Source organism: Haemaphysalis longicornis, unplaced genomic scaffold (genome assembly GCF_048455015.1).
Source record: "Haemaphysalis longicornis isolate Haplotype H1 unplaced genomic scaffold, Haemaphysalis longicornis Haplotype H1 scaffold_6, whole genome shotgun sequence".
Classification (NCBI taxonomy): Eukaryota; Metazoa; Arthropoda; class Arachnida; order Ixodida; family Ixodidae; genus Haemaphysalis; species Haemaphysalis longicornis.
Window position 1 is genome coordinate 14167934 of NW_027526407.1, and position 72089 is coordinate 14240022.

At 46.4% G+C, this 72089-nt stretch overlaps 1 protein-coding gene and 1 long non-coding RNA gene across 3 annotated transcripts; one reads left to right on the top strand and one right to left on the bottom strand.

Moving 5' to 3' along the window:
* The first annotated feature begins 19219 nt into the window (after window positions 1-19219).
* LOC144141403 (PI-stichotoxin-She2a-like) lies at window positions 19220-23188 on the top strand. 2 transcript variants are annotated; one of them, XR_013316584.1, is made up of 4 exons: window positions 19220-19561; window positions 21116-21334; window positions 22528-22592; window positions 23038-23188. XR_013316584.1 is itself a non-coding variant. In XM_077672972.1 (3 exons), exons 1-3 carry the CDS (start codon window positions 19516-19518, stop codon window positions 22533-22535), a joined length of 273 nt encoding a protein of 90 aa, XP_077529098.1. In that variant the 5' UTR covers window positions 19220-19515; the 3' UTR covers window positions 22536-22886. The 2 variants fall into 2 exon arrangements, 1 of the variants encoding a protein (XP_077529098.1); XM_077672972.1 differs by lacking the exon at window positions 23038-23188 and having other exon boundaries at window positions 22528-22886.
* A 312-nt stretch (window positions 23189-23500) lies between these two features.
* On the bottom strand, window positions 23501-29463 carry LOC144142261 (uncharacterized). The gene is made up of 3 exons (XR_013316929.1): window positions 29123-29463; window positions 24547-28131; window positions 23501-23741 (listed from the first exon to the last, which is right to left on the bottom strand). It is a non-coding gene; the product is annotated as an uncharacterized LOC144142261 (long non-coding RNA).
* Between the last annotated feature and the right edge of the window lie 42626 nt (window positions 29464-72089).

Below are 72089 nucleotides of genomic sequence, written 5' to 3' on the forward strand. Positions count from 1 at the left end.
TCCTTCGTTTCCGCTTGCTGACCACTGGCTATACCGGCTGGGCAGCGCAGTGTAGGGCCTCAGTGAGCTGGTCTTCGGCGCCGTTGCTAGGACACCAAATGAGTGTGACCCTCCAATTATGTGAAAATAAAAACCACTCGACTTCCTCCAGACTTCTCCCATTGTGCCGGTGATCGCTGGGGCGTCTCCTAAACTTGGCCATCCCGTAAGCTTTTCATTCCTCCAAGAGTGGCTCACTGTGGCCCCACAAACGGAGAGTACGAAGTTGGCTTTACCCTCGCTCGATAATTAAATAATCTTTCTGCAACAAAAAGTAACGGCAGCTGCCATGCGTGACAATTGAAAAATGACCCCAGTAATGATGTAAAATAAAAATTGAGCGTCGTAGCCGTGAATCGGGTATTAGAGAACAAAGATAACTGCTGAAAACTTTCGAAAGTTTCTGCTACACAATGACAGCAGTGATGCAGAAGGGAAAAAAAAAAACAGTTATCTGTATGTTAAGTGCACGCCAGCATCCACGTGATGCGATCAAACAAATATAGAGGCATCGCGCAGTCGTTCTTCTTGGGCGAAGCTGCCGATAGCACAGACAAGCGCCCGTAACGTCTTATCAAATCAGCGAGGAAGTGGCCGGCAGGTCACCACTGCTTCAGTTGCTTTCCCTAATACATAGAGTGTTTCTTGGAACGTTATGTTAATATGCAATTACAGTCGATTACTATTGCAGCAATGTGGCCTTTTGAATGGACCAAACTTCTAGTTTGTCTCTATGGTCCCATTCATCATACTTGACTGCGGCTCCTGCGAAAGGTTTGCTTGTGCCGTCTGAATCCGAACAAAACAAATACGTCAAAGGTGTGGTGCACAACACTGTCACGAGCGAGGAATTCCCAGTCGGCGATTAGGATGCACAAACCAAATAAACTCCTTGACTTCAACCTTACTCGTTTGCCTGCGTCGCTTTCCCGGGCAGATTCCTTGGCAGATCCACCTCCGGACGCCTCTCCTGTGATAGGAAGAAATCAAACAATAAAGCAATTAAATAAATGAATGATACCATTTGGTTATTTTGAAAAAAAAAAGATATTGAAATTTTATGAAGATTTCAGCTCGAGCGATATAACGGAATCAATGTGCAGCTGGAGGGCACTGAACAGCTGTCAGTGTTGACGTTTTGATTAGTCATGAGTACGAGAATAAAGTACGTGCCCCTTTCCTACATCCTATTGGTGCAACAAAATTCCGATTCAAGCTGTGGAATTATGTGGGGAGCTTCGACTTCGTTCAAAGCTCGTGGTACATGGGCAGCTGTAGCGTCACTAAATAAGCTACGCTGCAGAGTACCGCCATTTCATGCACCCGGAAGCGTCTGGGGGTCATTTTGTTTTTGGCTTGCAGTGTTGCCATCTCTCCCAACGAAACCGCCGCCGGTTATGACGGGCAGAGTGTAACCGGCCGCTCTAGCATCCGCGCAGCAAGGACAGAGAGAGAGAGAGAGAGAGAGAGAGAGAGAGAGAGAGAGAGAGAGAGAGAGAGAGAGAGAGAGAGAGAGAGAGAGAGAGAGAGAGAGAAGAGGCGCCCAGAAACAAAATGGCTCCGTAAACAAATATCACGTGGTGCCGACCGACCAATGAACCTCTTGGCGTCACATAACAATGAGAGAAAACAGTGCCGATGCTCTCAAAGCCTTTATCTAGTGACGCTAGGCAGCTGTAATTCACCTATAGCTCGCTCCACAGAGCGGGGCGTTGAATAATAGTGAACTCCCACGAAAGGTGGTGTATATGTGAAACAAGGGAAACACGCACCGTTCTCAGTGGAGTCGGACGGATACCATGGTTTTGTTATGTCCTTGCCGCAATGAGGACAATGTTTCATCTCCTCCTGCTTGGTAGTGGGTTCCATGTCTATAAATAAACACACAGTATAAATAAACACACGGTCTATAAATAAACACGCAAAAGTGATGGCAGCACAAAACTGCAAGTGCAATGTGCGTATGATAGAGAGGCTTCAGTTTAGCCAGCTTCTTGCGGCCTACTTCATTGTTCAAAAAGCACAAAACGCATTTGCTAGAGATCTCACTGGCAATGCGCTAGCTAAACATGTCTGCGAGCATAACTGTGAGAGAACGCGTAGATTGACTGCGCTGGTGCAGACCCGTGCTAGCGCATGCTATGACGACGACGATGTCTAAAGGCTCCCTATACAATCAGGGTGATGGAAAACGCCATCTCACGTGCCTGTCTGTTTTTCATTCGCACAAGCAGCGCCACCTCTTTACACACGGAGCAGTTAGATGAGCCTGCGGTGTGGCGGCCGGAAGTTCTCTACTTCACCGCATTATCTGATCAATTTAACAGCTGCACTTATATGGCTGGCTTTCATTCATACAGGCGGCACGTACAAACTTCCACACAATTAATTAAAGGAGACGTATACAGAAGTGAGTTATAAATACCATGTTATAAACATGAACAACTCTGCAGACTGACGGGCTCACTTATATGCTGGGAAAGGCGTATGTTAAGACCGCTGATACCCTTCAAGGCCGCCTCGAAATCTTCCATCTTTGACTGATAAGCTGATAGAAAGGGGGGGGGGGGGGGTTGAAGAAGGCGCCCGCTCGGCCGCCCACGGAGGGCGCTGGCCCAGGCGTCCTTTGACACCGTTAGGCCTAACCGCTTTTGGCGGGTTAACCAGTTCCACAGGCCCATTACCGCGTTTAAAGGACGAACAGCGGCAGACGCAGCGCTGCCTTTTATAGTGCTGGTAAATCGGCCTCACAACGCATCTCCGTAGCGCATAGACAAATCAAAACTCTCACCTGAAAGCACCTGAAAGACAGTGGGTCCACTGGATCGAACGAAGTAGATCCACTGGAAAACGGATGACTGATGGCGGTGCGTGGGCACGAGACGGGAGTGGCACGAGGGATGCGGTGATACTGCAACTAAAATGGCACGCATTCGTTTACGGAGATTGGCCAAAACACAAGAAATAGTTAATTAATCTGAGAAGATGCCAATTCTAAAGTAAGCTAGGTAGAAAAGAAAACTAAACGGCGAAAAAATAAAAGAAACTAAGTAGAACAAAAGGGACAATGAAAAAAAAATGTGGTTGATCCCTCTTTCATAGGAATCGGAAAAACATGAAAGTGAAAGGGGCCTTCACAGGAGCAGTTGAATGTTAAAGAAATTTCCTACTTGAGCGAAGGGTTCGCGAGCCTCACCCCGCCAGACGAAGTGACACCGACATGCAAGAAACAAAAAAAAAAAAAAAAAAAACAGGGGAGCGTGCTTCAATTCACGCGCGTTGGCTCATTTATTGCGGTCGTGCTTTATATCGTGGGTGTTTGCTTTTGGGTTTGTACGCCTTCTTTGCCCACAGTATTGATTTGTTGATTGTAGGGTTCATTAGCGCGCCGACGCAACGCGCAGGCGATGAGGCACGCCGTAGTGGAGGGCTCCGGATTTAATTTTGACCACCTGGGGATCTTTACGTGCGCCGAAATCTTGTACACACGGGCGTTCTTGCTTCTCGCCTCCATCAGGAAAGCGGCCGCCGCGGCCGATAATCGAACCCGCGTCCTCGTCTTTGCCTACAGTGTTTTACTCTTATGCCGATGCCGTTGTGCAGCTGTTTATTGATTCCGCTTGAGCCAACTTCAGCTCCAGATTATGACAAGCGTCAAGAAGCAGCGAAATGAAAGCACGCGCGTTTTGTTCCGCTGTGCACTAGCGGGTACCGTTCCAACAGGGAAAATGTGTCGCTCTTAAAGCACCGTCTGAACTCGCAGCGGTGGCTCAGTGGCTAAGGCGCTGCGCTGTTGAGCACAAGGTACCGTGCACAAGGTACACTGCACCGTACATCGAAAATTGTATCGAAAAGAAAGATCAGAGACCTTTGTAAGCAGGAGCCGGTTGCGAAACGCCGCAGGGTGACCACTGAGACGCTGGACGAGGAGGCAAACGTGGCCGCACCTGAAGAAAACTACAGAGGCTTCGATCTTCCCGAACCCCTAGGAGAAAATCAGGCAGCACCACAACTACCGAGACTTAGCGAAGGTCGTCATCTTTTCGATTCGTGGATGAAGCTCGCAACAGCTAGCATTAGCTGACACGTCAACTTGCGTGAGATGTGAGATCCAGGCGGATGACTTCTCCCATCTTTTTATTGAGAGAATGGTACTTATCATTTGTACGATGTTCAATTACCGTTGTATGGTGGAATAAACTATGAGATGTTGTTGAATTGTATTTATTATTTATCAGCCAGGCGCAATGATTACAAAGCTGCATGCCGAGCGCTTACGTTTCAAACCTAGTGAAATAGTTTAAATACACTCGCAAGCACAGTGTAACGTAGTCAGATATCAACCGTACGCTCAGGCGACAAGCAAGAACTTATTTTAGGTGGTACGGAGATTGCGCATAAGAACCCGTTCGCACTTGCGACGAAAGCGACGGGAATTCCGTCGCTTTGTCACGCGACGATCGTTTTTGTCGAATGGTCGGGAGAAATTTTCGTCGCGCGACAGAATTCCCGTCGCTTTCGCTCGCTTTCGTCGCAATCGGGAATGGAAAGTTCTGCCGCTGCCGTCTGCTACGCAGCGCGGAGGTGACCGCGCGATCTGCTCGGGCCGGACGACCAAACCCGCCGACCAAACCCGCAGCCTTCCACGCATGCGCCTCTGGGCCGTCCCGGGTTATGTGATTCGTCTTGCTCTGATAATGAAAACGAGGCCGGGCATCTATGCTATATTAAGCAAGGGCGACTTGACCAAGATTGACATCATGATCCGGAAAGCCTACAAGGATGCTCTGAGGCTCCCTATTAGTACCTCGACCGACAGGCTTCTGAAGTTGGGCCTACATAACACGGCCACCGAACTAGTCGAGGCCCACCTCGCCAGCCAGCGTCTGCGACTAAGCACGACACCCTGCGGGAGGAGTCTCCTCACCAGACTGGGAATGGCATCCCCCGATGAAAAATTGCAGCAATAACGCGACGTACCGCCAAAAATAAGAATAAACATCGGCGTTGCACCTATACCCCGTAAAATGGACCCTACTCACCACGCTGGGAGAAGAGAATCAAGAGCGCGCACTCTCGACAAACGACTCAGGGACCGAGACAACACGGTTTACACCGACGCCGCCGACTACGCCAGAAGGGGAGCCATGACCGCCGTGGTTACTTCAACGGTGAACCACCTCATCAGCATCACCTTGCCCTTCACAACCACTACCCAGGCAGAGGAAGCGGCCATTGCTCTGGCCATCTGACAGACAAATGCAAATACCGTTATTACGGACTCGCAACAGGCTCGCCGCAACTTCCTTCGTGGTAGAATTTTCAAGACGGCTATGGAAATCCTGCTGCAAAAGCCACCCGAAGGAAACGTGAAGGTTGTTTGGACGCCAGCCCACTCAACCCTTCAGGGCAACGTGACCGCCCACGAAATCGCCCGAGATCTATCCCGCCAGGCGACACGAGGGTGTAGGTTGAGACTGCGTGTCCTTTGGGTACATATCAAGACATAACGGGGTATTATAAGTTCCAAATAATGATTTATCCTCCCGCTCATGAATCTTTAACCAAAGGGTAGGAGCAGTTCCGCCGGCTCCTCCAAACAAATACCTTTCCTCATCGGACAAAACTTCACTTGCTTCATCCAACGCAGTACTTCCCGCTGTGCAAATTTTGGGCTGCCCTGGGCACCCTGTACCACATGGTATGGGAGTGTTCCGCAAACCCCAAAATTCAAAGAATAGCGCACCCTTCCCGTGAGCAGTAGGAGAAGGAGCTGTCCAGTTCCGGTCTCGATTCCGAGCTTCGGCTGGTGGAAAGGGCCGTGGCGGCAGGGGTCTCCAATGAGGGCACCACCCCACATTACGATGCTGTCAATAAGGTTCATCCTCCTCCTCCTTCCTTCTGTGAGCGTTGCACGGGGCCGAACGGCTTTGAGCCATGGTCGGCAATACAGCTACATGAAAGGTTAACCAAGCGAAACCAAGACTCAACCAAACAAAGCCAAGCTTTTGCTTTGCATATCCAAAGTTAGCCGAGCTAAGGCGCAACCATTTTTCAAAGACGATAGTCTTTCTTGGGCTACTTAAACACATAAATTCTGGTTTGTCTGTCTGTCTGTCTGTCTGTCTGTCTGTCATTCGATCCAGCCACCCGGCCAAAGTGAAGCACAAATTGCGCAATAGTCTTATATACCCACAGCCAAATCTAAACGTCTAAGTCGGGTGTCTACGTTACTACTTGTCAACATTGTTGAATATAACAAGACATTACGCAAATATAAGGCAGAAATTTAATACATAAGTGATATTTGCAGTGTCCCTTTATTAAGAAATTCTCGAATACTTGGTTTTGGCCGTAGCAAATGAAATACTACTCAACTGCAAACAGCCGTCGCCTGCTGTTGCCCGCGCTACCTGGCGGCATTTAAACGATCAAACGGCAACAGCAACAAAAGGTTCCACTATAGGCTCCAATTTCCGCCTGGAACGCTCGTGGAGTAGGGCAACGTAGTTCTAAAAACGTGCGTCTCCGCCGTACGGCAGTGCTGGCATCGCGGCACGTGGCCTCGAGCAGGGGACCGCAGTAAATTTAAATTGGCTTGAGCAAACCTGTAGAGTGTTTACCTTCGGAGGAATGAGATGGGAGAGGGACAGCATGAGAGGTGAGCGGAAAAAAAAGGGAGGCATTAATTTTACTTGCCAGCGCACCAGTCGACTATCGTCCTTCGTCGACATTTGCGACGAAAGGAGCAGATACACGGCAAGTTTTTTTCTTGTTTTTTTTTGCGATATCTTCACGCGGAACAAGCCCTGGCCGATGCCCGGCGCTTCTCACGAGGCGCACGTTCACGCGCGCTCGGTATATTTTCGTGGCATTTGTTTTTTTTGCGGTAACGCCTGACGGTACAACTAAACACTTTAACTGCTGTGCTATGAAAACGATACACAGGCCGGGGTGCCGCGACAGATTCACCCCGGCCGAAAAAGGCCGTTGCATACCCTAGCAGGGAGCTATACTCGGTGACAACTTGAGAACAGCACCGGAAGTTGCCGCTGTGCCTTATCACCGTAGCCGGATGTTTCTCCGCGCGGTGCAAGTAGGGCGTTACTGGGAATATTTTGAACATGGCGTGAGCCGTTCTCGTGATTTTTTGGACTTATTATGCTTATAAACTACTCTAGTGACGACAAACAAACTGCGTGAGACAAGGCAGCCGATATCACGCATTCATAGCAAACCCCTTTCAAAACGCGCGCGCACTGACGTCACGGGTCCGGCGCTTTGGCGGAGTGATACACCACATGAGGTGGTGCCGTTCTTGAGTTGTAACCGAGTATAGCCATTCCGGGTCCGCTCCGCCCGGAAACCGCAATTGGAATAACAGCGCTAAGGAACGGCAGCCTTGCCGAATGGATGGAGAATTAGCCTGATGCCTTCGGCGTAATAGGTGCACGTGGCACGGAGCTGGGGAATGGTGCGTCCATGGCTCCCCGGGATTGGGGTGTGCCGACGCGATCTAAGAGCCTTTGAGCGATGTTCAAGCCTTCCCCGCACTACCACCCGCCCTCGCCGGATGCCCATGGCACCCCAACTACCCGATCCTCACTGGCCATCCCGTTCTACGGCTGTCTCTCTAGAGGCCGGTAATTCGAGCGAAGGAGATCACCAAGTCACTTCAGAAGGCTGCCGTGCGTGTCCACGTTTTTGGATCCAGCGGTAGCCAGACTGAATGGTAGCGACGTGCTGCCTAGTTCCTGTGCAGAGGATGCGGAACTGTAAAAATATATTTGTGCATACCAGCCACCGACTTCTCTCTGGTTCTTTAATTCCACAACGCCTATAGAACGAAAGAACTTCCCAGTAATCTGCCAGTTAGCGCGGGAGGTGTGTGGTGACCTCGCTTGTATTTTTTGGAGAAAAACATCATAAACCGCATTTTTCTGCGTGATTGTTTTCTCAATGGGCTCTAAGAATCGTGGAGACTATGCACTTTCCTATTTCCCGAAGGGAAACATGGCAAACCGTAGTTGTCTACACTTTTCTTGCAGGAGCTGGGAAAGTTGTATGCAAATTTAATTGATTGTGGGGTTTAACGCACCGACGCAATGCACGCGATGAGACGCGCCGTAGAAGAAGGCTTCGGATTAATTCCGACCACCTGGGTTTCTTTAACGTGCACCGAAATCTCGTACACACGGGCGTTTTTGCTTTCGCCTCCATCAGAAAAGAGTTGTATGCAAATGACTATTCGGTATTTGCTGAGCAGGCTGGGTCTAAGCACAATTTCGGGAAAGCAAACTTTAGGCGCAGTCATTTGGATACAAGAAAGACTTAATGCATAAATTCGTCGTCGTCCTTCTGAATGTGTTCTCACGAAAGCAAAGCAGTTCCCCACCAGCAACACAATGTAATCGCAAATTGACCTTCATTCGTTCTTAAAAACGCACCTTAATTAGAACCTACCTGGCATCCAGAGGAAGACACAGTGATCGGCTTCCCGGGGAAGGAGTAGCGGATTCTACCTATTTTTCGGCTAGAGGAAAGGAGCACAGAGTTACTGACAATACCGCGCAAAACATAATTCCATGGGGAACTTTAAAAGTACCTAGTGTGAGCTCCGTATTTTAGTGGCTTTTGAAGAATTAGGGAATGATTAGGGTTGAGTGCTCGAAGACGAAAACAAGATATGGCGTGGCATCAGCGACACTGCATATTAGCGGTGTCTGCGTTTCCACCTTGTACATTGTGCAATTAGATCTTTAACGGCATCGGAGCCTCCCAAAATATAAAGCAAAAAGACCAATCTGTCAACACGAATCCAGTCGTCCCCTTATTAGCTATCTCAGATCGCGTTCACCCCTTGTCCCACGAATAGCAGTGATTTACCTCAAATAAATCAAAGCTGTAGGAGACAGTGAGCTAATGAAGTTATTGTTGTTTGCTGTAATATATATCCTGCGTTTTTTTATAGGCGTTCCCGGAAACCGCTCGAAAAAATATACAATTCCTAATTTAAAATGCAAGCGCGCTGATATTTTACAACCGCAACGCGTTTGCCGCCGCGATGAATAACTATCGCGATGTTATTTATGCTCATTTAGATGCCATGACAATGGCGTCACACCAGATGGTACGCTTGAGGCAGGGATTCAACGGCGGTGAAAAGACATATATCGATAAAAAAGACTTTGGGTGAAGAAAAATTGAGCTAATAGCTGCGCCAAAAATATTTTATAAGTTGCTTTACGCTGAAATAAGAGTTGCAACTATGGGTCGCAGAGTTTAGCAAACCGTCAAAAGTAAGGAAAAGTACGTCATTCCTAGCATTAAAACAAGGGTACTCTATCGGTTCGTTACAGGGCCGGTGAAAATTTGTAGGTGGGCATCATTCTTTCTAAACTTTATTTTTGGGAACTTCAGAGGGTATTTTTAGAGTTCAGGATTTAACATAAAATTGCGGTGCTTCCAGTGGTTTATTTATCATAAATAATGACACTCAGAAACAGGGAATTCAGCTTATTGTCGCAGTGTTCAAAATATCTCACGCTGTAAGGTGAAGCATCACGTTAGCACGAACAAATTACAACACACGAAGCACTGTTTAATTTAAAAAAAAGATTATGATAGCGGGAACACTTGGAAACAGGTAGAACTACTTGATTTCAAAACTTTTACGCACATACTCTCAAGGCTTGTAATGTACCCACAGGCAGGAACACTTGAATTCAAAACATGTACCTATGTAATCTCAAAGCTTCTGGCAACGTGCACAGGCATAATTTGAGAGGTTGCCGTGTCGTATTCAAACGCTGTTCTAACAGCAGAGCTGTTATTGCTGGCCGTAAGTTTGGTATTGCAGAAACTACCCGAAAGGAACGCCGAGCGCTCGGGAACGCGTGCCTTGCGGCGACCGCCGAGCATTCCCGGCACGCGCAGTGGCTTTAGCAAAAAAAAAAAAAAAAAAGAAAATCAGGTGAAAACCACGAGGAGCGAGAAAATGCCTATAACTCGAGAGCGCGTGCCTCGATGAATATGACGACGAGTTCTACTAGCACAGCGCGAAGCGAGGACGGAACACGTAAATAAACAATTCAAAACTTCTACAAATGCGTGGTGATGTGTCCTGCACCACTCACATAAAAAAAAATCATCGTGCTTCGCTACGGTTCAAGCCTTGTGCGACTTAGTGCAAGCTTCCTAAGTTTTAGGGCGGAGCCCTCTGGCAGCAGTTTTTGGGCTTGGCGGCATTGAGCGAACGATGGCAAGACCGAAGAATGAACGAAAGCAAAGGAGGAGACGGACGTCAAATTGTCAGGAGAGGGCGGTTCGTCGTGGCGGCTTAGCGAGACGCTTCTCCGAAAGTGTGCGGGGGGTGGGGAGCAGTATGCTGAGCCCGCACGAGACACTCGCCTGCGCGACGCTTGAAGAAGATGTTAGAGGGAGCGAGCGCGTGACGATGATGTGCGTTCGCTTCCTAAGACGCAGTTCGGGGTCCCTTCCTAAGATGTCTTTGCGCACCAGACGCAGAGGGTTACCATCGCTGCCGTCGAGAGCACCCACGAGTGAGTGCTGTGGCTCAGGAACTTCAGCATTTAGGATTTAGTACTGAACTTCGAGTTAGCACAAGACCGGGTAAATTGGAGGATAATGGGAGAGACCTTTGCACTGCAGTGGGCGTAGATAGGCTGATGATGATGATGATGGTGGTGATGATGATGACTGAACTGCGAGTAACGTTACCGGTCGTCAGCCACTCAGATTCGTCAGCCACTGCAGCTAAACGAGCTAACCCGCCGCGGTGGCTCAGTGGCTAAGGCGTTGCGCTGCTGCGCACGAGGTCGCGGGTTCGATTCCCGGCCGCGGCGGCCGCTTTTCTGATGGAGGCGAAAAGCAAAAACGCCCGTGTGTACGAGATTTCGGCGCACGTTAAAGATCCCCAGGTGGTCAAAATTAATCCGGAGCCCTCCCCTACGGCGCGCCTCATCGCCTGCGTTGCGTCGGCGCGTTAAACCCTACAATCAATCAATCAGCTAAACGAGCTGCCCTAGCGAAGGCCGAGAAACGCCGACGCCAGAATCCAGAGTGAGTGCTGAACAATGTGCGAGGTAACCGGTGCTTGTGCTTCGTCAACCGCTGCAAAAAAAGTTGCAGACAGACATATACAATCCTTTGCGCCAACGTAATTTTCAGACAAAACCGCTTAACAGCTGCGCCCGAATTTCGCGTTAGGCAGTATTGTGATCGCCAGCCAATTTTTTTTTAAATTTATTATTCTGTGCATTGGAAGTGCCCCATCAACGTATCTGCTTAATCAAGGAAGAGTGAGGAGTTTCAGCCTGGCGCGAAAATACACAGCAGAGAGGGTGATATCTCCGTAATAACAGGTCTCATCTAAAATTGGTGATTTCGAAGGTCTCGTAGCTCGTTAAAAAACTCGTGAGCTGGCTCATGTCGTCAGTTTAAAGAACAACTTCATGTTCACCGCGCATAAATGACGGGAGAAAGGACAGTATAACACTGGACAAGGCGGAATCAGAGCTTGTCCTGTGTTTTCCTTCCTTTGTCCAATCATTTGTGCGCTGTGAACATGAAGCAACAAGCCCGGTTTTCTATGCTTAAGAACAACCGATGCTTCACGTTGAAGGAAGCTAAATGATTAGCTTTGGAGGCACAAATTGACACTGTACGAAAGGGGAGAGATGAGGCAATCTTTCTTTTGTCGAGTGTGCCGCTCTTAAGAAGGCATAAAGGAAATTTTCTCGAAACCATTGGTATTCGCACATCCCATAAAAAGTGAAAAAGCCAGCGCTCTTGATATGATATCACGCTCGAAAGTCCGAACTTAGAACTTCATTTTTTTTTGCCACCGTGGCGCTTCAAAGAGGTATTTATCCGATAGCGGAAACGTTCACCAGGGAGTGTTGTTCAGATTTCCTGCATTTAACAACAAAAAAAAAAAAAAACAAACAACAGGATTTCCTGCTTTTAACAAAACAAAAAACAAACAACAGGGAGCCCTAGCTATAGGTCATAAACTTGAGGACTAAGCTCGTCAAAAGAAAAACATCGAGATTTAAAAAAAGATAATTGTAGGGGGAACGCTTTCGTTTAGAAATGGGAGCCAAACTGAGGTGGAAGATGTCCTGCTGGAGTTGAGAAAAGGAGGTGAAGTTTGGCTGAACATATAACTTGAACAACTAAAAACCGGGTGAAACTCGCATGCGCAGCTTTCCCGCTCATGGCAGTCCTTTCAACAGTGATTACTCTGCAATGTTTTAGCAAAATGAAAAGTTCTTTTGCCCAGCTAATATTTGGGGTGAATACTTACTTTGTGCACAGTTTCAAGTCGCGCACGTTGCGCGGCTGGGTTCCTGAGCCATGGGAACTATCCCATAGAAATGCACGGGGAGTTAGATTTGACAGCGAATTACACAAAAAAATATTCAGAAACCTGAAATATTCTTTTAGCGTTTTAATCTTCACGTTGACTTCTAGCTTTATGCCAAATATCATTTTCCTAAAGTGGTTTTTCTAGGTTCCCGAGAGGTTGTAATTTTGAGCGAGAAAGCTGGGTATGGGCTAAAGAAGGGAACGGGGATGAGAACGAAAATCTACACAACCGTCTGCCTGCTATGTGTTGTAGTTTGGTGTCAAACGAAAAAGCCTTTTTTTTCTGCAGCGGGCTTATCGCGGCTGACAATGATGATTGTGAGGAGCAGGAAAGACACCCAGAAGGGCACAACAAAAAGATAAGGACCCAGATTACACGGGTGAAGCTCGGAATTTGGACCAAGGCTTCACACGAGATTGCATTGTGTTAAAGGGGCGAGGCTTCGATCGCTACGACGTCATGGTTTTTTTACTACTGGCTGCGACCACAGAGCTTCGTACTAATGTATACTAGAGGGAAATCTGGCGCCACTGTCTAGGGGAGCCGCGCTTCAGCGAGCGTTCCGTCGCGTACCGGCCACGCACGTTCCACTTGTTTTTGGCATGGCTCATGCATAGGCTGAAAAGTTGCATCTGGCTGCAAAAAAGCAACAATATTACTATAAAATGTTGTTGAAATTGGTTTTGTTATTGTAAAATTGAAGTCCCAGAAAGATTTATTTGTCAGTACTTATTTAAAAGCTTTATGCACGATGCAGAAGAAAAAATGTCACCTTTCTGGCTTCGAGACAAAAAAGAAGCCATATGGCTAGCTAAGCCAAGTAGGCGAGGAACGTCGCTAGCATAGCGTTTCATACTAATATATACTAGAGAGAAATCTGGCGCTGCATTCGCGGGCCGCCGTGGGCGGCGCCATTGCAGCTAGCGACGTTCCTCGCCTACTTGGCTTGGTTAGGCGCATGGCTTCTTTTTTGTCTCGAAGCCTAAACCAGCAAGAATGGCTAACATTGTTTTCATGTTCATCTCGCATGAAGCTTTTAAATAATCCCTGACAAATAAATATTTCTGCAGCTTTAATTTTATAATAACAAAACAAATTTGATTAATCTTCTTCAGTGATATTGTTGCTTTTTTGCAGCCAGCGGCAACTTTTCAGCCTGTTCATGAGCCATGCCAAGGACAAGTGGAACGTGCCTGCCCGGTACATGACGGAATGCTCGCTGAAGCGCGGCTCCCCTAGACAGTAGCGCCAGATTTACCTCTAGTGTACATTAGTATGAAACTCTATGGTCGCTAGCTGCAATGGCGCCGCCCACCGCAGCCTGCGATTGCAGCGCCATATTTCCCTCTGGTATATATTAGTATGAAACTCAATGGCTGCGACGTTTATGTGCGGCCTGGTTTTAGAGCTGCAGATGCTTGAAATTGTCTCTAAATAGCTGAGCCAAGCCCTCACCCTAGAACAAACCACGCGGAAATGCTGCAGGAGCGCTGCATGACGTCACGTGTCGTTGACGTCATTTTCCAGACACCTGTCTCTTTCTGATAGCTGTTACACAATCGTAATCGTGGGCTTCCATGTTTCCCAGAATTTTGTTTTAGTAGAGAAAATACAACTTGATGGCTCTTAATAACGTATCAGCATTTACTTATATGCCTTGTTTGTCTTTCACCTTTAAAAAGGAAAAAAAATTCTTTTTATATGATTTCTGTTTTTCACTACAAGTGACAAACCACAGCATGGCCGAGCAAGTTTTAGTACACTGAGATAAAAAAATATTTCTATACAGCTGTAGGCGTGCACAGTCACGCTTATGCATTCTTCCATAAAAGTATCTTAAAACAATAAAAAATAACCCGGCTTTGATTATCCCTTTTAATATATTGGAAATAACGAAGAATCTCGGTCAAGCTAATAGGTGTAGGGTTTTCCGTATTGCGTTGAAATCCTGTATTTTTGTCAGATAGATAGTTCATTTTATTTTACGTTATTTTGTGGCGACTGCTATATTCTTTGTGGCTTCCCTTGCCCTTGGTCTTCAGAGCCACATCTGGAACAAGTAGTATATGTCAACATTACGACTGTACAAAGGTGTGGCAAGCCTTAAACATTTTTATCCAGTGAAGCAGGGTTATAGGAGAGAAATTATTTGGCTGCATCTAATCTCACGGCAGCCGTGAGATTAGATGCAGCAGACGGGGAAGTTCTCACGGCCGTTTCTTAATAGGTGACTAGCCTAAACTTCACTGAATAATATTACCTCCCAACGTAGCCTAACATAACCTAACGTCACCGAACCTAACGTAATCCAACCGAACGTATCAGAACCTACCTAAATCCAGCCACTGCAACAAACCTAACCTTACCCAGCCCAACGACACAGAACACAACCTATATTAAACCTAATCGAACCCATTCTAGAAACCGTTTGCTACGATGTCTTCATATAGTAATAACCAAAATAAAAAAGCAAAACAATATTACGATGAGCGAAAACTTCAAAAATTCTGAAAGCTTGAAAAAACACTTCACCAATGGCGGACTCGACCCTTGGCCTTCATGTTAGAAAACAAGTTTAATTGCCTGCTTCGACATTTTTGCAGTACATCCAACATCATCTCATATTGTTAAGATCCGTCAGCCCTACTTGGCTGTCTCAGTGGCTTTAAAACTTTCTAAGGCACACTAAATCGTCAAGCACTGGCAACCACTCAGAAGGGGTTCATCCTGTGCACGAAATACTTGCCGTATATACTGTACGCTTTCGATGAAGTTTTCCCTGACAGGCCGGGCATTTATATCCGGATTCCTCACCGCCATTCTCGTCCTCCATATACAATAACGACTGAGGAGCATGATCAAACCGTAAGGCACACCATCCTCGTTTTTCACGAGTAGGAACCGAATTCTGTGCGGTGTTATGGGTAAGTCTTTCTTTAACGTACGTTGGAGGATGTCCCAGTAGAACACTGTATCCAAACAGTCGATAAAGACGTGATTAACAGTTCGCGGCTTTTTGCACAGACTGCAGTCGGTTGTCCACGGCACAAAAATGCCTCTTTCTGCTAACCACGTATTTACGGGAAGGGTTTCGCTGTGCTTTTTTTAAAAAAAGGACCTCATTGCATGTTTCACCGGCATACATTTCGCCCTACTTAAAACGTCAATCCCAGTGCGTGTACCGTATAAGGACCTATACAGTGGCACCGGTAAACAAACATTCACTAAATCTTTGTACAGGCGCTTCCTGGAAACACTACACAGGTAGTCGAAAGAAAACCGTACCTTCAAGAATTCAACAGACAGAGCCACTTCTGGCAAATATCCTTTAACCCCCCTGCAAACAATATCACTTGAGGACACAACAGAGTCAGGTAGCACATTTTTCAATCGCACTTGAATTACAATGCGCAAGAAGGCGTCTTTCTGATCCCGCACAAAACAAGACCTTGCGACAACTTGTGGTAAAAATAAATGACAAAGACCAAGTCCTCGCTTTTAGACTGGACGAAAAATATTAGAGCCACTGGTTCTTTCCCAGCTGGAAGACCAAATAAAGACAGCAAATACCCTGTGGATTTTTTGGACATTAGCACGTGACATACACAACACTTGAAGCACGACCACACTTCAGCTAACAAAAAAATGTTGCAGATAATGGCACGGGCAAACAAACGAAAATTGCGCCCTTGCCAGTTTCTCGTTTTGTCCCTCAACTTTCGGTCTCGTTACTCCAATCGTCCAGGCTATCCCTATAATGCTCCAGCGGCACCCCCAGATATTTTGTTCGTACCGTGGTCCATTGTATGCATTCAAAAATAGGAGTTGTTGAGAACCAGTTCCCGTGCCAAAGTCCCGAACATTTATCCCAGTTAATTGCAGCCCCAGATTTTTCACAGAAGGACTTGACCACCTTAACTGCTTCACTTTTGCTGTTTTGATCGCGGCAGAAAACAGCTATATTATTTGCGTATGCGAGAAGTTTTACATCAGTGTTCTGTAATGCGAACTCCCGAATTCCTTCATGCTTGATTATTTTCAGACAGAAAGGCTTGAGACACAACGCAAAAAAAGTGGCGATAACGGACAGCTCTAGGAACGAGGTTTTAGGGAATATTTGTTCCAGAGGATCTTCGGGTGGCGTGTTTAGACAATCAGAGGCGGCTGCCATGAAAAATGTCTGACGGTAATTCTCATGGTGGCCATGATTATAAGCACTACCAAATTCTTTCACATGAAACTTGTAAGAAATTTACCGTCACGAGGGTACGGTGAGAGGGAGGAAGAAAAAACAACTATAACTCTCATTTATTCCCACGGCTGGGTATTTTTTATTTACTTCGTTCATTATTATTTGAACATACGGCCTATCCAATATGTGATTTTGGCTGGCGGAGCGATAGGAACAGCTGAAATACACAAAAAACAAGCGTATATATATATATATATATATATATATATATATATATATATATATATATATATATATATACAGAGCTCCGAGGTGCTGAAGGACCACTTTTAATTAGGCTCCCGAGCACAGGCCACCGAAAGACGGAACTGTCCGGGGATGATGATGGTTATACACAGATGACAGTGGCGATGGGTTTGGATGGGTAGAAGGAACAGAGGGATTGACCCGCCGTGTTCCACACTGGATATAACAATGGTCATGTCGCTTCCACGCATAAATATCACAACAGTACACCCCCAATGCCCACAATATATATATATATATATATATATATATATATATATATATATATATATATATATATATATATATATATATATATATATATATATATATATGAGTCACATACAATGTGCTTCTTATATTTCACAACGCAGGCACCTTTTATTAGCGCAATGCTGCCTCTGGCCTATATATATGCCAGAGGCAGCATTGCGCTAATAAAAGGTGCCTGCATTGTGAAATATAAGAAGCACATTATATGCGACTCATGCCAGCTAAACACCTACATGTATAGTTTCAGCATCCAAATTCTTTGTCCATGTAAGTTTCCATGTCGTACTGGCGAACACATACCAAATAAGGCCATCTTCCTGGCATCCGGCTGCCTTGGTTAATTTGTTTTTAGGCAAACTTTTATATGTGAAGGAATCAGTGTGTGTTTGTGGTTCCTCAACAAAACGTACTCCCCAGTCTATGAGGGAGAATGCGCCTTAAGACTGCCTTGGCTGCCTGAACTCGTCATAGCTGGAGACAGCTTCAGGGGTTGGTACCATGCTGGATACGGCCTATCATTTGGATGGTGTACGCGAAGTTATAGCACAAACATACGGGTTGGTTTTACTAATTGCAAGAGCTCTGGACTTGGTATCAAGCGGGGCAGATGCCCCGCAAAGGCAGAGAGAACAATCTACTTACCTTACATAATAAGTGGTTTGATTGCAGGAGTCACACAGGCTAGAGTTCCGGGTTTTCTTGTTCTGCTTGTACAAAGCCTACTGGTTGAGAGTCCATATTATTGCGCAGTCTCAACAGAACACGGACGAAACAGTTTTTTGTCAAACTTTGTAAAAACAGTTATATGACAACTGGGCGTCACAATGGATGTATTATTTCAAAAATATTATTTTAACGTTCGAAGTTCGGTTGTTCTAAGTGGAGTGCCAGTGCTGTATAATTCCCTCTGTTGTCATTACAGGGCTTCTACGGGTAAGAAACGGACAGTCTGATGTTTGTCCGCAGTGATAAAACAGCCTTCGTTCAAAATTATGTAATCTCAAAGCCACAGTCCCTATGGTTACAAGTGGGGAAACAAACAAATGTGTGTGATGTGTGTGGGTGCATCATCTAACCATGTGCAGAATACGCAATTTACAGTCGAACCTCGTTATAATGAAGTGGTACCGGGACAACAAATTAATTCGCTATATCCGATATTCATTATGACAGTACAGGTAAACAATGGGCTCCGACAAATCGGGAATCTGGCTCGCGCAAAAATACTTGTTACAAAAGTGTATTTTTCAGACCTCAAATTCACTACAAACAGGGTAACCGTTAACTTTCTCCTTGTTGCATTTCAACCTCAACGAACCAGAGCATGAGTACTGGCTCGCGCAAAAATACTTGTTACAAAAGTGTATTTTTCAGACCTCAAATTCACTACAAACAGGGTAACCGTTAACTTTCTCCTTGTTGCATTTCAACCTCAATGAACCGGAGCATGAGTACGTGAAATTACAACAGAACAAAGTTCACTTGACAAAACAGACCTGCGTCATTATTTATTTGATGAAGGATGTCATCTTCGTCTGGTGGCTACTCGCAGCACTGATAAGGATGAAGCTTTCCACAGTGTCCATGAACAAAGGACCTTCACACTTCTGCAGTTTCGGACGACGTTTTTTTAAGGAGCTTCTCAGACCCCTTGCAAAATATTTCTTCGTTATGTCCGATATTGCGTGGTTTCAGTTTCGTTATAAATGAACAAGTGTCATTGAAATAAAGTGTGACCAACCAAAGTTTGCGTTTAGTTTGCTATAGCCGATAGTTCGCTATATCACTGTTCGTTATAACGCGGTTAAACTGTATACATCTTAGCTGGTGATGCGCCTCGACTAAGTAGAAGGGCTCGTAATTTTTAATATTATTTTTGCACTTGCTTAACGCTGCTGTCCCTTCAATACTGCCCAGTGGCGTTCTGAATTCCTTGGTTATTTTTTGATTTCCATATTACTTTAGAAAACAACGTTCTATTACTAACGTCGTTTTCTAGTTGCTAGCCAGCGAAAACTTTAAATCAACACGTACGTCCCAGACCTGTTTTCATGCAGTAGTTTCGCCGGTATTTTTCTAGATTGCTGGTCATTGTATATAAGCACGAAATGTGGGTCGGAGAAAGCACAATGCCGGTCGAGAATGATTGCTAGAATAGTAGTCACAAGGTCCAGGTGATAAAGATGTAGGTCATTTCCCTCAAGCATGTGGTGCGTGTCTCGCCTATTCCACGGGTGCCGTCAAAAACGCATAAAAGAGCGTAAGGTTGAATCCAAAGGCAGGTAGCAATTGGCGTCTCTTTTTACGGTGGTCAACCCTTACCGAAGCTTCCGCGATGAAGACCAATTTTGTGCTTTGTTTTATGTCCTGCCTGGTTCTGGGTAAGTGATGCTTGCTGCAAGAAATCTTCATTGCCTCGGTCAAATTCTGTGCCCAGCCCGTTATATGCGGCGCAGTTGGCATCAGTCGTTTTTTAATTGAACCGTGTACTCATGGGTGAATGTTTTATTACAATGTTCGCTACACCGCAGTTAGCATTTTCACGGTATCACTTGCATTGGGATCGTATATTAGTGCGGTTTCTTAGTTTTGAAAATTTATTTATGTTGAAGAATTGCGCTAAGGTGTCAAATATTTCCCGAAGAGTTTTCCGTCTGCCTACACTGCAAGTTTTATTTTTTATTTTGTAAGAACAGACCGGGCGACTTCCTACTGGCCTCTTGCATTAGTAACTCCCCCAAGCCTTCGAAAACTGGTATCCAGCATATCGCGTTTACATAATCCTCTTGAAGCTAATTAATTTAGTGGCGAAACCCGAAATTATTAGCATTATACTAAAGCTGTAGAAGTGATAGAACACTTTACGCTTTATTTTCACCTATTGGAGGCAACTACGGGGGCATCTAAGGTCCCTTTGATGTAGTGAACTCGTGAATGTTCAAGCATTTGTGCAGTACTGCCTAGAGCTTCCTGTAATAATTATCCTGTTTAACTTGCGCCTGCCTTCATACAACCATCATCATCACCCACCCATCTCCTTTGCCTTGTTTGTACTCTTCGTTGCTACGTCGATCTTCTTTGATAGACGGTCTTACGCCAATTTGTTTATTAGTCCTATTCCTATAGGCTTAACGCTTTGAATCTGTAAATCCGCGCGCTGTAACAGCTTTCTCGCTTAAAATTCCGACCTCTCGGGAACCTAGCACAACCACTCCAGGAAAGTGATATTTGGCATAAAGCAAGAAGTCAACGTGAAGATGGAAACTCTGAAAGAATTTTCCAAGATTCTGAATATTTTTTGTGTAATTCGCTGCCAAATCTTACTGCCCATGCATTTGTATGGGATAGTTTTTGTGGCTCTGGCTGGAGCTTAGTCGCGCAACGTGGTAGACTTGAAACTGTGCACAAAGCAAGTTTTCACCCCCAATATTAGCTGCGAGAACATATTTCACATTCCGCTAAATAACTACAGAGTAAGCACTGTTCAAAGGACTGCCATGAGCGGGAAAACTGCACATGATATATATGCCTTTGTGTGTATGTTTATGCGCGTGTTTGAGGTGTTCTTAGGTGATCAGTGAGACTCATAAACAACAGTAGAAATCAGTGTTGCGCATTCACAGTGGGGTTCTTCGTCCAGTAACATTATCAGTTTGAGATAGTGAACGGCAGTGATGGCTGGTGGCTGCAAGGTGGACACCAAAATACTGTGCCTTATCTGTTCTGACTCAGGACACTACAGATGCTTCGGGAAAGGGCGACTGCGCCATTATGCGGACAGAAATTATTTTGGAACATTTGTAGGGCCACCGGTCGAGGGCAGCGCTAATTCAATTACTGGATTATAACCCCTAGGCGTCTTCACGAAGTATAAAAGTACTAGGCGGCAACTTGAAACAACTTCTTTACACAACAAATGTTGCTTTTGTGTGCAGGGCTCGCCCAAATGCAGGGCCAAAGTCAGGAGGCCTATCGTGCTGTCGACTTCGACATTGGCTGCAGGCCAGCGCCAATTACAGGACTATGTAAGGCGTATTTCGAGCGGTGGTACTTTGACATCGAAACAGGCAGGTGCGAGCAATTCGTGTATGGAGGCTGCGGCGGGAACGCGAACCGGTACAAGACCCTGAGGGAGTGTGAAATCGCCTGCCTCCGTGAGTGATTTTAACCTTAACTCTTTTATTGTCAAATGTCAAAAGGCTTTCTTTACAATACATAATATTAATAAATTACATAATGCGCGCTTCTACAACAATCATATGTCGGTGCATGATTTAGGACAATGAGGCTCTGTAGTTCAATACTAATCGGGGAATTTTGACTAAAGGCACGTACTGAAAAAGAAGGAGTTACAGAATTTATAAAAAAATGCCAAGAAAATGACGCCGTTTGGAAACATAAATTATTCGTAATTCCTCTATTACCCACCTTTCTGACAGGGCAGGTCCCAGGTATTTTTTTGTAATATAAATTGTACTGGGTGGTATTATGCATCAATCTTGCTTCCTTATAATTTATTTCAAGTACGCAAATCATGTACATAAGTGCGGATGGATAACTGAGACCTATTCCGCCTATTCTGCCATAAAAAATATTTAGCAATATTAGTTTTATCTGCTACCCGGTGTTGGTGATGGAGGGCAATCGATCCTCATTATTTTCCTGTGCACGTGTCCCGTTAATTGGTAGGTCACCTCTGTTAGTCCGTCACCGGGTATTGAGTATTCACGGAACGGCCGAAACATTGGCGAATGCCGTGCAGACATACTAGCACGAGCCTCAATAGCCGAGCCTGCGTACTCCTGGCAACTACTGCAGCTACCTCAGTCTTGGCCGAGCGGCGGCTCGTGCCACTACACTTTCGCACTCTTGTTATTTAGAGAAACGCGTTTGAAACAAATGTTATTTCGTGTGCACTTCGTGACAAATGAAATCTACAGTGCAATTAGGCAGCCATGGTGTTGCCTTCTAACGGTTCAAAAGCTATAGCCACTTCTTTTAATGCAAGAAATGCAGCAATTTTTAAAGAACTAAATCTTTGTCGCCAACGGAGCACTCTGGCCAAACTGAAAATGGAACTTTTATTGATTTTCGTAGGCCGGAAATCATAATAATTCGCTATAAAGGTTCAGATATTAATCTTATAGTTGTTATTAGGTCTAAGGAAAGGATTTAGATCTAAGATCGCGACTCACGCTATACTTTTGGCTCTGTGCGACTTTGACGTCTGCTAGGGGCGAAGACTTCAACATAAGTTAATGTGCGCGCACACACGTAAAATTTGGTACCACCGTTAGTGGGATTTATGTGCTGGCATTTTTATGTACGATTTTATGTACGAACGCAGGTGTTTGAGAAGGAAGGCCAGAACCAAACTTCACGTGACCATGCGCTTCGAACTTGTTTGACAAGGTAAGTTCATGAAAACAGTCTGCTTCTAGTAAATGCTGTAAAAAAGTGCATGATTTGTTATGGGTTTTGTAGGAGTGAATTGACCAAAGATACAAAAACACCTAAAGATAGTTCCGCGATGGCAAGGCGGAGCAAGCTTATAGTGCTCAGTGGCGAACGAGTTGTGATGCTGAGCCCGGGGATGCCGGTTTAATTCAGCCGACAGCCGTCGCTTTTCAGACGGAGGTAAAAACCAAAGAGGCCCGTGTTTCGATTTTTTGGGTTCACGGTAAAGATCCCTACGCCGTTACAATAATTCCGTAGACCTCAACTACGGCGTATATGGTAACCAAGGAGCAGCTACGTCGGGTCAATGTGAACTACTTACCGCTAAGATAGCCCAAAGAAAAGAATTTTTTATGTAAGAGTAATCAAAACACCCGTATTTTCTTTCGCCTTATTTCAGGCTGTGCAACATGTGGAATCCTGGACGACTGAGGCAAATGAGGATGGTTTTAAACCGCGTCGCTCCTGCTACATCTTTGAATTCAATAAAGGCCAATTTTGGTAACATAGTTTCTTTCTTTCATGATTTTAAGGGTGCGAAAACCAAACAACACAACTAATAATGGTTGTTAAAATGTTTGCTAGTGGTAATTTGTAGGTTGGTATACGTGAAACGGGTAGCTAAAAGACTCGCGTCTGAAGGCATGGCAACAAGGATATTTTAGCCTCAACAATTATTTCAAGCCGACGAAACAAAACAAAAACCTAGGTACCGGCTGAGAATCGCGTGGCCCTTCTTCACTAATACAGCCGTCGTTTCGCCAGAATGAATTTTAAAGGAAATTAGAACTGATAGTTCCGTACTTTAAATTATGCACCCCTTTCGTTTGAATTGGTGGTACGCGTGGGCCACTCACGAATATAGTCTCGGGAAGTATAAAAAATGGTTGTGGCAGTATCAAAAAATAAAAACGTTTTAACTATTTCTTTTGATAAATATAAACGAAAAAGCGTAGGTCCGGCCAGAAGTGGTAGCGGCGAAGACGAGCTAACACCCAGCTGCGTGCGCGGCTGTGTTCGATTCTCTCGCGTGACACTGCTGACGCTGGCGAGGCACCGCTGATGATGATCCTGGCGCTCATGATGACGATGGCGATGGTGTCGCTACAAAAGAACAAAGTCAGGAGGTAACGCGTTGGCGCATTGAATAGGCCACTACTATTAAGCATGTCTTACCCATACACAAATTTATTTCTTTCGTGCTGGTAAGCTTGAGAACAAAGTAGAATATGACATCATCCCCTTTTTGCCGTATACAAATTTCAGAGCTTTGATTTTCATAAGCAGCAAAATGTTGGCCTACTTGAGAGCCAAAATTAATGTTTGGTAGTTCACACCACTTGTTTCCATAAATTACAAATTGATAGTCTTCCTGGTGTATAGACGTAATATTTACGAACAAGCAGATTCTTTCCGTTTACCAATTGCCAGGAGATCATTGTCTATGTATATATATATATATATATATATATATATATATATATATATATATATATATATATATATATATATATATATATATATATATATATATATATATATATATATATGGAGAAATCTTCGAACAAGGTAGCGACCACGATTGTTGCCAACGTTTCAGTAAGGAGACTTCCCTTCGTCATGGACTGACGAAGCAGCTCACTTCTTCAACTTTGAATTCGTGGTCAGTGGAAGATAATATTTACTGGGCGCTGAAAAAACTCTACCCTGAGCGTTAAATACATGAAATTAAAAACGACGTTTTGTGCAAGTGCAGACTTCAACTGGAAAAGATTACCCTAGCTTGAACTGATAGAACCCAAAAAGCCAGATTTACAGTTGGCTACTACAGTTTTGTGAGTTCTTCGCGCTTACGTATTGTTAGCCTGTGTAGACTTTTGCTTCGTATTGGGGCACAAACATTACGTACCTTAAGAAAGAAGAACTGTTGCGAGTAGCCAATGTGCCCAAAATTCCAACTGGAATGAAGATATCCGACAAGAGAAATAAAAGCGAAAAATTCGAAACAAGGGGAGTATCACGAGACTCAGGGCTCCAAAGCGTGCCGGAGGAAGCGGTCGGTTTGCCTAGTGGTTGTTAGCGCTCTCCCGGTAACACTTGCCCAACAGCTTTACCACCATGTGCCTTCAGCCTCCATGTCAGAATATCTTCATGTGTCTTTAATATCTTGGCAGAAAGAGTAAGAGAACACATCTGTAGCGCAAAAATTCCAGGAATTATTTGTTCGAAACCCCCCAGATTAGGTTTAAGGTAAGCTATCTGTGGACATGAATCGAAATGCCGGTATTTTATGCGGAACATTGTTTTTTCTCCAGTTCAGAGAGGTTCTTACGCAACGTTCTTTAAACAAATAGTTATGTACAGATCCCTCCAAAAGGCTACTTAAGTTTACTTTCGAATACGAGCCTCTCAATAAAAGCTGTTTCGAAATTTAAAAAATGCTGAGACGAAAGAACACCTTTACTTTAACATATGTCGCCACGGGGGGCAACAATATAGAGCAGTCCGGGTTTAATGGCAAAAATGCATAATGTCAAAAATACGGCGCCTAATATTCACCGTAAATCAACGGAAGCTTTTGCATTCGCGCTTATTTTTTCCACCGAATACTGACAACGCAGGTCGCAGTGGTAAACAACACTTGTTTTCCAGGTTTGTGCTTGTTTTGACATGCGTTATACCGAACAAAGTAAATATCTTCACATTCCCTCTTGTTATCATATCTGCACCGCACGCTGCCACTTTCGCCTTATCGTTGTTAAGCGGAAAGCTCTTAGTTTGGTGTTCTGCCAAGTTCCGCTGCACCCTCGTAGCAAATAAAAATGGCTATCAAAAGAGAGGGAACATATGCGGCGTTGGAAGAAGCTGCTGCAGAGCCTTAGTGCTGCACTCTTACTACGCCTTCTCTAGAGAGACGCAGAAGTCGTCAAGTCCTAAAATCACCTCACTGATGACACCCGGCCCAGAGAGTTCTTATGCGTTCTTCTTTTGGGTGAATTTGTAGGAAGTTCGGGCTAAGCCCTAGAAAATATTTACAATAATTTATCTTGTTTTATCGCCCAGTTTAGTGGCACCTTGATTTAAGTAAGCAAACTTATCGCAGATAGCGCGTTTGCAACGGAATCGAATACATATTTATTCTCATCGGTTACCCCCGATAAACGAGCTCAACGCTTAGAAAGGGCATACGCAGACCATGGCACGTCCGAAAATCACAGCACAGCACACCGAATAGAATGTTAGACAGATGGTAGGGCACGATAGAGTGTTGATTAGCTGTTGAAGCAATCAATCATCAAAAAGGAACACTGCGTGATGGCTTGTTGGTGAGGTACATATTTTTGTTCAGAGGAAACAGTGTATTGGGGATGCGAAAGTGAGTTTCCGCAGTTTTTTCTCTAAATTTTCAAACGTATTTTTAAATATTTCGCTACCTCTACGGCAATCGGCAATGGTGATGCGAAGAAAATCATGCGTGGACGGCAGGGAAACCACACGCGCTTTACGAGGAAACGTCCAAAATTAAAGCTGAAGATACATCACGAACCTCATGTAAATATATACTAACGTTGCAGAAAAATTAATGTGCCCCTATGTGAATGCCATTTGCGAGCTGTATTAGCGAGCTAGGTTCCGTCCATAAGGCTGAATACTCGTGGGAGCTTCTAAAGTTAAACCATTGATTCACGCCACCTTTCACCTGCCATAAAAATCTTTATGTTTACAGCCGTTTCTGTTTTAAACAAACTACAGCGTTATAAGCCTAGAAACCATGCTGCAAATCACATTTGGAACTAAAAGGTTATCTTCCGAATTCCGTTAAACGTCAAGATCTGTTAGAGGACACATTTATTTTCGAAAGAGTACTGAATGGTGCAATGGCATTTAAAATTCGTTATGTGCGCTGCTTCTTTCTGTGGCCAGAATTTTATCCCTCTGGTTACGCATTGTATTTTTCGCAAAAGGGAGTAAAACCACATTTGCATTAAAGTACATTTTATTCATTAGCTGGCATAGAATTACACAAGCACACGATAAACAGCTGATAACCGCTCACAAGCTGATGTTCCTTTTCAAGTGATGAGGCGCGCACACTCGTTGTTCATGCAATGTACATTGATGACTTTAGGGGTCGTTAGTTTGCCGCAGAAAGTGGAAAGCTGCGACCACAAAGGTATTGACGTGGTTCCTGAACCATATGTCAAGTTGGGAACAGCTGAAATCTTAAAACGATGCGGTCATTTTTTATGTATCCGGCACTTTCCAAGTCGGTCGTGCAGTATGAATCGTTCAAAGGAAGTTGCAGGAACATTGGACCTTTCACCGGTGGTGTCCGCGGCACGTCGCAGCAAATTCTCTGCATCATCTTGTTCTCCGAAGGTCTTTCCGGATGAATGATTACCTGCTTGATTTGCTGAAATGGCCACGGCAATGTTTGGTCTGTAAGCTCCATCTGTAGCTTAAATACAAATCTTAGCACAAGTAGGCCGCCAGACAAGCTCCCCTTATAAAACGTGGCGCCTGGCGTCAAATAGTGGCCGCTAATGTGCACGCTCTGGCTCCAGCATGTGTACTCCCCTCCTGCCCATGTGCGGATCTTCGAGTCGAGGTAGCGGTCTACAACCCACTGGTACGTTTTCTGTGCTTTTCCCAAATGACGAACGAAGGCGTTTAGGGCTGTTTCAAATGGTTCAATAAGTACAGTCGTACGACCTCTCATCCAGTTGACGTGAGAGTGTTGCTGTGGTGATGGGCCGTGTGTCATGGCCGAGTTAGCTTGAAATTGACCCGAATAGTTTTGGATTAAGCCAAACGTTTGTCCGTAGCCTGGGTTATCGTCTCTGTCGAGCAAAGAAGTGACACTAAAGAGCCGTTCAGCTACAGTGCACATATCATTTAAGGACTCACCTAAATGCTTCAAAAGCGCCACTTCAGGAGGACTGCTCTGGGGAGGATTTTCGGAATCAGTGTATGGCTCCAAAAAGTTCATAACTTCTCTTAGAGTTTTTTGGAGCTCTTTTCTAAGCTCTCGACTTTCACTCGCAATGTCATCTATAAGTTCTTTTGCAGACCTGCTTTGTCTATTAAGATGTGTTCTTCCGCACAGATTTGTCATTACTGCCTCTTTCAAGGATGTCATCCCTGTTGCGTTTTGATTATGATCATTCACGCTGCTTCCACAAAGCTTTAGAAGTCGGTGTACTGCTTCAACTGGCGTACCAGTCTCCAGGACTAACAAATTTTTGCCGTAACGTAATTTTTGGTCCGTATTGAGGAAGTATTGTTCAGTTGAGAGTAGCCTTTCTCTTCGGCCTGTAGCTTTTGCAAGGACAGGTGAAGACTCTTCGTGGTGTCTGCAGCCATTACAACCTGTAATGGTATCTGAAAACTTCAGCCAACTTGTGGAGGGTTCACAATCGCTGTGACAGTGCCGACACATCTTGCACACCGAACGAACACTTCCACTTGCTTTCCTTTCTTTCGAGCACGTGATCTGAAACAAAACAATTATTGCTTCTTCAGCGTTTTTAGTAAATTGCTACAAACAATATGCTGAGGTTTTTCAAAAACATTACCTTTATAAAACGATCAAAACAAGAAAAACCTTGCAGTTTGGCATTACATTTTCCTTTAACATCCGTGATTTGTGTAAACCTCATGTTTCACAGCTCCCCAGTATACGTGCCTTTTGCGTAAGTGAACATGTTCTTATTTCAGGACATTCACTTATTTCAAACAGCCAATGAGATGAAGTATTACGGTTGCCATGCACTCATACAGCCAGATGTTGATGCAGCCGGGAGGACTCAAAGTGCCAGCAGTAATGATCAGGCCAAGTGCATGAAGAAATTTATTGTTGCAGTGGAACTAGGAATAAATGACACAGTTATTGTGCCAAGGCAAGAGTTTCAATTTCAAAAAGTGTATACGCTTGGTAAAACACGACTATTTGGTGCAGTTTTGGTGTTTTGTTTCTTTACGCATTGATGTTATTTCTATCGCGGAAAATTTATTGTTCAACCATAATTCCAGAGCTTAAGAGATGGCTACTGCACTTAAAAATGTTCGAAAGCAAAAAAATTTGGATGTATAGTTAAAAAGCTTACCTGATCGATAAGCGCGCAGCAGAAAGAACAATGTACTTAAAACGCGAGTACTGCACTTTTGTTGGAATTCTACCGTTTTTTACTCTATATTTCCTAGCACCAGGAATGGCTTTTTGCTGTCATTTTTAAGCTTCCCAGAAATTATTGCACACAACCCCCCCTTGCATTGCATTATTTAATCACTTGTACATCTTCGCTTAGAAGAAATGTTTTTATAAACGTATCTCGTCTGAGCTGTGTTTCTTAAAATTTGTTTTATTCGTTCTACCAAAGATTACACTCACTAACTTATTACTCACTCAAGATTACACTCACTCACTTATTACCTCACTTCAAGAACCCAAGCGAGCTCATTTCGAAATAGCCACTCAGCCTTACCATTGTTGCTTCATTTCTCTCACGAGCACCATCCGTCCGCAATGTTCCTTCATCCGGGCCGCCATCCACGTAGAGCGTGCAGACAGGCCGAGAACACAGCGCGCACTTGCTGTAGCACGTATTGCAGATACGTTGCCCGCAAGACAAGAAGGCAAGATTTGCGGGCACAAGTCCACAGACACCGCATTTCATAGTGTATGGGACGGGTAATTTGGTCTGGTCAGACTTGCCCAAGAAACCGCCCGGCGTGTGCAACTGTTTGCTACAAGACATCTTTTTCGTGCGCCTTGGCTGCGTAGATTCTTGCAACTAATGTGCTTTAATGCTCTTTGGTCACGTAATCTAGGCACTTATCGCATCCTCTGGGAGTGCCCAAGATAGCGAAAGCTTTGAGGTTCAATGTTATCAATGGCTAGGCCAGCTACAGGTCAGATCTCCTATGATCGTGCGAAGAACAAATATTGTTGGAAACAAGGTGACCACGAGCGACATAACGAGTGCTGGTTTCTGTGGCAAAACTGAAATCGGTGAAGTGACGGGGCGGTGGTTAAGCTACACACCAAGCCCCAACGATGTGCGGCTGGGAGTTTGTAGGTATTTTGTGCAATATGGAATGTCTAGCGTTCAGGGTAACCACCGCACGTTACAACAACGAGATGATGCCTTAAAGGGGCACTGACACAAAAATTTTGCATCTTGTTTTTTTCGTTGCGATAAGTAGCTAGTGACCTACTTATAACCTGTAGAAACCTCATTTGATTCAGCGTGCGACGGTTGTTTAATTAGAGGCATTTTCAATGCGGCCAGTCGCAGTTTCGGTTTCAGCGAGTGCCGCGAAACGATGGATTTTGTGGATTTTGTGTGAACAAAGCTGACCACGTGACCGTCGGAGGGATATCACAGAGCAGAGCCGCCGTAGCGCTGTCGAATCCGCATCGAGGGCGGTTTATGCGAATGCCCAGATGTACTTGATCTCGTGAGGCGCTTAATTAAAAAGCGACCGTGGATGTGACGCAGGCGCTGCGAGTGCAAATGCTACCGCGGCTAAAGAACGACGCGCGACGCTCGAGACGGTGGGTGGCAAGACGCGCGCCGGGAGCAGCCGGCCGGTCTGCCTACAGGTCCGCCTACAGATGTGTTCGGCTTAGCACTGCGGCGGATATTCGAGTGCCGCTCTCGTAAGCGGTGCAGATGACAATTTTTAATGCAACCCGCCATCGCATCATTAACTCCTTTCTCATGTAAGCCACCATGGTCGGGACTTGGGGACAATTTCGTGCAGCGGTAACAAGCTATCACTCGAGCTACCTGCGCCGGCCTGGGCCACTTCGCGGCCGTGGCCGCCGCCTGCACAGCGACCGTGCGGCTAGCTCAGTGGGCTTTTCGTGCCTCCGGCGCGTTTTCGCATCCAATGGTAATAAACAGTAATAGAAACAGAGTGCCTGGAATCGCTGTAGAACTTTGGTCGCGGCCAGCTGCCCGATTAGCTGACGAAATCACGGCGCCTCCGCCGCCAACGATCGGGTCGTTCGTTCTCGAGAGCAGAAGCTCCGCCCTCCGTCCCTGCGATTGAAGCGGCGAGCCGGGCGAGTCGGCGAAAAACGCCGGCAGTGCGGAAGCGGCAAACACAAACTCGTGACGTGTTTAGATGTTGTTTATTTACACAATATCATCGGAATGTCGATTGCGCGTGGTCCTCTTCTGGCTGCTCGGTTGCGTTTCGCACACTTTAAAATTGATTTTAAATATGTTCTAGGCTGTATTCGCCGCTGATATTTTGCAGATGATGTATATGTGTTCCCACCAATCTATCTCCGAAGTTATCTCGCCTTCAAAATTTTGTGTCAGTGCCCCTTTAATGACGGATTGTTCAGACAAATACGTTGGGATCCGTCATGTTCTGAGGGCTTCTTGTCGCTGCAAGAGGTTTCTTGGGTTTAGATAGCTTCCCGTACAAACATGGTGATCAGGTGTTTTATAACGCATTTCTATACGCGAAGGTATTGCGCCCCAAGTGCGAAAAAGATGACGTTGTCGGCATCCAATGCGCCATAATTCAGCGTGCATTGAAGTAAAAATGGAAAAAGGTTTTATCAGGAATAAGAAGTGAATACGGCGAAGCATGCTGTGGGGCGCATGAGATAACCAATATAGTGTTTGCTATGGCTAACCCCTACACTATTTGCTGTGGCGCATGTGAGCTAACCACTACATGCGACTCTTGAAACGCGATGTTCCTGCTACATTTAAGACTGCTTCGGCGCTTTACCTTACAAACAAAGTGACTTTCTCGGCCGCACTTCACTGCTACACCACGTCTCGTTGTCCCGGTTGCTCAAAGCTTCCAATACTGATTCGTAGCTTTTTAGCACCGAGTTCCCAGTCGTCTGCTGACTAGTAACTCCCACACTCGAGAGATAAAACATAGACAATGACAGGGCCTTTGCGGTACATTGAAGTCTGCTTGAGTGCTTTTTAGACGAAAGCATGACGCATTTCCCTTGCAAAATTTTCCTTCATCATATATGTCATGCTGGTTGCATGAAAGATTATGAGAATAGTGAATATTGCTCCTGTATTCGGGAGCCCACGGCTGTCATACCCATATATTTGGCTGCCACCACAGCACACTACCCCACACTTCCCACGTATCCACTCAGCCGGATTACCGAGGGAAGGTAACATCCGCCATTAGCAGCTCGCAGAATAATCAAGTCACAATAACATCATACTTTCGCAATCAAATCACAAAGGTACAGTTAGGTAACACCAGTACTTTTTAATTAAAATTCACCCATCGCACACCATACGGATTCTTAACCAGCGGACTATAGCGTGCAGCCAGTTTTTACACGTGCGTTAGTCTTCAATTGGTTCATTAAAGCTTTTTAGGTGCGGAGTACCTTAGGGCCGCGCCGCACAATGTCCATCCATGTCCGTGCGAATAGCATTTATAATAGCAAAAAATCGCACAGGAACCGGTTGGATTCGAGCCTGTGTCCGGTAGAACAGAGTTAGTGCACGCCATCTTACCCATTGGGCTACGACCTTGAGTTAGTACCCGAGAGTCAAACGGCTTACTCCCTCGCCTGTAACGGTGCGGAGTACCTTAGGACCTCCCAATGTCCGTTCGCGTCCATCCGTGCGCACACCGTAATAAAGCGCAAATCAAGCGAAATTCTATTGAAGCCGTGAGTTGGTTTCATTTAGGGAATAATCAAGGTGCAACTCACAGCTCAAATCGAATGACGGTCGGGGTGCAAATCGGATGTCACTCAGGGCGCAACTTGGATGTCATTTCGAGTCCCCGTACTCCACACCCTCGCCATCATCCACGGAGTGGAGATTTTGCCATTTTTTTATTACACCTTGCTTGATGTTGGTGCTGTCTTTCTTTCCCATTCCAGCTCGCAGCGTCGCTTATAGTAAGCTACCTGCTCCACGGAAGCATGAAAGACGCGTGGCCTGCGCATTCCCAAGTAACTTGAATCAGCTTTTTCCCCTAACGTACGGAAGATGACGAATGGTGGATTGAAGCCGCAGGGCAGGGGGGTGGGGGACGACTTCTTGGCGGCATTGCGGTGGGGAACTGAGCCCGTCTCTCAGGGTTCACGTAGTCAAGCGTACTAAAAGAAGTGGTACTTTAGGTTGGAGAATGCAGTGTCTGCAGAGTGGCACAGTCCAACGTTTTCAACATCTTTGGTAAGAAGCGCTTGCAGCAGAACTCACAACTGCGGCTATTGTTTTTCAAGTATTTAACAATGGTGATCTTGCACAAGTCACTCGCGGACCCCAGTCAAAGCCATATAATGGTTGCGTGTGTGGATACATCCTCCAGAAATTCAGTAAACCTCGCGTTTGCTCCATCAACATTTGCAATTGCGGAAGCTTCATACCACCCCCTTTTGCAGCGTTGTCCCCCTCATAGTAGGAGTAGTGTTGTTTTCTTGCGCGATGCTTACTCCTGGTTTTGGGACCACCTAGTCTTCGTTGCCTTTAATACTGATAACGCGGGCCACCTGGTCCACTGAAGCTGTGCTGTCAGAGCCCGTTATCACACGACCGTTCACCCCAGTGGCCGGTGGTGGAATCTGTCCTATCTCTAAAAGTTAGCAGCAGAGGAACAAAACTTAGGATAGGGCGTGCACGCGACGTGTGTACATGACGGCATATGAGTAGGGCAGGGCGTCCCAGCTCGCACAACCTTTTCTGGGGCAGATGAGACATGTGTCGGAAGTCTTGCCGAATCATTTCGCACCAAATTCTAAGAAACAAAACAAAAGAAACGCAAACACAATGTGGCAGTAAAAAAGTGTGTCCAACTACATCGCGCCAAAAGTCCAAGAAAGAAATAAAAAAAAACGAAATACACCGAAGTTTTCACAAGTTTCACTTGGAGTCCGCTTCAAAGCACAGAAGCATCAGTGGTCAGAGGATCTTTTTTGGATGTACTTTAGTTGTACTATCGTGGTATTTTTTTCTTCGTGGGTATTCGCTACTTCGCTCGGCCAAGCGTTTAATTCTGGCAGAAAACAGACTACGTTCATTACCTCAGCGGTCCTGTTTGTGAGGGAAGGTGCATTCCGCCGTAGAAACATTCACCGTAACCGTCGCAACGTACATAGGCGAATATACCAAAAGAATACAAAGTAAAACAACCATGATTTGATACCCGATTTGTCGAGTTACCACAGTTCAGTTAGCCGCATTGCACATTTTTCGCTATAGCGAACGCAGCTCCATTACCAGGTATAGTATAGAGCGAATGTGTGTTAACGGCGTTTGCTATCTGCGCCATTTAGGCTACACTGGGCTTGTGCGACGTTTAGTAGAGGGCATTCATAACTGAGCCTTTTCTTATCTACTCTATCGTTTGGAAGTTTTTAGAGTTGAGTTTAGAGAAGTGGTCCCGCTGAATGTATAACCTTGGTTTACAATGTTGTGTGCTATATTGATATATATTTAGAAATAGAAGCGTCCGAAGGAAGACGTCATATCTGTGCAATAGGCCACAGCTTATGCGAGTTTACACGGTGGTACAGCTCAGTATGAACTGGCTGGACAGCCCTTAAGAAATATTCCAGTCCCCCATGTAGACATTGTTGACTGATATAGTGTTTATTCCCTGCATCCGGTGTCGTAGTTGTGGTCCCCGCCGCATGCTAAGAGACAGTGAACGATGGGGAAATGATAGCTTTTTTTTAGACACTTATTAGTAGTCGGGGCGCTTATGACAACTACATATTAGTCCCTGTTCCCTCATTTAAAGTGTGCTACAATTCCCGCATAAATGCGCTACACGATTGGTTACATTTTCTGTATTCCCCGGCAATTAAACTTTTTAGCACTTGTATTACCCCTCCCATATTTAAAAAATAGTGCCTCCTTTGTCTCAACACATGCGAATGAGAAAGCACCTTCGCACGTAGGTACCATCAACCCTACGGGAAGCTCCCCTGAATCTTGTTTCTTTCCGTATACAAGAGCGAGTCAAACATGCTGAGGATTAGAAAACGCCCTCAAGACAAGCACTTCGTGGCGGTATTTTCGGATACTAAACTCATAACCACTCCGGATGAATCCTATCCTAAGGTGGATCCGACTTATGGTAGCACGTCGAAATCTTCCCTAATAAGATTCACGCTAAGGACTAGCACAGGAAACAGAACCGCTAAGGAATTACCAGGTGCTTCAATGCCATCATTATCAACATAAATATGAAGAAGGCTCACTTAAGTTGTCTTGTAATGCTCATTTCGTGAAGACAGGTCACATTCTTTACTCTATGGGGTAGCTACAAACGGCTGAATATTTTTACAGGAGAATGCTGTGATGTCACGTAAATGAATGCCTAACCAGAAGCGGATGAGGAATAAGCGTCCCAACGAAATTTGCCTTGGGGAAGAGTCCTTATTCCATGACCCTTTGAGACCATCCGGCTTCTTAGGCTCTCTGCACCAGCCAAAGCTGGTCGTGAGGGTCCGAGCTGTACGGTGCTCTTTCCCATTGCCGGACCCGGGTTACAAGACATTTGTTTGAGCCGCACGTTTTTGGGGTGTCGCTGGTTTCCAAAAGACGCTCCTCTGAGATCATTTTGGCGTGCTGTGAGACCAAGCCCAGGGTAAGGTATACATGTAAGCTAAGTAAGCTAATTTAAATAAAGGTTTTATTGTTCGCCTATGAATAAACAACAAATCTCAGAAAAATAAAATGAAATAGGAATTACTTCCATATGTAGTCAAAGCAGTGGCATAGGCAGCACACAAGTTAACTTAGGTGTCAGCTCTAATCAAACTAAATCCTGCAGACGCCCGTACAACGAAGGACGGTATCTTTACTGCATAATACAACCAAATCATACATAATACAAAACATATTACTGCATAATAGAACGAAGACGAAGCACGCAACCACAAGCAAAGCTATTTAAAAGTCAACCAACATCAGTACCATGGGAACCAAAATGATACCTTGAAACAAAGTAACGTGTATTAGCATTATTAGCAATGACGAGAATGCCAGAAGTATGCTGTAACAATCAAGTAGTTTGGTTAGATATAGGTTCTCCGCGACAAAACAATTTACATGAAAACTTTTTACACCCGATTGAAAAAAGCTTCTCACAAATTTTGAGCAATTTCATCATCATCATCACTATCATCACCAGCCTATCTATGCCCACTGCAGAGAAATGGCCTCTCCCACTAATCTCTAATTATCCCGGTCCTGTGCTAACTGTGCAGTGCTAGTTAGCGCAGGACTGGGATAACTCTGAACAATTTACCTATGCATTAATTAAACGGTAATAAAAAACACCGGCAGCATGACAAAAAGAAGCGAGAGTGAAACATCTGCCTCAGAATATTCCGTGGCACACATATTACACGACATATACGAGCAAGAGGATTAGCAATCATGGCATCGAATCGGGGGCCGCAGGCACAATTTTATTTTGCATACGCTAGATATTTGATTATGCAGAATACGCAAGTTTTGTGACTTCTCTCCACCTCGTCTCAATCTTCCGACAATGGACGTGATGAAGTGACTGAAAGCCATCGTCTGTAATATATCGAGCTACGAATTATAATGGGGGGTAGCACTGACCGATACCGTGAAACACTTTTTGTCCACTTTCTTTGAAACCATAAATTCTTGCAGAACACATTCAGCCAACACATCCACTACCTGTTTCATTTCATTTGTTGACCTTAAAGGCCCGACGTATACGGGGGGGGGGAGTTAAACAAGGTGTGAATCGCGTTTAATAACGCATTGAACAAGAAAATAGCAGTAAACAAGAATGTCTACAGGATTAAAAGAAAAACAAGAATGTACAGAGGTTCAGGGCAAAGTAGAATCATGTGAATATAGATTAAAGACAGCGCTATGACAATTATAGAACACACTGAACGTAAAAGTTAAGTTGGTGTGTTCCCCTGGTGCTGTGAATGCGTTTACGAGCCAGGGCAAACACGTTCTCTTTGTGTCTCTCGAGCCACTGTGCATTGCAACGGCAGGGGCCGCTGCTCTCCCCCCGCGGCTCTGACAAGGGGGGCTTAGAGAGCAAAATTGCCATGCCCTGTGTCCGGCGGCAGCGGCGAAGCCTGCCTCCTCGCTCTCTTCCGTTGATGCCGGTGGGCAATGGAGCGACGGCACGGGGCGTCGAGTTTAGCCACAAAGGGGCGACGACGCGCAGAATGTCCTCACCCTTAGCGGCCTGAGGTGTTATCCCATGTGTAGATCTATTGGTGATGGCGTTTGACAGCGGGCGCGGCAAGGGTCTGTGGCGGCTGATCCGAAGGGCTGCCCATGTCGAGTACGGCTGGTCCCGGCGTTGGCAATAACTGTGTGGTAGCGTTCAATGGGCGGTGAGGGCGTCGGCTCTTTCCCTCACGTGGGGACATCTTCTGTAAGTGTAATTGTTGAATTCGTGATTGTGGCTAGGTGCCGAAAATTTCCTCAGCCAAAAATTAGTGTTCTACGCCCATCGGATAATTTAAGATCTTGTTAAAATGATTTGTTTCTCTTAACCGGTGTTTGCCTTCCTGGACCGCTTTATTACGTCATAACAGCACTGTAGGTGCTATTGGCTGGCTTTCCTTCTGTTGCAGCAACGAACGCATTCGATAGCCAGTTTAAAAAAAATTAGCAGTGGCTTAGCTCTGCTACGCCAGGATATACCTAGCGTGAGCTAAGGTTCAGCTGGTTATTCTTAGCTTTTCTGGTTGTCTAGGATTAGCTTGATTATCATGCTTACTGCCGCTTCAATGACACACACACGGTAGACGCATTATGTGACACATGTATATTTATCACCAATCGCGTCACCAACCACCCCAGAGCCAAGCTGGTTCCACAGGCTTACGCCGGTGTTGCTGCGACGCACGAGCCATCGGTTCAAGACCCGGTCACCCCTCGCATGATCATCAAGTGGACCGGGCCGCCACGTGCGGAACGGAGGTCGTCGAATACGCTGGGCGCGTGGATTGTGAGAGACGCCGGGCAGCGAGCAACGTTCTATGCGCCGTGGGACGTCACTGCTCCTCGCGCATGTGCAGCACGGCTCTCCAGGAGCCACGCGGAACTGCTCAACCTCAGCCAGAGTGCCCACGCTACAAAACACGAAAAGTCTTTTGCCCTGCATATTTTCAGATGGCTAATATCTCTCCTAAAAATGTCTTCTCTGCAACAAATTTGTGGTTAGAGGTTAAGCCGACTTCGCATGCACCGTTGTAAGCTTGTTTTTCACAAGATGGCTTGCTTGTTCACGTAGAGAGCTGCACAGTGAGACAGGTCCATCTTTAAAGGGAGTGTTATTACCGAAAATAGTTCTAGCTCTCGTTTTATTGCAAGTACCACGGGACAAATTGTATGACAATTAGTCGCTAAGACCACTATAACATTACGTCGCGTTTATTTACGTTTAAAAGTCACACCTAAACTATGTAGTTCATAGTGAAGTTGTAAATATTATGGCATTCTCGTCTGCTCCCAATACATGGGCTTCTATGGGGAGAAAAGGGACAACCCCATGTTTTTCCACCGCAATAAAACAACCACAGCTTTGCTTGTCATCCTTCTTCACAGAGAAGAAGGGAACTGTATTTGTCATCCTTGTTAGCAGTACTGATGGGCTTTTGGCGAAGACGGCGTGACAACATCCATAATTACATGCCCAAATTATTACTGTATGTCTCTGTACGTGTCTGTAAGAAAAACTTTCAAATCGAAAGCTACAAGGGTTTCACCAAGTTAACGTGCAGTTATACGGCGGCAGGCATCAGCTGTGGCGCAGCAGTAGCGCCTTGGACGTGAAATAAATAGACTTCTTGTTCAAATCTCTGACCAACTTTCGCCGGTCGACTTTTAATAATTTTATGTAACTCGGTAATTTTGGAGGCCATCACTGAGTCACATCGACGCCGAATTTTAACGTAATGAGGCATTCGATGCTTCCGAAATAAATGCGAACACCATTGCGCCGCAAAAAGGTAAAATGTTGAGATGGAATTACTACAAAGCCGCAAGTTCCGAAAGGCAATTTTTATTGAAGCGATTTTTCCCATCTAGGCCTCAAGTAAACAGAATAAAAAAGGACAGGTTCAGAGGCAACGGCCTGTGTAAAAAGAATGGTTCCGAAGAAGCGAAATGAAAGTGCATAAAACTTGTCTTTAGGACATTAAAGGGACTCTGAAACACTTTTGATAAATGCTTTCACCCTTTTCTTCGGGTGCGGAAGCACCGCTAAAGCTATAGTTTTCGCGACCACGGAGCGGCACTGCGTGATTTGCTCGTCGCAACGGATACGCCTTCCGTTTCTGCTTTACTTTGGTGGATTTCGTTTTAAAGTGGCTATCAGACGCGTTCATTGCTGCAACAGAAGGAAAGCCGGCCCATAGCCACTACACCGCTGTAATGACGTAATGCCAGCAGTCGAAAAAGGCCACGATTGGAAAAGAGAGAAAAACTCTTTTGAGTAAGTTTCGAGGTTATCTGATGGGAATAGAGCAGTTTTTTGCTGAGGTACTTTGTGACTCCTAAATATAAGTACTGGATGTATTGGTTGACTGCGTTATGCGAGTATTTAAGATTTAAAAAAAAAAAAAAACTTTGGAAAAAGTGTGGCAAGGTCCCTTTAAAGGCGGTTTAGCCTGTTATTCTGAAACAAACTTTTGATACCAAGATGAAGGAACGCGACTAGTGTAAGTACAGCACACTGGTTGTAGGTTACAGGGGGCAAAAGAAATGGTCAATATGAACAAGTGTCTTTTTAAAACTTGGTGCAGCAGTACCATAGCTAAAGGATGCTTGCGTGGAGTAGTCGAGCTTTATTTGTCTCTTGTTCTTTACGTTAACCGATATTCTTGCGTCACTGGTGTTCCTTTTATTAAGTATATACGCTTAAAGATCGGGGCTGTAAATAATAAACTGTAGGAAATTTTTATACGCCGTAAAACCATTTGGAGCATGTAATAAATCGCCAACTACAGACAAAATCATTCCGCAAAATGAACTGGATGCAGTTGTCGAGACAGGATAGTTCGACTCAATAAAATTGTCACGAGCTGAATTACTAGATATAGAAGACTGCCATTTTGGCTACGGCAGCATGCAGACGGAATCCGATGGTTTACAACCGAAGGCGTCAGTGAAGGCCGGAAGTCTTCTTAGAGAGGCTAGGTCGCAGCTCCTGGGCTTTCCACGCAGCTGGCAGTCCTGGGCGTAAATGGAGGACGGTAACGATGGCGGAAACACTCAGCCACCAAAAACCAATTATAAATATTCTGATGCCTTCAAAATAGAGTTTGGTCGAACGCAGTCACCTGTGTGCAAAATACAAGATACGTGTTGCAAAGAACATCGTAACAATGTCCCAACAGCTACAAGCGTTGTTTTGCGTCCAAGTGAGGTATATACAACTTTCTGAATTTGCACAGCATTGTCAAACTACAGGAATCATACCTTGAATATTTTATGAATTCTTGGAAGAGAGCGTTTGTTCATCTCTGCCTGTTATACCAAGTGCTTCATGCAAGCAAAGCACTGCCCTATCAAAAGTTTTCAGGGCTCCAGGCACAAGTACCACACCATTAGCTCTCCGCACAGTAAGCGAACGCAACAACGCACTTACAAAAAAAGTACGTCAACAAATTATATACCAATCGGTGACAGTGCACGTCGAAGGCTCTTGTATTTCAGTTGCTTGTCATATGTAGAATTTGGGATCAACTGCTACCTGATTTTTTGTGTTAAGTTCATTTTGTCAACAGGCAACCGTATCTTCCTCTTCTTTTCTATGGCTGTGGTAGCTGCCGTGTTGAACTGATGTTGCTGTGTGGGCCTTCTTTACACTCGGCCACACTGCGAAAGTCGGCCCCAAATCAAGGTTGCAGTGGGAAAATGGTTGCATGACAAACAGTTTCCAGTGCTGGTATCCATTTTCAAATTGAAAATGAATTTGATTAAGAAAACATTATTCTTTGTGGGGGCTTAGGTACCAGCGTGCGCACATTCATTCATACGTACATACATATATGCATACATATATACATACGTACGTACATACAAACATGCATACATGCATGCATACATACATACATACATACATGCATACTTGCATACATACATTACATACACGCATACATACATACATACATTCATGCATACGTACATACATACATGCATACATACATACATACATTCATGCATACATGCATACATACATTACATACACGCATAAATACATACATACATACATGCATACTTGCATACATACATTACATACACGCATACATACATACATACGTACATACATACATACATACATTCATGCATACGTACATACATACATGCATACATACATACATACATTCATGCATACATGCATACATACATTACATACACGCATAAATACATACATACATTCATGCATACATGCATACATATATTACATACACGCATACATACATACATACATACATACATACATACATACATACACATATATACATTTCGTGCAAGGACCCTAAAACAGCGGTTATGATGGAATTTTCGCTTTCTGCCAATGCAGGCGATCATTTCGTTCTGACCTTTAAGCACCCGAACATGAAGAACTGCTGCGCTGAGGTGAGGGGTGGCTGCGTGGGCAGCAGCTGGACAGTACACGCATTGCTCTCCCTCATCTTTCCCAGCACGTGGTGGGCCGCCTTGTACGCCAGGAGATTCTCGTAGCCTTCAGGACCCTCGGACTGGTTCTGCGGGGCGCATCTGGGGTCGGGCTGTGCATTTGGGAGCCGAAACCTGTAAGAGATATTACGCCACATTCTAGTTGTTGCTACTACACTGGCGTCAGAACTGCTGGAGGAAATTGCTACCGGCTGAAAACTTGCTAAATGATTTGACGCATTTTTGGTTACTGCAGCATTTAGTTTTAACGCCATGTAAAAGCTGTTTTTTCACAGGAACCTTTATAGACTACTTAATTCTACACTTCCTTTTTAGCAACAATAACTTTCATCGAGAATAATTCGATAAGTGTGCTTGGTTTATTTTCATTGGAAAAAATAGTTACTGTACTCTGCTTGTGTCGAACGGGCGAAAATATTTGAAAATATTCTTTCCTGAATATACGCGCGAAAACACCTATGACGTTGAAGCCATAGTGAGCTGTACAGCGACAAAATTGCAAAAGCGCTGGGAGAGTGTTTCGTGAACCTAAAAAGTCCGGTGGATGTGGAGTGGTATGGGCTACCCGGATGTTGCACCGTATGTTCGGCTGGATCAGGTGTCGGGCGTTGTTCGAATTGGCGGTTGCTCTCCCTATAAGTTGGAATACTCTCCTGCCTGGTGGTATTAGGGCAGTCGGTTGAGTTGCGCCGTGTGTTGGGCTTCCAGAAATTCTGACAGGGTGTTATGTATCCTGAGTTGTAACAGGTTCTCGTTGCTGGTGCAGGCAGGGTATCCCAGTGACGCTGTGTAGGTCTTGAATTGTATCCCCAGTTGTAGCAGATTCTTGTTACTGGTGTAGGCAGGGAGTTCCAGTGCCGTTTGTAGGTCTTGCATTCGAGGGAATCCAGCCCGGCTTACTCTTGAGGCTTGAGAGCCAGGAATGGCGTGCCGTACGTGAGCCTGCTGAAGAGTAGCGCTGAATTGGGTTGACAAGAGATGGCTACATGCGTTAGCACACGGTTCTCTCTCACATTTCTCCATCGCTCTTCGAACATTACTGTCGCACTTGCAACGACCCCCTCCCTACTTACCAATTGGTGCACTCATGCCCAGCCAACCCTAAAACCCTCCTCAACCCATCACTGGAGCGGTGCGAGTCTGCACTTACCTGCTCGGCCCCATATCAACAACAAGCTCTTGTCGACCGGGCACTAGAGTCAGCGCAAACTCCAGGCCTCCTGGACTTAGGAGGCTGAACCCGAGATGACGAATTTGAGGGGAAATAAAATGTGAATGCCCGATGAATTATATAAAGAAAAACTTTATGGCCTGCTTGATGGTTCCAAGCAAAAGCAAACTTGCTCATTCCTGGTAATGGGTTTTTGGCCGTATTTTATGTCATCGCACCTCGTTCTGACCCGAGGCTCCCCCGCGCATTTATTTCACGAACTACACGAAGGCGTCTACAGCTGAAGTAAACGTACAAAGAAGCTCCCGTGAAGCATCTACCAAGTAACGAATGTGCTAATGATGTAACTTCGAAGATATGCGCCATCGGCCAAGGGTGGGCTATGTTCATTCAAAGTCACTGCGAAAGAAATTTGATTGCATACCTCTGGATAAGTTTTTCGGCAATCATGTGCCCAAGGCCGCCCATATTGACACCTGGCCTACTGTTCACTGCGTACAACGAAGTGGCGAACACTGCGGCCGGAACAATCACCGCGCCATCCCGGGACACGGTCACACGTGGGTCAAGCGGATCGAAGTGAAGGTCGGACACTCGCAGCTGCTGCCGCCTTGCCGCCGCCACCCTCAGGTAGTCATCCAGGAACCGTTCACCTGCACCATTCACCGTTGTACACTTCCTAAATATTTGAATAGATTCTCAAACCAGAAAAAATCGCAGTGTATCGGCTCACATCGCTCCAAATATCATCGATAGGCGATAGCCTTCTACCACCCCAGCCCCATGATGCCTCTCTTCTCTAGCTTGTTCAGCTCTCACGCTCGTCTATTCCTGTCTGGGTCCCTGCGAGAAACACAGTGCAGGTTTGCTCAAGTCAATTCAATCTACCCGCCTTCAACTGCTCGTGCGCCATCATTTGCAACCTTTGAATACTGGTGTTCTTGGAATTTCGCCTCAAGTTAGAGTGCCGGCCGCAAGCGTTTATTGTATTTGGGGGTCAAAATATAGTTGCATCTTTGCTATCCTAAATATCAAGCGCACGTATGTCTTCAAATAAAGGAACACTCCGTAGTATCAGTTGTTATAAATTTGTTTTGCCTCCTGGACTTGGTAGGCTGACCCCTTTCACCCTTACTCCTTCTCCTTTAAGATAAATAAACGTTTGTCTCTCTCTCTCTTTCCTCAAACAAGGCTACTGTTTTTTTCGCTGAACAGTATTGACAAGTGTAACATAAATTTCCAATTGCTTTCCAAAAGTTTTGCGCACATTAACTAGTTTCAGAATTTTTACCTTTGGCCAGGTGGGCGAAACTAAAGTCCCTTAATCGGCTTTTAGCCAAGAAGCGACAAGTTCCTCCGCTCCACCCCTTCTAGCCACCATAGCTCCACCGCTCTCCTGCTCCTCTCGCGTCGTCTGCTAGCGCTGTCCGCCATGATCTTGTTAACCCGCTGCAGCTGCGCGTACGCCCCGCTCATTGGCCGCATCGCGCGCTGTCTTTGGAGTGACATGAATTTTCTTAATCAGTTATGCATTGTAGAATACAGAGGGGAACTCTATTAATTTGCGCCACCACCTCAAAAAAGGAATCAAGGGCTGAATATATACTCGCTGACTCACCATTGTTAGCGCTTACACCCTGAACATTCGCGTATCTTGCGGGGCTACGGCTCTTGGGTGGGTAGATTCAAGTTAGATTCAAGCTTGAGTTGGGAGTTAAATTCAAGCTTGAGGGCATTACATTGAAATCGCGACGGTTTTAAGGCCTCTAAATGTGCTCTTGTCTCTCATCTTCAGATAAAAACTCACTAATGCCTCGTTATCAACTGTGGCTAAAGCAAGATCGACGAATTCTATTTTATACATCGTGAGTCCCTTTTTTTCTTGAGTGAGCCTTTCAAAAAATTTTAGGTTAGGGAATCTTTATTGTTATGGTTAATGCTGCCTTCGAGTGCGTCATTGAGAAGTTAGGAACAGTTCACGTATTAGAAGTTGTATTGCATCAATGTGAAAAATAACAGCGCGTCAATTACTATACAGGAAAAAGTTTCTCATTTATAAAAATAGAAATTTATAATAAGCTTCTCGTGATAAATACATGTTTCGCAATAAAATGCCCCTCACAGTTCGGGATTTATTTCTTGAACGTCTACACTCATAACTAGTGCCAATTAATGACTTGCTCATCTTGCATGCATGTACCCATAACGACGTAGTTACATAAAATGTAGCCTAACCAAGCCGTAATACTTTCTGTTGATAGTATTATTTTACCGAGGAAGTATTTACCTGCCACCTTATAAATAATACAGCTAAGTGTCATTCTAACAGAAATTTCAATTACTTTTCTGTATATTATATTAGTTGCTGCCTATAATGCGCGCTTGTCTTCTTGCTCATGTTTCTCCCTAATATTGCCCGCGTTCCTCGTACGTCAGATTTTTATGCAAGATGCGCTTATGTAGCTATGCTTGATATACAACCCCACGTGCTGATATTCTAAATCTTAGGATTGTGATTTTTCAGAGAGTTAATGAAACCGTCTCACACGGAAAATATATTTTATGCAGAGGGCTTTTATTTACCTTCTCAGTTAGGGAGGAAGTTTTCTCAGGTAATTATTAAGTAATGTGCAATGAATGAAGCCTAACACAACCAACGGCTCGATCTTCAACACAAACTATTAGCGACAATTGCGTAACACTAAAGAGCTTTAGAAGGGAATGTGGGACACGAAATACCGGGCATGGTACTGTAGCTGTCAATCAAGACCGCTCCGTGTTGATTACGAATGTTTCTATTGATGTACAGTGAACCGACATTTCAACCAACTGTGGCGTGTCCGAGGCATAATGTTATTATTGCCTTCCCCTTGACGTTGCTGAGCGACTAACAGCGAAAAAAAAAAAAAAAAAACCAGGCAACAAAGCAGAACTTAGACCTATCGCTCAGACATGTATGAACAGGCCCCCTAACACCCCATGTTATAACGGAGACAATTTAAACAAGGAAAAGTTATTCTGTGATCATCGCACTAAACTGATAACTACTCGCTGTTGCTCTTTGAACCTTCCTTAGCAGGAAGTTGCAAAAGTTTATCTGTAAAAACTTGCTGCAAAGGATCATCCGTACTGACGCAAGCTTGCCGGACACACACTCACAATGCCAAGTTTTGCGCACAAGGCGGTCGTGGTCAACACGGCTATCACATACAGACACACGCACGAGCTGCGTTGCGGCCTTGCAGCAGCAGTTGGCTGCTACACTAAGAGATGAATTCAGTTGGCATAGTTGGCCCCATTTGGTAAGATTAAAGTCTTTTACTCCTATCTTACGTATCCAAGCTTTCCTGTGTTCATCACGTAGCTTGACGAGCGGTGCAGCAAACAAAACCTTTCCTTTACCCGACTGTGTCGCGCACTCAAATACACAACGGCCAGTCATCTCGTAAGATTTATGCACTCTGGTGAAAACAGACCGTAAGCGAAATGGAATATACACCTGAACAGTGTCACAAAACCAGCAGCGACTACGACTGGTGCACACAAACAACTACATTCGCCTCCTCTGCGGAGCCCAGCCCGACCCAGCTTGACCGTTCATGGCGGGCCGGAACAGGAAAACACAGGGCGGATAGGAACCCCTCGGCGTAGCAAATAGGAGAGCGCGTCGGCATATCAATCGCTGTAGCTACTTGGCTGATCCGATGAAGGGGCTTTGGGCGAAACGATGGACAAGCAGAAAGTTGGACAGACAGACCAAAACTTCAGGGTTTAAGGTGTTTTTACAAACCCTTCTAAACTCCATTGTAAAACCTGCTGTTTGAAATCTCAAGGAGGCGCTACTCACAAAACAAGACGTGGGCACAAGATCTGGGTAGTAGAAAACAATGGCGCAAGTACAGCATCTTGTGTCGGTTCCTTAACAAGCAACATCTCATACTTCAAAGTGAAGGGGGCAGCATTATTTGGCATATTTTTGTGTATATGGCAGTAAAATAAATTTAAAATATTCTGAATTCTATAACCAACAAGCGTTTAGCATTGGCGGGAAGCGCGAATTAACACAAGGACGAGAGATGAAAACAACACAAATGAGACGAAGCGCTACTATCAACTGAAATTTTATTTTGAAACAACACCGCTTATATACAACAAAATGGTGTCAATGAACACAAGGGAGATATTAGGGAGCCTAAAAAGAGCCTTAGAAACTGCACATTGTCACTTGAAACACTAAGCCATTTTACACCAGTTCACCACGAGCCTATAGATATTGCAGTTCTTTTTGTGACAGTGAAACGGAACACTGTTACAATTGCCACCTAATCTAAAAATTTCCGCGGCTTCTATATTTCGGGTAGTCTGCTCTGTGTCGACCTATTACCGTGCTTTCTTCAAACAGCGGCGTGCAGCCACACCAGAGGCAGTGCGCGCCTAGATGGCCACTATCAAACGTATCAAATACTGCTAAGGGTTTATTTGAGAGAGAAAGAGGGCACCGACGAAGTAACGAAATAGAAAAAAACTTAAAAGACGTTTCGGCTCCCGCGCGGGAGCCTTGTTTACAATGAAATTTATTGCAGAGAAAAACGGCCTTACGTAGGCTTTAAAATGCTGCCGACGTCATGTTTTAAAGCCTACTTAAGGCCGTTTTTCTCTGCAATAAATTTCATTATGAACCAGGCTCCCGTGCGGGAGCCGAAACGTCTTTTAAGTTTTTCTTTTTCGTTACTTGGTCGGTGCCCTCTTTCTCTCTAAAATACTGCTGGTGGCCATCTGGGCTCGCATTGCCTCCGGTGTGGCTGCAGGCCGTTGTTTGAAGAATGCACGGTAACAGGCTGACAAAGAGAGCAGACTACTGCTAGTGGCCATCTGGGCTTGTATTGCCTCCGGTATGGGAGTAGAAATAACTATAACGATAACGTGACTTGTTTCGTAGGGTCGGGGAAGAGAAGATGAAATCATTGTTGCACATCTCTCAGTTTCATTTTGTTCACTTCTTCCGATTACTTCACCGTTTATATCTGGAGACAGATATTTCGCCGATCTCCGAATTTCCGTCGGAATTCATAATAACCCAGCTCCGAAAAGTAAAAAGAAAACTTCAGAAAACAGCCCCGAAAGAGTCTGATCAGTCAAGCCAAAAGCAAACTATCATTGGGAAAATAGGTTTGGCTCATTTTGGTCTGTGAAACATAAGGATCTGGCTTATCTGGGATACGAACTACCATCTGCGTACACATTTTCTGGGCGTTATCTCATTTATTTTCTTGCGACCCCTTTTTTAGGGAAAAGTTTCGAGTTTTTCTGGTCACTGCAGTTTTACCCGTTGTTGGGAAATGCTATCCCACCGCTGCCACCACTGTTGGGAAATGCTATCCCACCGCTGCCACCACTGTTGGGAATGACCATCCCAGGGCGGTCGCCCAGGTTGTGACTCGCATCCAGCTCGTCACCGACGTAGGGAATCGGCCATCCCACCGCTCTCACCACTGTTTCGACTGGCCACCCGAGCGCAGTCACCGGTGTAGCGATGTTGCCTTGCTCCGTCCGCTATCGACGCGGCGCAGAGCCGAGCGAAGAAGTTCTCGAGCCGACGAAAACTTAAAGTAACATTTATATACAGTATGTACAAGGTAAGCAAACGTTACATAACTCGCACAAAGGCGACAGCACCCCTTTCACTCGGTGCTTCCGAAGAGACTGGTGCCGGAGAGAAGCCGCCGAGGAAAGCCGACGATGAGAGCCTCCGGGCTTCTTTTATAGCCCGGGAGTTCGTTGTGGCCCCAAGAAGTTCGAAATGCTCCAATCAGGGCTCTCGCTGCCTGAAGTTTGAATTCCGACGAATGGTAGCGAAGCGGTGAGTCAGCTGCGCCGCCAATGGGGAAAGGGAGAGCGATGCCGCCGCCGTCTCCGTGACCTCGCCTCCGGGCGTAGCGACATGCCCTTGTTTGGGTCGTTCTCCGCTGAGAGATTCGGCCGCGCCGCAGCGTTTCGAGATGCAGGAGTCAGCCGCGCCGCAGCGTTTCGAGATGCAGGAGTCGGCCGCGCCGCAGCGACAAAGGGAGAGGCGTGACTCAGCCTCGCTGTCGGCGCGTCGCCTCGTGCAACGCCTTTGGGCCAGGCGCTCTGGCACAACAGCACCCCCGCCGCCAGACAATGCGCCGTGAAGACGAGCTGCCTCCACGTGGCTCGGATGCTGGGCGCGCTCGTTCGCCAGGCTCATCCAGGTACACCTCCAGTGCCCCAGGAAAAGGGTGGCTCCACCAAGTTCCTCTCCTTGAACAGGTACCGCCTGCCAGGTCTGGATCACAGGTACCTCGCCGTGCTGCCCAGGTGTCTCGACCAGCTTCGTCCGGCTCTTCCGGTCTGTCCTCCGCACCGGTTGCTCATCGTTCTGGAGCTTGCAAAGAACCGACCGACAACAGGCAACACCAAGCGCACGCAAGCACCCTCTGTCCTCTGTCAGAACACCAGACTCTAAAACGTGACAAACTGTCCTAGCTAAGTGTCTATCCCAAATTTGGACCCTCTACACCAAGAGACCCATGCGGGACGTAAAACTCTTAAAAGAAGAACTCACACTAAGTGTCAAACGTAACACACGACATTAAGTGATCTTAGCTAAAGTTGATTACTTGAAATCACGCGGTGCGGAAATAATCAACTGAGGCAGCAAATGAGGGCAATAATTTTGCTCCCATCTACCTGCTAAGATAAAAGCTACTCATGAAGAAACGAAACGAAAGACACGGGGAGGACGAAGGCGGCCCTACTTAGAACGCCCAGCCTAGTGCGTCTGCGTTACCGACTACAGAGCACGCAAACTTCTGCACTGCCCACACGACGCAGCCACATTCCTTTCCGGAATTACGGTTAGCCTCTTTCCTGCAAGTTAGCTTGCGGCTGAAGTACAACACTGGTCGTTCCCGGCCATTCGCACCCTCTTGGCATAGTAAAGCTTCCATGCCACGATTGCTCGATCGCACTGAATAACGAACCTTTCGAAAAGTCGGGGACCGTTAGAACTGGCTCCTCGCTCAAGGCTCGTTTCAGCGCTTAAAACGCGTCCTCCTTCTCTGTGCCATTCCACCTTAACTGGCTCGGTCTTTCTGAGATCGTCAGTTAATGGACTAGCCAGTTTGGAGTAATCTTTCAAATAGGTCTAGCCATATCTAGTCAAACCCGAAAAAGTCCTTATCTCAGACTTAGTCGTCGGTCGGCGATAGTCCACGACTGCGGCCACTTCGATTTCCGACGGTCTGCGTCGGCCGCGCTACCACCGCCACATGCGCTAGATACGTCACTTCGGCGTATCCTATGTGACACTTAACTGTTTGACTGTAGGCCGGCTTTGAGCCTGCTCAGCACGACTCTAAGACGACATGCTCCTACCCAGCGCGTACTCTGACAGGCCACGAAACACCGATCCTTTAGTTTCGACTCAAAAGGCCACACGGCGCGCGTTTGAGACCGAAACTCAACATGACGGAACAGACTGTTCCGAATGGGGAAACGAAGAACGCAGCGTTACAACTAGCTCTTCTCCACAGGCTAGTTCCGTTATTCGAAACGCGTTCTCTTTCCGCGGTCATATACAAGCCTCGAAAAGCTGACACCCGTAATCTCGCGCGGAGCTGACTTCAAGGCCAACATAGCGGCCGGCACGCATGCCTCGCAACCGCGTTTCCGCTCATAGCAGAAAGCTCTCAACTCCCGCTTTCGCACTGAGCGTCTTCGCTCCACTGGCTTGAAATGCGGGTGAAAGTGCCCCACCTTGCTTTCAAGCAAGTCATCACGAACTGGGGACAACATCGAGTTCGCCTCGCAACACTCGGCCACCTGGGTTTCCCCGCCGATGGGGATGACGCAACCCGCTTCGGCCGACGGCGGCTCGATTAAGCTACTGCCAGAGCTTTCGGTCCGCTCGCCGCTCGGCCTTCGTTGCTCGCTCGTCTCTCGTGTCCTGCTCGCAGGCTTAGCCACAACATCGCCCGCGTTAGAGCTCCCACCCGAAGGAACACCTTCTGTTTCCGGGGGCTCTAGCGGCTTCGTCTGGCTAGCCTCGCCGTCCAAACTTTCACGAGAAACCTCGCTAGCTCGCGCACTGGGCGAGATCCTGTTGGAAGCCATCTCTGAGGCATCCGCTGATTCTGAGCGTTCTGCCGAGATCGTTGAACCCGAGACCGACACCTGAACTCGATCAGCGGACTCGTACGGCCCTCTATCGGACGTCTCAGCAAGTGCGTTATCTTCTTCAGGTACGCCCTTGCTCTCCGAGACGGCGGTACGGTCTCTGTCAACGTCACTCGCTACGAGCTCACCGGATTTCTCTGTCGGCCCTGTCGGCAGCGCTTCGACCTTGAGCTCGTTTTCGCGTAACGGCTGATCGGAAACTGGTGACAACGTACTCTTCGTGTCGCCCGGCTCCGTTTCTCCACCGAAGGGTTTCACGGAACCCGCCTCAGCCGCTGGCGGTTCGACTAACCTACCGCGACAGTTTTCGTTCGGCTCGCAGTTCGAGCTACGTTGCTCGGCGTCCTTTCGCGTCTCGCTCGCTGGGGAAGAGTCAACATTCTCCGAGAGCTTCCCCGCTTGCGAACTCGAAAGTGTCATGCCCTGTGCCATGCACTGGCCACAGCTCGCGGCCTGTGCGCGCGTTTCGAAATCTTTATTTCGAAGCGGCTTCTCTGCCTCCGCGCCGTTCTCGCCTTCCTGGCTCGCTTCTCCGTCCGAGAACACGAGTGCGGTCGCTTCGCGTTTGCCCTGGCACGCTCCGTCTTCCGGCCCTGACCTCTCAACAACGAACGGCGGCCGTTGGTCCTGACTTCTCGGACCGCTCGCCTGAACCGTTAGACAAGTCACGCTAGGCGCCGGCGAACCCTGCCGGAACTCCGACTCTAGCCTCATCAACTCGAGCTGCCTTTTGGCTTCCCGTTCCTGCCTTTCAGCTTCCTCCCTCCGTTCCTGCCTTTCCGCTTCCTCGCGCTCGCGGCGCTCTTTCTCTTCGGCCTCCTCGCGCTCACGGCGCTCTTTGATATCAGCCCTGGCCTCATTGACTTCCTCAGCCGTTACGTTCTCCTTCCGCATGATCTCAAGGATCGCATGCTTCCGTTTCGCACGGCCTAAGTCAAGGCCCAGCTCCTCGCAAATTTCGATGAGTTCCTTCACTTTAAGGTCCTCCATCGTTTGCACTGGCCTCTTGCTGCTTACCCGCGTTAGAATTCCCTTGCCGTTCCTATACTATCGAACTACTAGTAGGGCACGCGCAAGTAATTCTCTACGCTCCTTCGTTTACACTCTCGGCACTAGCTTTGGTTTCAAAACACTTTCTCTAGGCTTGAAACACTCAAAGCTATACACAGTGCTTCACTTAGCCCTTCTCTAAACTACTATAACCTGTGCTAGAGAAGTCTGGTGAACTGAGAGAAAACGTTGAGCGCTTACCACACTAGGTAGTAGCCGTTGCCGGTCGATCCCGCAGCTGCCATCCAATGTTGGGAAATGCTATCCCACCGCTGCCACCACTGTTGGGAAATGCTATCCCACCGCTGCCACCACTGTTGGGAATGACCATCCCAGGGCGGTCGCCCAGGTTGTGACTCGCATCCAGCTCGTCACCGACGTAGGGAATCGGCCATCCCACCGCTCTCACCACTGTTTCGACTGGCCACTCGAGCGCAGTCACCGGTGTAGCGATGTTGCCTTGCTCCGTCCGCTATCGACGCGGCGCAGAGCCGAGCGAAGAAGTTCTCGAGCCGACGAAAACTTAAAGTAACATTTATATACAGTATGTACAAGGTAAGCAAACGTTACATAACTCGCACAAAGGCGACAGCACCCCTTTCACTCGGTGCTTCCGAAGAGACTGGTGCCGGAGAGAAGCCGCCGAGGAAAGCCGACGATGAGAGCCTCCGGGCTTCTTTTATAGCCCGGGAGTTCGTTGTGGCCCCAAGAAGTTCGAAATGCTCCAATCAGGGCTCTCGCTGCCTGAAGTTTGAATTCCGACGAATGGTAGCGAAGCGGTGAGTCAGCTGCGCCGCCAATGGGGAAAGGGAGAGCGATGCCGCCGCCGTCTCCGTGACCTCGCCTCCGGGCGTAGCGACATGCCCTTGTTTGGGTCGTTCTCCGCTGAGAGATTCGGCCGCGCCGCAGCGTTTCGAGATGCAGGAGTCGGCCGCGCCGCAGCGTTTCGAGATGCAGGAGTCGGCCGCGCCGCAGCGACAAAGGGAGAGGCGTGACTCAGCCTCGCTGTCGGCGCGTCGCCTCGTGCAACGCCTTTGGGCCAGGCGCTCTGGCACAACACCGTGCTAGTTTCGGTTTCTGGATCTGGTTCATTTTGAGAAAAAAAAAACGCCTCATATGCTTGCCATTATTTTTCCCATTCTAACATGGGAAATGTGACAGCTCACTCAAAGTAAATCCTCGGCATATGTGAGGCAGGACGCGAGTTGTCAGCAAGGACACCTGTGTTCTGTTAATAAATTTGCTTATTCAATTGTGTTAGATAATGCTATTATTCCACAGCATGTTAGTTAACAAACTGTATAGAACAAGACAGGGAAAACAGAAAAGCAAGACGACGCATCGTCCCACCAGGGGCACCACTGTCGAATGATGACACGTGACGTGACCCCAATTTTGTTGATGCAATTTGCCCTCTTGGCTCCGTCGGGCCAGTGAGACTGTTGTTATCGACTGAAAAAGACTGCCACGAGTAGAACACTGCCATGAACTTTAGGGGTGGGCTACGTGCTGTCCTTTCGGCAGTGCTCCTCGCTATTTGAGCGGGTGGTAATTTGAAATGGATTCAGCTTCTTGACCTGGGTTTTTACTCCATATATACTGTTTTATTGCTCGGTATTTTTCTGACAAATCATTAAACATTTTTGGAGCACATATTTGTAATTGGCTGTATATTCGCAACGTTTAGATAGTTATAAAAATGGTGCACTCTGAAGTTGTCAGCGTGTTTTCCAGCGAACAATTTCTCAGCCAGCCTGTACTGTTTGTTTATAAATTTTCTTTTGCAAAAGTATGGATAAGAGCGGTGCCATCTCTACATTGTGAAATCAATTTAATGATCTTGCTTCAAATCCTACCCCAATACACTTGCCGAAGAACGCATCCTCCAAAATTAGGGTCCATGGAAAGAGAAGACCTTTTCAGGTTGTTTATATAGTAAAATCGGATCCTGGATGGCCGGTATGCTCCGAACACTACCACTGTTAGGACCACCGGTTTGTTTCATATAAATTACAGTCGCGTGGTACCTGTAGTACCACAACAGAAAAATAAAAAGGCTTAAGCACTGTTTATGTGCTTAGGGGATCAGTCTTTGTGGAGATCATGGCATCATGGATACGGTGGTTATTCTCTGAAAATCTCCGGGTCTGGCGCATGATAGAAATTTTTGCGATAAATCTCACCCGTACGAGGCCCTCATGCAATGTACTGCAGTACCACAGCTCCACGCTAATGCTTTCCAATTATTTATGTCACTAAACAATAAATATTTTCATTTTCAGTATCAGGCAAAACGTTTTTTTTCCATGCGTTATTATTTAGGCAAAGACCATGGCTTTTTTAGGCTTGAATTTTGGTGTGTTCCTCCGATTTCCAGGTTTAACTCCTATATGAACACATTTCTCGGAATAATCTTGGTTCTTTCTGTACTGCAGCTCAAAATATATGCTGGTTAAAAGAGTGTGGGCTTTGATTTATTCTAACACTCCGCGTTGAAATATAACAGCCAAGTTGTCGAATTCTGTAAATGTAGAGTCAGAATTTGTGAACAAAACTCAATTGAGTCGTGCTTGGATGTTCAGGAAAAGGTGATTTATTACAGAACCATAACTTACCACTGATTCTAATCCGGCTTCCACATAATATATTATGTTTTCCTCATTGGCATTCCTATTTGTGCAAGTGCGTTTTGCTTATTGGGGTCCGCATCAGCTATCGCAATGTGGCTGAGCTAGGCATGAGGCAAGCTTTTTTACTCAGATGTGCAACATAAACTCAAAAACTAGTCTGTATAATTCTTATCCGAACGGAGATTGAGAAAGCGAACATAAAAAACTCAAGATTTCCGCGTCAGTGCATGTTCCCAACATCGGGTAGCAGCGATAATGCTGTGGTGAGCATATACGCACCGGTCACATTCGGGAAATCCGCATAGTATTTGTTGAGTTTCTCCGTGGTGTCCCGGTCTGGAGGGAAGCCGACGACCACGCTGACCTTGATTGGTCCAACCCACCCCGACGCGTTCTTAGTGAAGTACTCCGCCAGTGCGTTCGTGAGGCCAGTAACAGGTTCCTTGGCCTGCTGTGCGCTTTAAGAAAAACGGTGACATGGATGGAGAAGGTCTGCACGGTTTCTTGACACAGAAAAATTTAGACAGCCCACATCTGGCATGAACTCTCCCACCTCTCGTTTTCTCGAATGGGTCGTTTTGAGTGTGTTTGTTTGCTGCTGCTGATAACTTTGCCTCTTATTGCAAAGTGGGCTGGTTCTTGCTGGCGTTTTGTTTTTGTAAGTTTAAACTTTCAAACGCGGACGTTTCTAAAACTCTAAACGCTGTGAAGGCATCAACCACTTTGGCAAACAAAGCATACCTATATTTTGTGTGCCTGCAGGCGTTAGAGTACGAGGAAAAAAGGGGAAGAAAGGAATCTCGGTTGAACTTGCATATAACATTTTACTTACAATAAAATTCTGCAGAAAGTCCTTGGGATGTTATCGAAATAATGCGGAAATATTTTCTCGTGACTGTAAGTTTCCCATTTTGGTGCTTCGGCTCGAATGTTCACTACTTCGCCGACGATACTCAGCTGTTCACGGTACACAAACCAGTTCAAGAGCATGCGACCATGTGATCTTGTGACCATATATAGCATGGGGACCAGTTTAGCTGAGAGCTGCTGCCTAATTACCCCTTGCAATAATTGTTTACAATTTCCCACTTACCAAAAAATTCTTGCAGTGTGCACGACACGGGTTATGTTTTCAGCCGCTACTACTTCGGGCGAAACGTAGAAGGTCCGACCTTCAAGCGTTCGCAATAATTATGTCACTGCCGTTGATTCTCCACTTCTCCTTCGTGAGACAAGTGAAAAAGAAGTGCCAATGCATCATCTTACACTTCAAGGAGGAAAAGTGCGGCCAACGGCATGGGCATGACGTGGTTCACGAGCCGCATACAGTGGAGCTTTTGGTCCTCTGAATTCTTCAAGGTCAGAGTAGAATCCACATATCGGCCACACTGGTCCAGCACGTTCCAGCTTGTCCACTGGTACAACTCCACGGGGCTCAGACTGCTCCAGAGAGCGCCAATGGCAGGAGCGACCAGGGAGTCAATGTCCGCGCTGGCGTTGCGAGGGTACGGAGTCTTGCCCGCCACTGCATCAGCCAAGGCCCCAGGCGGCGTCCCCGCGATGTGCACAGCATCGATAGTCGTCTCCAACGGGCTGCTCTCCTGTTGTGGGATATTTACGGCGAGGTCATGTTGTAATCGGGGGGCAACTTATTCAACAATGAATGTAACGAAACAAATGTTCTATTTATTCCGACCTAATATTTGTGCATAGCGAGGGCCAGTTTTATGTCATTACGTAAAATATCACTAATTTAGACTGAACTTCAGCTCAGTAACGTTACTATGGACATTTAGGTCTCCTTACGGAATACAAATGACCAAGAAATATGGTAATGAAAACTCGCCCTTTGGCAAATGGAAACGACGTTTTTTTAAAAACCATTATTTGGGGAATCGTTATACACTCTTCTCCGAAGGCTGCTGTTTGCTTCGGCTTCTCCCTAATATATGGCCATTTTGTGCGAAGCCAAAAACCCATACAAATTACGGATTCTGTTTTTCTTAACTGCCGCTGTGGCTTCCAAAGTTATGCATCGGCAACATTCCAGTGCTGTGCGTACTTCCCGTACTAGCGAAGAGAACACGCAATACACTGGAAGGAAATAAATGAGTATCAGCGTAACAAAAAGGGTCGTTCCCAGCACAGAACCACATTAGCGTTGTGCGGAAAAGTGAGCGGACGGGTTACCCAGGCTCAGAACCGAGCCTGCCATCGTTAAGGTATATAGAATATTCTGAGCTTTCTCTTGCAAGGAGCAAATGTCATCACTGACTCCAGCGAGATCTCTCCCCTACACTCACCTAAAGCCGCCGATGTGCGCTAGAATATAGGTGGTATTCACTGAAAAGTTTATCGGGTGATTTGTTCACTTCGCAACACTAGGAACTGCCATGTCTGTGCAGCTGTGCCTGTGCATGCACATTGCTCCCGCTTATCACAGAAAAAAAAAACACCAGCGGGCATTGTCTGCCCTGCTTCAATCCGATTCTCGGCCGTGGCGTCAACAGATATATGACTAATCGCGCTTATATTATGTGCCGGCGCTTTTCTTGCCTTCGACAACTTCTCATCACCCGAGAATGAAACCGCGGTTTTGAACAAAAGCGACTCGGCGCCAAAGAGGCCGAAGCTGCAACCGCCTGCGACCATGTGAGTTGACACAAATGCCCTCTAATGTCTGGTTGGGTATAAAAACCAAGTAATGGTTTTCAAGAAATGTTTCGGGCGCACGCCGGTTAGATACGAAGGCAGCGTAAGCCAGAGGGTGAGAGGCCGTCCCCCGAGCCATGGCGAGTTTGCGCTCATCAGTCGGCACAAGCACTGACGAATCTTAAGCGTCCTTTGAACAAATCACTTGAGTTTGGTTTCCGAAGAAAAAGATTTCGGTAACATTTCTGTTGTCCTTGCTCACTGCTCACTGAACACCAAACAGCAGGCCTACCGACACGCGCAGCACACCCCAAATCCAAACGCTAGGCCTATGGAGTGCACACCCGAGAGTGTCTGAGGGTATTCTAGAAAAGCGGTGCGTAGCTCCAGAGCAGCCCATAGTCGCAGTGTGGAAGTGGCCAACCGAAGAATCCATCGCGAGTAAGCTTAGCCTTCAGCCATCGTGGTCGTTATACCGAGGGGTGCACAGTCGCTGGGGCACGATCTCTAACGCCAAACAGCTCATGCTGTTGTCATGTGCTGTGATTTATCTGGCGCCATCGTGGACAAGTACCCTCATATTGTGGAGCCTGACGTAACCAGTGACACGTAATTTAGTGACGTTGCCTTAGCAACACAGACGCATGGCTTGACAAACTTATGGTTGCCCGCTTGCGTGCCACGCCTGTGAATACCTTCCACAAAAGAGTGTGGTTTCTGGGCTTTCCGCGCTCACCAGGCCACTCATAAGGCACCGATGTCAACCGCCTGAAAATTGTTGATGAAAAACTGCTTTCCAACCATCCTAGGTTGCAGCTCTATACTGATAGCTGAGCCAAACAAGGGCTGATTTTTCTGGGATGGTCCCTTCAAGATTTATTTGCTTTACACCCGCTCATGCAAAATTTTAACGCTGATCCTTTACTGAGAGTATTTACAAATGTAAACAAGTTAATCACTTAAATAATGACTTTTTCCAAAATGTAATTACGATGTTCTCCTTGGTCACCTAAGTACTTCTTAAGAGTCGTGAAAGCGAAGACAGCATTCCTCAACTTATTGCTGCTTAAGCCCATTTGGCCGCTGCGGGTTCATCGTAGCTCCGCGAAACGCCCTAGCGAGCTGTGGCGTACCGCGCCGCAGTGCGAGAATTAACAGCCACTCACTATTCCGCACACATCGTCACTCGTTGTTGATTGATGTTGAGTTGCGTCAGAAAGAAGAGAGACGCAGCGCGTTTTCTTTGTGTTTAATTTCGGGGACTGGTAATACAGAAGGTGTCACCACCATGAACATGCTTTTTCTCGTTGTGTTTGGTTACTGCACGAGCTGTAGATGAGGCATGCAGGCCATCATTTTCGCCGTCGGTGCCCCGAAAGAGAGCTACAAAGCCCCAGAGAGCGACACAGCGCAGGCGGAGAGTCATGACGTCATCCAATCTTGCAGCGCCAATGGCGGCTGTGGCGCTTCGCTCGTACCCTAGCTTTTTTTCCTTCATGCTCGTACCACTGCCGACCAATAGTTGATCAGGAGACGTCAAGGGGAACCGGTGCTGACTCGCCTCTGCGCACCTCTTCCATGCACACTGCGCGCCTGTTAGGGAGCTTCTGGACATGTCCTGTCAGCGCTTGTACATGTCACATAATGACATGTGCAGTAAAGTTTAGGGTGTAGAGTGGGGAAAAAGGCATGGTATAGAACCAAATGTCTGATAGGCAGCCAAAGCAATTTGAAACGAGCAAAAGTGACCAATGAAGTGACCAGAAAAGGGAGCAGTAATGTTGCACCGTGAGCGAAGTGTGCACGAAAACCGGCTGTTTTTCTAGCGTCTGAAGGCGGAGCAAGGGAGACCCACTGTATAAATCATATCTTTGCGACTGAGACGGATAAAATGCTCCCGTAATAATTGAGGTGCAACAAGAAATGTTTTTTTTTCCGCGGCACGTACTATGCAATGCACCTCTACAAACGGAAAATTACAAGCCTTCAGTGGCGCAGCGCAACACGGGCGGCATACCGCTTTTTTGGTCAATAGGCCAGTCATTGTTTTCCCAGTAACTTTCGAAATATCGATTAGGCTTGAAGAAACTGCTTTCAATATTGTTCCGTAATTAGGCAATTTCGGTCATATGTACAATAGAAATCCATAAAAGCGCCCGGTACACAGCGTTTATGAGTATATTGAGGCTAATGGTAAGATTTAGGTGTGTTTGAATCCCTTGTGTGAGCTATGTCACTTTACGTTGCTCCTGCTTGAGCGGTTGTTCAACTTGCCGGCATTTGTTTCCACGAGCTATAAAGTGTCCTTAGAGCAACTCTAGATGCATGAGAAATTACGCCGAGGTACCTTATTAAACCCTTGGAGATCTTTTTTGCTTCTGAGAAAGAGCATAGACCCAACAACAGAAAAAGCCTAAATCCGCCTGTGGATTGTGTGATTAGCATCTCCTTCAGTTTAAGTACCCTCCGTGTCAAGGTTTTTTTCTCTGTTCAAACAGTCAATGAAACTAGCTGTTCTGGTGAATCACTAAGGCACATGTTTGTGGCCATTAAGCACCTATAAAATCACAGAGCACTTTTGTTTGAGTGGACCCGTAAACTTTGGCAGCCTATTGGTCTTTATTCAATTCCCATAGAGCAGATTTTCAGCAAACACCACGTTCAACCTATTTTTTGGGTCAAATAACTATTTAGCAACAATAACTCCCATCTGAAAATTTTAGCTGGCCTTCCGTGGAAATTTTACGTATATTTTAGCTAGGCTTTTCTGCATGAAATCCACGACCTATTATTACCGATTCTCCCATTTCCTGAAAAGATATCGGCTCTCGCCTTGCCGAACGCTTTATACATCTGCTTTAGACAGACTAACCAGGTCCCACTCCATAATACGCGCGGCTGCTACTGTCAACTCAGCGCGCTTTGAGAAAGACAAGCCGCACCGTACCACGTCCTGTGTCCCTTTGGTGACGACAGACATGAGCACCTTGTAGGCTTTCTCCAGCAGGTTACTCATTTTCAAGGACAGGTCTTGTGTCAGTGTTACGCCTTGAACGGCGGCCACGTTGGTCATGTAGTCATCCGGCGCATCTGACCTTCGGTACGTGACCCAGCGCTGTCTCCACACTTGTAGCAGTGTGAGGGCCAGGCGACCCGGCGTGCCTGCGCAAAAATCATCGCTAGTTGGTATATTCTCATTGGTCGTGCATCATCGCCGCAACTAAATTCCTTATGCAGTTACATATCTAATGATTATACGTGCCCTTTGCTAAATGATCGACCCGTCCTTATCTGCTGTGACCACACTTTAAAATTTGTTTCCCCATTTTCTTCACTGTGGTATTGCAGCTGTTCAGCGCCAACTGTGTCCACCAATTGGTTGCCCATAATCTCGTTAGCCTACTAAGAAAGAGGTGCATATGGATACCCTATTAACCAACGTATCTCTCTCAACAACCGAACTGCATTATAACCGGATAGTAAGAGCTGAAATTTTATTACGGCTGAGGTAAAAACTCCGCAAACTGTGACCGTCAGCTCTCGTAGTGGCCCGATTGTGAAGTATATATTTGGAGAAGATACAATTTACTTCATTTGCTTGAGCGACCTTTTTTGGACACTTGAGCGAAGAACCAGAGCGCACAATGAAGGGAAGGGGAGAGGGGAATGTCAGAAACGAAGAGGAGAAGCCAAGAAACCAAAAATAATTGCCTAACAATCTTATTGCCATGCTTGTAAATAATAATACTTGCACAATAAGCTCACTTTTTTGTTTCTATGCTTCTTGGGCCGAAAGCAGTACGAAAACGTGCATGAAAACAATTTGTTCTCGAAGTGAAATTTCAGGGTTGAAGGGCATAATATTGAGTATTGGTAGAGCACTGTCATATCATTAGCTGTGGCTCAATAATAAGGCTAAACGTTTTAAATACCTTTTGTCTGCAAAGATTGCCAGAGAAGAACCAAGATTTTACTTTCCACCGTTGTTCAACAAACTATGGATGCAAACATATACAAGCGTGGCGGAACGACGGTACATTATTTTTTATTATAAATGATGCACTGCAGAGAAACGAAAAACCTTCGAGGCCAGCATGCTGCCACTTATCTCTCATTGCCCAATCGATGGCACGCGTATGTGTTTTAGTCGTACAGGAATCACTTTAAATTTTACGCGTTTGATAATAAATTATTTAAGTTTTCATGACTCTCATTAACCATCCACTAATTTGTGCCTTTATAGGCTTCGTATAGCATCGACACCCTTATTTCAAGAATTGTACGCAGCCAAGGGCGTTCCCGCCCTAAGATGACCCTTACGGACAGCGCCACCAAAGAGTGTCAATTCTCTCATTTATATTTACCGCCGCACCAATTATTGAAAAGTTCTAATACTTCTCTTACCTCCATCTGCGCTTTCATACAATTTAGTTTCCATGGTTATTTAACAGATATTTTTGTTTATGATTGTTAAAAAATCATGAACTGTGTACTAAGGGCTTATGTTTTGAAATCCTTAGGGCCTAATTATTTCATCGTTTTGTATGCTATTATGTCTTTTTTCTGCGCTAAAAAGTTCCACCACAACACATACAAAGGTGTGCCCAACGTTCTGCCCACTTCAGATCAAAGGACGGTTTTGCACTTTTGGAAGCATTGACTGCCTAAACCGATGTACCATAGGAACTTTGCGGCACAGATGTGAGGTTAAGGAACGTTTTATTGAGGGCTACAACAAGTTGCGGTATTTTGTGAGCCTGTTACACTGTTTGAAAATCTAAGGGCATGTAAGAAGTCAGTACTTGGCAAACCCACTTGGCATTATGTAGAACAGGGCCCCGAGCATGTAGTCGAACGACAAGTGAACTTGAAGAGCAAGAACGTCTTCCGGCTTCGTGCTCACACCCGCGGGCGGACCGGTGAAATCCAGCTTTTCGTTTGCCAGGAACTCCAGCAATGATTCCCGCTGGTTGACAGGGCTTTTACGCCGGTCATAGCACCCAGCAAAAAGCCTCCCCGCCTTCATCCGAGTGTCTTCCACCTGCCAGAGCTCTTCACCACGTCGCGTGACTTCCTTAGTAAGATGCTGTGAGTGTTGACAGAGCAAACGAAGCCGATTAGCCAGAAAACAGTAATGGTCTACCTACTGATGGTCTCCAAGGCAGCCGGGCAGGTGCGCGATGCAACAGATCACAAGACCAATATGATGATAAAAACACGTATACCCCAAGCAAAATGCAGAAAACCCTGCCAGCTCCAGAAGAGTGTGGGTTTTGAAAATGGAGTTTCGGTGGTTTACAAGTGAAAAAAAAAAGAATGTCACGTATCAGCCTGCTTCGCTGGAAATGTCGTCAAAAGACGGTAGCCTTCTGCCCCACCTGCCACGTAAGTGAATGTCTTTTTTCCCGAAATGCCAAGCGTACATGTAATTTCCTTATAAAAAAACTGCCCCGCATCACTTATGTGTAGATGCTGTTCATTAAGCATGCACAATGTTTCGTATTTGCTCAAGAATTTTCAAGAGTCCATAGAACCAGGTTTGGTGGTTCGAATGATTGTGCCTCTAAAGACGTCTCATTTCATTTGTCTTTTGCAGCGCGGCTTAAACGATGGGCAAACGGAACGGCAGGCAGACCAATATTTGTTGGTTTAAGTGGGTTAAGACAGGCTATCGTCTTTAAATCCTCTGCCGGCAATACGTGGAGTACGTAGGCCTGCGATGCGCGAGCACCATGGAATCACAGTGGCCTTTGCCAATTGGGAAAACTTCGTACTAGGACGCTAGGAATCTTAGTCTGATACAGTAAAACTCCATCTGACGAAGTCACCGGGAACCCCCCCCCCCAAAAAAAAAAAAAAAAAAAAAACCAACGCCATTGAACATGCAATCCGAACCTGGGCAGCAGTGGGGAGACGTCGCACCGGCTGCGGCGTCCAAGGCGCTTCCCCAACCTGTGTACACATTTGGTGGCCCTAGGGCACCGGTCGGCCACCATCTGTTCAGCGTCCACGCTTCGTCAACCTTCGCTTCGACGGCCCCGACAGGGCCGTCGAGGCGAAGGTTGACGTGCGGACCAGGTCGACGTGCGGACCACGTTGATCTGGGACCAGGCGGACGTCCCAGGTAGGCGCGAGACCTACCTGAAACCTCCAGCTGCAGTGGCTACAAGGGGCCAGCCACCGAGGAACATGTGGCGACGCGCGGCACCCACGCCATTAAAGGAACAACCACGCGAATCAAACGCTGGCATCGACGCGAGACGACCACGGCTACCACCGAGTCGCGGCCATGCAACGGGTGCGACAAGTCACCGCCGACGACCGGGGTAGGCCAGCCCATTAGGGACACAGTCGTAGGACACAACTAGGGAGTTGTCGTGGGAAAGGAATTGACTAGGACTTGATGTAAGGAGTGAAGTTTGACTAATTGTGTAGAACTTTATGATTGAGACTGTTTGGTGTGGTTTGATTTGAATTGTATTTTGGTTAGAGCGTAATAGCTTTGCGTAAGAGATTTTAAGGATGTAGAATATATGTATGTTTTGTTAAAGCTGTCGCCAACTTTCCTGTGTCGATCTCTGTGAGCTGGTCAAGAAGATCCTTACCATCCGTCACGTGACACTAGCGTAGAAGAGGCACTTAAAAAATAATGTGTTCAACCTCGAATATAATATGTAGTATTTTTAGTGTGCATGTCCAACTCAGAAAGAGTATTTTGTTCCTTATTTCTAAACCTGCCTCCCCTAATCGCGGCTGCCGGTGACACATCGCCATCCCCAACTCTTGGTCACTGGTTATCGGAGCAGGGTATATAGCGGGTGTCCTAGCTATCATGCACCAAGATTTAAAAAGAGTAATGGCGTAAATATATGAAAACCTAGTGCATAATGTTTGCAGTACTGTGGAGAAGCGGGCAGCACTTTTTTCGTTAATGAGACTTAACTAATTAATTGTAATTATATATCTAGCTTGAGAAGTACTGTCCTAATCACTAAAGTGTCAATGAGGCACTTGTAGGTACCCACGATGGGCATATAACTGCGGTATTTTCAGTGGCGAAATAACTGCGCACTCATTTATTCTGACTGATAAAGACAACCCGCGAAATATGAAAAATACCACGTGACGGCGCCTCCGCGCGCATCGTAAAGCAACGCCCTCAAACAGGCTGCCTCTGAGTTAGCCAGAATGAAATGAACAAAAGAAAGAAAAAAGAAATCGTGACCGAGTTTGTGCCTTATCTGCACACGCGCCCCGCGAAGCTTGCTGTTGCTGCTCCTTCCATGCATGCCATTATCAAGGTGATGCGCTGTCTCTTCGGGCGGGTGAAATGAGAAGCAGTTGCTTTCAATGAGCTTATTTGGGGACGCTGCCTTACAATGCACGCGTAAGCGGCGTCACGTGGTATTTTTCATATTCCGCGGGTTTTCTTTATCAGTCAGAATAAATGAGTAGGCATGCTAGTTCGTCGCTGAAAATATCGCAGTTAGATGCCCCTCGTAGGTATCTACAAGTTCCTCATTGACATTTTAGTGATTCGGACAGTAATTCTCGAGTTAGATAATTACAAATAATTAGTTAGGTCTCAATAACGAAAAAATTACTGTCCGCTTCCCCACAGTACTGCAAACATTGTGCACTAGGTTTTCTTCGAGTAACGACATTGCTCTTTTTTAATACTTGGTGCATGATAGTTGGGACACCTTGTATAACCTTCTGCGTTAGGTAAACCCCAAGCCAGTGGAAGAGTCGAGCACAGATAACGTGTACTAGCGTGCCGAGAGCGCCAGCGCTGGATGACCGTAGAGGGGAACAATGTATTCATATTCAATTCTCAAAACTGCCGAAACTGATGAGTGGGCCCTTCGTACAATGCGCTAATTTAGAGGCAATGGAAGGGGCATGCTGAGAATTTGACCGCGAGAGCTTTTAAACTATCTGTTGACGGCTTAAGCGCGCATGATATGGCCGCCCTAGAGGTGAATACATTTTAAGTGGGTTTCCACTATTTAATCAACATTACAAGGACATGGTTCCTTCAAGCATATTCCAAACACTCCGAAAGAAAATGGCACAAGGGAACGCTTCCGACTGCGTGTACACCTTATCTTGGGCGACGATCGATACGTGTGTCTTTTTTGCAACTCAGGACATGACCCGTCTAGTCTGTGCTCTAACAAACGACATTTGTTTCTTCAGTTCTCCTAAGAAGAAGTCCTTTCTGGTTCAACGATGCTGCCTGAACAAATTTTCAGACCATGTCATTTGGACAGCTGAGTAGCGCATGCACTGTGTCTCAGTGCAGCCAAGCAGCCGTATTTGCAATTGACATGTGCCATCATGTTATGAACCGCGCGGGACGCAAAATCTACTGCGGTAGATCTTTTAGATAGGGAGATAGAGAGATGGTTTCTCTGTTCAATGGAAGTGCTGAAACCACTGATAAGGTTTTTGCATACGTAGGCGGATCGCCAAATATGGGTGCCCGCAATTGAAACACGTTATAAAAACCTTATCGTAGCTGGTGACGTGAAAATCCGCGTCCTCCAAAGTTATAATTTGCAGCATCATCTCTAAGGCCGCCATAGGATGGTTTCAAAACCGGTATAAGTAGCACTGGCACCATGATTAACTTTGTATCTCCCTTGGTTTGTTCATTCCGATCATTCACGCCGATCATTCCAACATTGTAAACGTCCAACTTTTTAATGCGTGTATTGCAATAATTTCTACGAAGTGCCTTGGAACGAAAACTCAGTCTTCCCTCCGTTATGATATTGTGCTCCAAAGAGCAAGGTTTAACGATCAATGATGCGAACAGCTTACTGGCTGAACTACCCAGACTATTTACCTTAAAACATGTTATGAAAACATGACCGGTAGAATATTTTGGTTTTAAATGGTACGCATTCAAACCATGAAAGATGCTTCGCTCATAACGTACCAGAACATTTGGAACGGCGCTCACCGTAATCACGTCTCGGAGTTGTAAATAGGAAACGTTTTCCGTTAGGTTCCCGCACACGTGCTCGTTGAAGTCGTCGCATGGTGCAACGCGGGAGTTCATAGTGCTATTCAGCGACTCCACTGCAGACACGCACGGGTTTGTGTCCGGCTGCGCCGTAGGAGGTACTGGGGCTGTCTTCGTGATTCCCAACTTCGCAGTTCCATGTTTCCCCTGCGTTTGCGACCCAAGTCAGTCACAGGTACGTGTGGTCGGAGGTGCTAGGTCGGCTCCATGACTCGTCGGATTCATATAAAAAATTTGCAGTGGCTTAGCTCGGCTATGCCAGGATATACGTAGCGTGAGCTAAGGTTCAGGTGGTTATTCTTAGGTTTCCTGGTTTTCCAGGATTAGCTTGATCATCATGCTTACTGCTGCTAAAACGATTTAAAACCCATCCAATCCAATACAATACAGTTTAATCCAATCCAGTCCAATTCAATTCAATCCAATTTAATCCAATCCAGTCGCGGCCGCGGTGGCTCCAGCGGGCCAGCTGTGCGCCGTGAGACGTCACTGCTCCTCGCGCATGCGCAGCACGGCTCTCCCAAAGCCACGCGAAACTGCTCAACCTCGGCCAGTGTAGCTCACGCTACAAAACATTTAGCGCCCTTACACGGTGTAAAGAAGATGCCCAGTGGAGCTGGGCTCAGTTCAAGCACTGCACCAAACAAAAAAACAAAACACGTTGTAAAAACTCAGTGTGATGATGGATTCGTCCTAGCGGGTTTTTCAGTATTTTTTATAAGACAGCTGCATTATGTCAAGCTGTACAGGGTAGTTACCAGAACGCGGGATTTGCAGCAAGATTCAGATTGGTTGACACGACTTTTTGTAGATGCGACTCAATTTTGACACTTAGCTTAGGCTTCTCGCTTTCGAAACTCGGGATTTCCGCGGCATATGTGCTCCAGTTTTCAAGCGAACTCCGGCTGCTGCTCGCCCTTACAGCGTGACAGCAGGACATGCAGCGGGAGCGGCTGCTATTGTGCCTCAATGGCTGCAGTTAGGCTGCCTCAATGCCAGCGCCAGAGTACAGGGTGGAGACCCCCTTCGAACGCTCCCGGCCGGCGTTATTAGGTCAAAGTGCTCAACGCATAATTGTTTTCGTTTTCTACAAGTCTCATCAACGGAAAATAGATCAGACGATTCAAACTTCACGAGTAAATTGCATTGCCGCGGAATTTATAGTACCGCGATCTTGATACAGTGACTTGCTGCTTCGGTGAGCGAACGGCCCAAAATGGCTGCACCAACGTATACGTGTCCCACCCTGTACGGCGGGTGCATGTGAATCGAGACACCCCAGTTCCGGTGAGAGTGGGGTGCTCTCTGGCGGTGGGGTCGGGAACCTGCCCGTGAGTGACACCGCCAGACAGACGACAAGGGTCTGCTTAAGTGATTTCTACATGCTGCGAATTTTACCAGCGAATTCGCAGATACGGCGTCGCTCGTGCTGCGAAACAATCTCTTTGGCAAGTTTCACTCCTGCGACAAATTGCCAGATGCCAAGCAGAATTCACAGAAGAAGTTACTGTTCCAAACATTTGACAATTTTCCACAGCAACGAGAATATATTCTTTTGCCGCTCGAGTGGCACCGCAGCTGTGAATTCACAAGCGAAATTTTCACCATGTCGAACGGGCTTTAGAACAGCTGTGACATGTCTGAGGCAAAAACCTTTCTTTCAGTTCCGGGGTCCCGTCATGGGCAACTCATTTTGATCCAACTTATCTCCAATGCGGCTAAAGGAAACGGGTGCTTATGTGTTGTCGCAGTGGGGCTACCTTATGTAAAATATGGAAGCGTATCAAGAAACAAGTAGCTGGTTGAGATCAATAGTGGGGTTTAAGAGGTAGAACGACAGGTTACAGCTGCACGCTGCAGCACGCTGCACGACTCCGATTGGTAAAGCAGCGCTACACTGATGCAAAAAATAACAAAAGGTCCTCTCCAGCCGCGTGCTCTGAAGGATGTACGTTTATATCTTTCTGTGGGGCCCTAACTGTATATTTACTTCGCGCAAATACGTTCTCCAGAAAGAATTCTCTCTCGGCTTCTTCAAAAACCTAATTTCCCCCTTTCCGTGGTGCAAGAAGTAAAAGGGCTGAACCAAGGAAACACACAGCAACGAACAAAAAAAAAAAAAACACCCAGATGTCATACAAAATTGGTGAGACGTCATAAAAAAATTCTCTTAACCTACACCAACACGGATTTATTTCTTTTGATACTATTTTATGCTGATCAAATATCATAACTCACAACTCATGCACAATAGGAGAAAAGCCCCATCCGTTATACTTTTACCATGTTTCAATAATAATCCACTAGCCGCTGAGATTACTCTTTAGACAGAAAGACAGACAGACAAAGAACTTTATTAAAGGTCCTGAGGGACTATCCTGGATGGCTTCTAGGGGTCTTCATCAGGTAGTCGCTGGCCAAACCCGCGCAGGAGGTGAGAGACCTTGGTCTTCTGCCCTCTCGCAGGCCCTCTGGACAGCCATGAGTTGCTTGTGCAGATCGTTGCTCGAGAGAGCGCTCGTCCATTCGTGCTCGGTGCTGTAGTCCGTGGCCGTACGTAACGCAGGACATTGCCAGAGCATGTGTTTAAGATTGCAGTAAGCCTCGGAGCAGTTAAGGCAATTAGGTTCAACGGAAGGCAAGATAAGACTGAACCTGCTTCTAGTCGGACACGCATTCGTCTGTAGCATTCGGAAAGCTATGGATTGTGGTCGTGTGAGCTTGGGGTGAGGTAATGGGAGTGTCATCCGGGATAGCTGATAGTGGGAAATGATTTCATGAAAAGTGAGTAAAGGGTCTCTGTACTCGCCCAGCCTGTCACTTGGGATAGCGTTGGGACCGGCGCGGCACGTGAAACCTCGCGCACGGTCGTTAGCTAACTCGTTGACGTTGGGAATTTCTGGGTGTACTGTGCGTCCCATGTGCGCGGGGAACCATGTAATGCTGTGGAAGGCTTCTTCGCTGCGTGCGGTGAGAATTTTGGCTGCGTCCGTCGCAATCCTCCCCAACAGGAAGGCCCTGGCCGCGGAGCGGGAATCCGTATATACGTTGGGCCGTGACAAGTCTTGCATTGCTTGAGCTATCGCCACTTGCTCGGCTATGACTGCAGTCAGTGCTTTGATGGTTGCCGTGGATAGAACGGTCGCTGCGAAGTCCACCGCTACCGTCGTGAAAAGTCTGGGGGTTGAATGCTGGGCAACGTCTACAAATGTCGTTTTTGTGGGGTTCTTCGCCGCGTGTTGTAGGAGGGCTCGCGCTCTGGCTGCGCGTCTTCCCTCATTATGCTGCGGGTGCACGTTCCGTGGGATAGGCTCAACATGTATGGTTTCCCGTATATGTGGGGGGAGCTGGACGGTATGTTTCTCCAGGTCTTCCGTTCTATAGCCCAGGGTGCGCAAGATCTGGCGACCCGCTCTCGTTGTGAGAAGACGTTGTGTCTGGGCAGTGCTCTGTGCTTCGATAACTTCATCCAGGGTATTGTGCACCCCGAGAAGTTCCAACCTTTCGGTGCTTGCCGTGATGGGGATACCCAGGACTCTCTTAATGCTCTTGCGCCTAAGTGTATTGATCTTTGTTTCCTCCGCTTTGGACCAGTCAAGTGCCGCTGCCACATAGTTTATGTGGCTCATGAGGAAACCGTGGTATAATCTAAGCAGGTTGCTTTCCGTTAGGCCTCCACGTCGGTTGGATACACGGATGATGAGTCTAATCATGTTCTCTGTTTTAGTGGTGAGCTTCTCGATTGTTTTGATATTGCTGCCCTGTGCTTGTATAAGGAGCCCAAGGATACGATTACATTCCACTTTAGGGATGGTTGGCCATTCTTTGTATGTAAGTTGATGTCCGTGTGCTCCGGCGGGGGCATGCCGCGTCCGCCTTTTCGGGAGGACCGGTAGAGAAGAAGCTCAGATTTGGAGGGTGAGAGGTTTAGTCCCGTTCCTACCAGGAAGCTTTCTGTGACCTCAAGAGCTTGTTGTAACCTCTGTTCGATGTCGGCGTCGGACCCGCCTCTGCTCCACACCGTGATGTCATCGGCGTAGAGCGCATGGTGTACCCCTGGAATCTGTGCGAGTTGCTCCGACAGCTTCTTCATTGCAATGTTAAATAACAGCGGCGAGATGACCGCCCCTCGTGGTGTGCCTCGTGCTCCCAGAGTGTACTCGGCAGACTTGACGTGCCCGATTTTCAGTGTGGCCTTCCTGTTCGGGAGGAAAGATCGAACATAGTTGTGAAAACTTTTACCCAGGTTCAACTGTGATATGGCTTGCAGGAGATACTTGTGTGAGACGGTATCGAAAGCCTTAGTAAGGTCGAGGGCAAGGATGGCTCCTACATCCTTGGTGTGACGGTCGATGATTTGGTGCTTGATCATTAGCATCGCATAAAACCAAGCATGTTATATGGGAAAAGGCCATTGCTCTCAATATATTGAGATATGCGGTTGTGTATAACATGCTCGATAACCTTTCCCACGCACGAGGTAAGGGAGATAGGTCGGAGGTTCTCGGGTGAGAGTGGTTTTCCGGGCTTGGGAATGAGGATGACCGACGCCAGTTTCCAGTCATCAGACACCTCTCCCGTGTCGCATACGCGGTTGGCTTCTTTGGTGAGTAGCTCGACCGAAGCGCTGTCAAGGTTGCGTAGTAGTTTGTTGGAGATGCCGTCGGGCCCTGGGGTCGACCCCCCGTTTAGTTCTTGTAAGACTGCCCATATCTCCTGTACCGTGAAACGGGACTGGAGTTCTGTGATGTCAGTACCCTGATAGTCTGGGTAATCTGCATCATCAGCTGGGCCCATGGGAAGATATAGATTAGTCAGATCCTGTAACAGAGCTGCATCGCCGATACCCGCCATCTTTTGCTTGTGGATGATGCGGTCGATTGTGAGTCGCTAATTCCCTTTGTTTTCTGAGTCATCTAGAAGATGCTTTAGGAGGTCCCATCGGCCACCTACCCTCATTTTCCCGTCCATTAAGGTGCACACTTCCGTCCACTGTTGCCGTGCAAGCTCCTCCGAGTGCCTGTTGATTTCTCTGTTGAGTTCGGCTATCTTTCTGTGGAGGCGTCTGTTTAAACGCTGTGTTTGCCACCGAGCGAGGATGGATTCCTTTGCCTCGAGTAGGTGTGCTAGGCGGGCGTCCATACGGGTAACCTCTAGGCACGTCTAAACGCACCTCGACGCGGCTTGTACATCCTCTTTGAGTCGTGCGAACAGACTTGCTGTATCATCGTAGGTTGTGTGATCATCGCTGCGGAGCTGCCTGAAAGCGTCCCAGTCTGTGATTTTGAAGGTCCGTTTCGGGCGCGTTTTAATAGGGACCGTGACTGAGGTTATGCAGTGGTCGCTACCCAAGTTCTCCTGGAGGTTGGCCCAGGTTTCACCCCTGATGTTCTTGGCGAAGGCAAGGTCCGGGGTGGTGTCTCTTGCGACTGACGTACCAATCCTCGTGGGGTACTGTGGGTCTGTGAGCAGCTGCAGAGAGCAGTCTGTGGTTGCCTGTAGGAGGCTGTCCCCTTTCTTGTGAGATTTATGTCGTGGATATCCCCATGCTGCGTGAGGTGCATTAAAGTCTCCAGCGATAATGAGCGGTTTATTTTTTGCCAGGGCGCTCGCTTTGTTTATGAGAGCCTTGAAAGATAGGTGGTATTCAGAAGGTGCGCTATAGACGTTTAGTATGAATTGCTGATCGCGCATCTGGCTGTTCGCTATGATTTCAACCATGATTGCCTCGATACGGGAGTTTCCCAGGTTAAGCTGGTGTTCTTGGAAGGAACAGTGCCGAGCGACAAGCGTTGCAGTGCCGCGTTGACCTTGTGTGTGCGATGCCACAGCACGAAAGCCCGGTAAGACGGGCGCGTCGCAGAGGGTTTCTTGTAATAAAATGACGTGCGGTTTCTTTGTGCTGCAATGTACTGCTGAAGCATGGTTCTGCGTTGTTTGAAACTGGCGCAGTTCCACTGCCATATTGTTAGTTCTTCAATGGCTACTGGCATGATGGTAGGTATGGTCTGTTACTTCCGTCACGCCCGTTCACGCATGTGCTCGACC

Coding starts and splice junctions, on each gene's coding strand:
- LOC144141403 (XM_077672972.1), top strand. CDS start 19,516: ATGAAGACCAATTTTGTGCTTTGTTTTATGTCCTGCCTGGTTCTGG. Junction 19,562..21,115: donor TATGTCCTGCCTGGTTCTGG/GTAAGTGATGCT, acceptor TTTTGTGTGCAG/GGCTCGCCCAAATGCAGGGC.